At 39.7% G+C, this 72,089-nt stretch overlaps 3 protein-coding genes across 4 annotated transcripts; 1 reads left to right on the top strand and 2 right to left on the bottom strand.

Moving 5' to 3' along the window:
* Positions 1-18,146: 18,146 nt before the first annotated feature.
* LOC107770341 (serine/threonine-protein phosphatase 7 long form homolog) lies at positions 18,147-18,635 on the bottom strand. The gene has a single exon (XM_016589639.2). It carries the CDS (start codon positions 18,633-18,635, stop codon positions 18,147-18,149), a length of 489 nt encoding a protein of 162 aa, XP_016445125.2.
* A 20,607-nt stretch (positions 18,636-39,242) lies between these two features.
* LOC107770339 (cytochrome b5) lies at positions 39,243-41,846 on the top strand. Its single transcript, XM_016589635.2, has 4 exons — positions 39,243-39,383; positions 39,484-39,570; positions 41,021-41,087; positions 41,367-41,846. The coding sequence occupies exons 2-4, from the start codon at positions 39,484-39,486 to the stop codon at positions 41,615-41,617; spliced, it is 405 nt and encodes a 134-aa protein (XP_016445121.1). The 5' UTR covers positions 39,243-39,383; the 3' UTR covers positions 41,618-41,846.
* A 1,647-nt stretch (positions 41,847-43,493) lies between these two features.
* On the bottom strand, positions 43,494-50,451 carry LOC107770340 (rab GTPase-activating protein 22). Of its 2 annotated transcripts, none has more exons than XM_016589636.2 (5): positions 49,877-50,451; positions 47,858-47,993; positions 47,215-47,264; positions 45,477-45,530; positions 43,494-45,278 (listed from the first exon to the last, which is right to left on the bottom strand). In XM_016589636.2, the coding sequence occupies exons 1-5, from the start codon at positions 50,104-50,106 to the stop codon at positions 44,051-44,053; spliced, it is 1,698 nt and encodes a 565-aa protein (XP_016445122.1). In that variant the 5' UTR covers positions 50,107-50,451; the 3' UTR covers positions 43,494-44,050. The 2 variants fall into 2 exon arrangements, with proteins under 2 accessions (XP_016445122.1, XP_016445123.1); XM_016589637.2 differs by having other exon boundaries at positions 49,556-50,392.
* Positions 50,452-72,089: the final 21,638 nt, after the last annotated feature.

The raw sequence follows: 72,089 nt of genomic DNA, 5'->3' as shown, positions 1-72,089 counted from the left end.
GCTCGATACCTTTAGGTGATCGAATGTAGGAAATTCTTTAAGAGGAAAGAAAAAAAAGAAATTTTAAGGGATAGATATTTATCCGCAAGGTAGAAACTTCTTTTTATTCTTGTGCGTAATAGTTACTCATGTATACAAGTTTTGTGCCAGGGCTTCGAGCATTCTATGCGGGCACAGTTCATTTGACCGTTTGGCCCTTACAGTAAATCTTATCGATCGAGCCGAGACTATTCAATCCTAAAGTTTCTTTCCTTTCTAAAGTCGTTATCCGAGGGTAATGCCCCTAGTGTTCGGGGCCGATCATAGAGAGGCCTCGAATACTGTTGTCGTGATCTTTGATACCGGATCGTAACCAACCTTCAATTCTAAGTTAGCACGATTTACTATTGCCTCATTAAAAACCTTACCGAAAAACCCATTTGGGACTAAACCGGTTCAAGAGAAAAAGAGTGCAACGTGTGCTTTCAGGCCTAAAAATCATATCGTTCCTTGTTTGTTACCTGCATGTGTTAGTTCAAAATAAAATAAATAAATGGAGCCGTACCTTAGCGGTAATATCGTTTCAAGTGAGTTATATTCCAGTTGTTCGGTACTTGCTCGCCGTTCATTGCTTCGAGTTTGTAGGACCCCTTTCCGGTGATATCGATAATTTGATACGGACCTTCCCAGTTCGGCCCCAACTTTCTTTCGTTCGAGTTTCGGGTGTTTAGTGTAACCTTCCTTAATATCAAGTCTCCGACATTGAAGTATCAAAGGTTGGCCCTTCGATTGTAATATCTCGATCCGCTGCTTTTGGGCGCCCATTCGGACACGGGAGGCTTTGCGCCTTTCATATAATAGATTCAGACTTGTATTCATGGCCTCGTCGTTTGATTACTTGGTTGCATATCTGAACCTGAGACTTGGTTCTCCGACTTTGACCGGTATTAGAGCTTTGGCGCCGTAAACCAGTGAGAACGGGGTGGCCCTGGTATTGGACTTCGAGGTCGTACGGTATGCCCATAAGACTTCGTGCAAGATTTGCTTCCATTTTCCTTTGGCGTCAGTTAATCTCTTTTTGAGGTTCTGGAGTATGGTTTTGTTGGTCGATTATGCTTGTCCGTTCCCACTAGGGTGATAGGGCGTTGATAGGATCCTTTTGATCTTGTGGTCTTTGAGAGACTAGTTTACTTTGCTGCCGATGAATTGTTTCCCACTGTCGCACACGATCTCGGCCGACATTCCGAACCGGCATATGATGTGGTCCCAAATGAAATTGATGACCTCCTTCTCCCTGACCTTCTCATAAGGCTGTCCAACGGGACGGGACGTCCCGCCCCGTCCCGGTCCCATCCCGCGTCCCATCCCGTCCCGTCCCGTCCCGCTTAATTCTAAACGGGATGGGCCCATGTTAAACGGGACACGGGATGGGACGGGATGGCCATTTCGTCCCGTTTGTCTCGTCCCATTTCGTCCCGTCTCGTCCCGTCCCGTCTCGCCTGTCCCACCTGTCCCCTCCCATCCTGTCCCGTCCCGCCTGTCCCGCGTCCTATTTTTTGTGCATTATATACAAAAAACTTATAATCCTGCTTTTGAAGGTTTTCCTAAGACCACTGTTAGAAATGATGTTTTTAAATTTCAAACCGAATATCTTCAGTATATTCGTTGTGTATTGTTTCACTTAGATTGTAAAGTGTCTATCACATCTGATATAGGTCATAGTCCTAATGGTTGTGATTATTTAACTGTTACATGTCATTGGGTTGATCATCACTAGAACATACAAAAACGTATTATTGGTTATAAATTTGTTGATTCAAGATACAATGGAGCATATATTGCAACTACTGTTCTATAAATTGTTTATTTTTATGGACTCATTGATAAAGTTTTAACTATCACCTTAGATAATGCTTCTGCTAAGTGCTAACACAACTACAACAACTAGCTTAATGAAATTATTGCAAAATTAATCCAACTTATGCACCGACCATTAATGAAATGATTGCAAAATTTAAAAAGTATTTTTTTCCTATTCCCCAAGTTTATTTAATTTCTACTATAGTTAACCCATCTTTAAAATTAAGAGGTGCAAATGGACTTGTTCGTAAAATTTATGAGAATTTAACATTTCAACAAAATGAACAACCATCTCTCGAAGACTGTCAAGCTAACATATATTCTTATGTTAGATCAATATTTGATAAATATAAATCTATGGAAACACCAAGTGGTGAAACTAGGGAAGAAGAAGAATACAATGAGATACTTAGCACCGGGAGCTATGACGGCATGGAACTCATGGAACATCAATCAACATTGCCAATTCAAGAACAATGTCCGAGAGAAATTATAGATAAGTTACAACTTACAACGAAGTTATATAGGAGCTTACAAATATTAGTATGATAATTTGTAATTGGCTACTAAGAGGCCTAGTTCAAATAGAACCCTTCCTAGAAGGTGGCTGCGTAGAGCCGTAGATTAGGTGCTCTTCAAAAGAATTATATTTGTATGTGAGATTTGAAAGTTCTATTAATAAAATAAAAGGCTCTAAGCGTTGAATTATTTTTATGAATTGTCTTACACTCTTACTTAGTTACTTAGTGGCTTGAAATTATATTAAATAAATTATAACTCTATTATAAATTTATAATTACTAGAATATTTCATTACAAGTCTTTTGTTTTAATATTTTATAATTCTCTACTAAGTTTCCTAATTTCCGTTTAATTTTTAAGTTTATTAAATAACTCAAAAAACTAGTTGTTGCAAACTTTAAAAACTTAGTAATTGTCAAAAGAATAACGGTTTCCAAACTCAATGCTTAAATAATTTTTTTTTTAAAATGACACTTAAGGCCCGCGAACCCGTCCCGTCCCATCCCGTCCTGTTCCGTCCCGTCTCATCCCGTTTGTTAGCGGGACGGGATGGGCCTACCATCCGTCCCGTCCCATCCCGTCCCGTCCCGTCCCATCCCGTCCCGTCCCGTCCCGTTTGTTAGCGGGACAGGATGGGACTACCGTTTCATCCCGTTTCGTCCCGTTCCGCCACCGTCCCGGCTAAATGTCGTCCCGTCCCGTTAATTCTGTCCCGTCCCGTCCCATCCCGTCCCGTTGGACAGCCATACGGGCTTCTCATATGCATGGGCTTCCACCCACTTAGAAAAATAGTCAGTCATAAACAATATAAATTGAGCCTTACCGGGTGCCCATGGAAGGGGGCCAACGATGTCCATTCCCCACTTTATGAACGACCATGGTGACATAACCAAATGCAGCAACTCCCCGGGTAGATGAATCATCGGAGCATGTCTTTGACATTCATCATATTTTCGTACGAACTCCTTCACGTCTTTTTCCATATCGATCCAGTAGTAGCTGACTATGGTTACTTTTTGAACCAAAGATTCGGTGCCTGAATGATTTCCATAGGTGCCTTTGTGGATTTCCCTCAGAGCGTACTCGGTGTCTCCTGGTCCTACACATATCGCGAGTGGGCCATCGGTTGTTCTTCTGAACAACGTTCTGTCTTCAGACAAAGTAAATCGGGTTGCCTTAGTACGCAGGGCCCTCAATTCTTTCGGATCCAAGGGCAGTTTTCTGGTCTTCAGATATTCTATATATTTGTTTCTCTAGTCCCAAGTCTGGCCCGTTGAGTTGATCTCGGCATGTCCTTCTTCCACTACCGATCTCATAAGTTGTACGACTGCCCCCGAGTTGAACTCGTCGTCATCGACCAATGATCCTAAGTTAGCAAGGGCATCAGCCTCACTATTTTGTTCTCGAGGTACGTGTTGCAAAGTCCATTCTTTGAACCGATGTAATGTTACCTGCAACTTATCCAGACACCTTTGCATTCGTTCTTCCCTAACCTCGAATGTCCCATTAACTTAGTTCACCACGAGGAGGGAGTCACACTTGGCTTCGATCACCTCTGCCCCCAAGCTTTTGGCTAGTTCGAGATCTGCAATCATGGACTCATATTCGGCCTCGTTGTTAGTCAAAATCACAGTCCTAATCAGTGTTTTAAAAGGCATTTTCGGGGCGAACCCCGGGACAAGCCCTAGGGCGAGGCGCAGCAAAAATGCCCCGAGGCGATGGTGTGGGCGAAAGTCTCAAGAGGCGTATGCCCAGTAATTCGGGGCGTATGCCCGGGCATTTGAGGCACATTTTTGTAGTGAGGCGTAAGCCCCAAAGACTTTTTCAAATTAAAATAAAATTTGTTGAATAAGTCCTTCGTATAATACCCAAATTCTCAAAAGTCAGCTTGTAATTACTAAAAAGTTTTAAAAATGAACTGAAATGTATCAAATTTAAAAGTCAAGACCTTTTTATTGATTAAAGCCCTAATTTAGGGTCTTCCCTGACTCTTTATCTTGTTCGCTAGTCTGCTAATATCTCCCAAAACAACGAATCTTCAATTTTTTTTATGAATACAAAGAGAACTCCATTCTCCTTCATAGAAGGAGGTTCAAATTTCAAATTGCAGGTTAGACATCCATTTTTGTTCTTCAATGTAGAAAATTTTATTCTTTTCGACTCAAGTTACTTATGCATGTAAGTAGCGTATAATAAATTATTTTGAGTAGTTTTTTGTGGGGATGGAACACATCTATATATATATATATATATATATATATATATATATATATATATATATATATATATATATATATATATATTTCACATATTTATAGTTTTCTTTAATTTTTATACAATGTTACCTGTTTATAAATATTTACTGTAATTATATTATTTTATAAAATATTAAAACTTAAATACCCATGGGGCTTACGCCCCGTGCCTCGGGGCTTACTCCTCGCTGAGGCATATGTAAAATGCCTCGCCTTACGCCCACGCCTTTTAAAACACTGGTCCTAATAGATTGTCTAACTACATTGCATGTTGGTGGCTTCAACACGATGCCAACTCCGGACCCTTTTGCGTTCGAGGCGCCTTCCGTAAAGAGGGTCCAGATCCCCGAAGACGTCCCAGAGTTTACCAACAACTCTCTTTCAACCTCGGGTATTAGGGCTGGTGTAAAGTCGGCCACGAAGTCCTCCAATATTTGAGATTTAATGGCGGTTCGGGCTCGATACTCAATATCGTACACGCTGATCTCCACAGCTCATTTGGCCAATCGTCCCGAGAGCTCGGGTTTATGCATTATATGTCACAATGGGTAAGTAGTCACAACACATATAGGATGACATTGAAAATATGGTTTCAGCTTCCTAGAGGCGCTTAGCAAAGCGAGCGCCAATTTATCTAGGTAAGGGTACCTAGTTTCGGCCTCACCTAGAGTCCTGCTAACATAGTAAATTGGAAATTGCGTATCTTGCTCTTCCCAGACCATGACTCCACTTACCGCTATCTCCGATACTGCCAAGTACATGTATAGTTATTTGTCTATCTTCAGTGTGTGAAGCAGCGGTGGGCTCGATAGATATCGCTTGAGTTCCTCCAAGGCCCGTTGGCACTCCGGGGTCTATGAGAAGTTATTCTTCTTCTTCAATAGTGAGAAGAATCGGTGGCTCTTATCGGAGGACCTCGAGATAAATCGCCCCAGGGCGGCTATGCTCCCCGTTAATCTTTGCACGACCTTCACGTTGTCCATAACCGTGATATCTTCGATGGCTTTAATCTTGTCGGGGTTGTTCTCGATTCCCTGGTTGGACACCATGAATCAGAGGAATTTACCTGACCCAACTCCAAATGCACATTTCTCCGGGTTCAGCTTTATATTGTATTTCTTCAATATGATGAAGGTTTCCTGCAAATGTTTTAAATGGTCATTTACTTGCAGGGACTTAACCAACATATCGTCAATGTAAACCTCCATTGATTTTCCTATTTGTACCTTGAACATCCGGTTTACTAGGCATTGGTAAGTGGCACCGGTATTTTTTAATCCGAATGGCATCACGTAATAGCAGTATGTGCCATATTTAATGATGGAGGAGGTTTTTTCCTGATCACCCGAATTTATCCGTATTTGGTTGTACCCGGAGTAGGCATCGAGAAAAATGAGAATCTCGTGGCTAGCTGTGGCATCGATCATGCGATCGATGTTGGGCAAAGGGAAGGAGTCCTTGGGACATGCCTTATTCAAATCCTTATAGTCTACACACATTCTCAATTTATTCCCTTTTTAGGGACTACCACTACGTTCGCTAACCAATCCGGGTATTTAACCTCCCGAATGGACCCTATTTTAAGGAGTATAGATACCATGTCCTTGATGAAAGCATGTTTGACCTCGGATTGGGGTCTCCTCTTCTGCTTGACCGGATGGAACTTTGGGTCCAAGATTAGCTTGTAAGTGGTTATTTCGTGCGGGATCCCTGTCATATCAAGGTGGGACCTAGCGAAACAATCTATGTTAGCTATAAGAAATTGAATGAGTTTTTTCCTGAGCTCGGGACTTAACCCGTGCCCAGGTATACCTTCGGTCGGGTAGATGCTCAATCAATATGACCTGTTCTAGCTCCTCGACCGTCGATTTAGTGGCGTCGGAATCATAGGGGGCTATAAAAGACCTGGGAACCCCGTAATCATCCTCTGTTTCTCCGGTTGGGTTAGGGCTAGTGTTGGTAATTGTTATTTAGCTTCTTTCTTTGTGATCGAACTCGGCCCCTTTGTTGTTGCAAGTGCGGATATTGGAATCGCCTCTTCGACCGCAAACATCTCCTTTGCGGCTGGATGTTCTCCCTAGATTGTTTTAATCCCACACGGTGTTGTAAATTTTAACACTTGGTGTAGAGTCGAGGGCACTGCCCTCATGTTGTGGATCCATGGCCTCCCGAACAAAGCGTTGTACCTCATGTCTCCTTCGATCACATAAAACTTAGTTTCCTGGATAGTCCCGACAGTATTCACCGGTAATGTTATCTCTCCTTTAGTGGTTCAATATGCCATGTTGAATCCGTTTAGAACCCGAACTGCAGGCACGATTTGATCTTACAGATCGAGCTGGTCCACGACCCTCGACCGGATGACGTTGACCGAGCTACCTGGATCAATTAACACACGCTTAACTCGAGATTTATTTATGAGTACAGATTACTAGTGCATCATTGTGGGGCTGCACGATCCCTTCCGCATCCTCGTCATTGAAAGACAAGGTTCCTTCTAGTATGTAATCTCGAGTTCATTTTTCCCTCGTGATGGATACTTTGGTGCGCTTCAACCTCGGCCCTTGAGGGACATCGACCCCACTGATGATCATGTTAATGACGTGTCGAAGTTTTTCTTGTTCGGTATGTTTGTTAGAATCCCTATTCGTGAAATGATTCTTGGATCGGTCGCTCAGGAATTCTCGAAGATGCCCGTTGTTGAATAGTCGGGATACTTCCTCTCTCAACTATCGGCAATCCTCCATTCTGTGATCGTGAGTGCCGTGATATTTACACATCTGGTTAGGATCCCTTTGGGTTGGATCAGGTTGTAGAGATCAAGGCCATTTAGTGTCCTTGATGCGTTCGATAGTTGATACAATGGCGGCAGCATTGACGTTAAAGTTGTGTTCCGATAACCTTGGTGCTTCCTTAGGACCGATAGGCCTGTCGAAACCGTTCTTGCCCATGAGTCCCCGGTTACTTTGACCTCGATCACTTCTCCTTTCACTTCTTATGGGATTTATCCCGGATCCGTTACCTCTTCGATCCCCATTGTATGGTTGATAACGATCCCTGCTTGATCTCAGTTCACGATCAATGTCTCTCTTGGCTCTATCGACGGTTCTGACGGGATAAACGGATCCCGTAATGCCCCTAAGTTGATCATCTTCGACTCTGATTTTCGATTGATAATAGTTATGTACATCGGCCCAAGTAACAGCCGGTTATTGTATGATGTTTTGTTTCAACTGCTGTGAAGCCACCGAGCTTTGAACATTGAGTCCTTGGGTGAAAGCTTGAACAACCCAATCGTCCGCAACCGGGGGTAAGTCCATTCTCTCTATTTGAAATCAGGACACAAACTCTTTGAGCATTTCATTATCCCTCTACTTTACTTTTAAGAGGTCTTACTTTCTGGTCTCTACTTTGATAGCTCCGGCATGTTCTTATGAAGGAATCTGCAAGCATAGAAAACGAGTCAATAGAGTTAGGAGGTAAGTTATGGTACCATATAATGGCTCCCTTTGGAAGGGTCTCTCCGAACTTTTTCAATAAGACAGACTCGATCTCATCATCCTCCAAGTTGTTACCTTTGATGGCACATGTGTAGGAGGTTACATGCTCATTTGGGTAGTTCGTTCTGTTGTACTTAGGAATCTCGGGCATGCAGAACTTCTTTGGGATCGGCTTTCGAGCCACGCTGAGAGGAAAAGGTTTTTGCCCGAACTTCTTGGAATCCAGGCCTTTCAATATCGGCGGTGCTCCTGGGATTTAGTCGAGCCTGGAATTGTAGGTTTCTACGTTTATGTCATTAGCTTCGATTTTCTTCTCCCCTGATTCTACCCGTTTAGTCTGTTCCTCGAGCATATTTATGACCTAGGGGTTAGTCCCTGATTCTTTTACATTAGACCTCTCTGCGACCGGTTCATCCCTGCAGGTGACTTCTCGAACGGATCGGGTTCAATTCTGCTCGGTATGCGGCTTTGGTTCTGTAACTGCACTATCACCGCATGTTGAGCCTGCAACATTTTGAAAATCATCCGTAGACTGATCCCGTCTCCTCAAATGTTTTGTGTATTTTGAGCTACCGATCAGGTTCCACCACAGACGCTATTCTCGGGGTCGGTAGGCAGGTTTGTGTCGATAGCCACATGTGAATTAGCGTCAATTAGTCTGCAACCGGAATTCCGATGGGATCAATGGGCGGTACCTCATCATCGGGCGCTATGTTGTTATTTTCACCGTGATGACCAGACTCGTTGTCAATATGTAGGGGTGCTGATTGAGAGTTCAACATTTTGAGTTTTAACCTGAAATCAGAGACACTTCAAAGAACAAGTGTAAAGTAGTGTGTGTTATGGAGATTTGTATCAAATAACCACTATTATCCTTAGCCCTACGGTGGGTACCAAACTGTTTACCCTCAAAATCGGATAATAATTGAATTTATAAGTGATTTTAAGGATACGTAGATTAACTTGACACAAAACGATAAATTAGATTGTAATTGAAATAAATGATGGTAAAGTAAATGCAAACCATACGAATTGGGTAATTTCAGCCTTGGAAGGTTAGCCACCCTCGAGCCGAATGTACTTCAATCGATATCAAGATTCAGAAGAATAAGAGCTTAAAGAGAATGATGATGCATTGCTTTAGAATGCGTGTTACAATGTCATTTACAAGTAATTAGTCCCCCTTTATATAGTAGGGGTGTCCTACATTAGACACAACTCTATAAAAGGTAAAAATCCTCTAATTAACTGATTGTCGATCTCTTATCGACACGTGCCGAGATCTCCGCCGTGATATTTGGTCGGTCACAAATATCACGGCCTTCTATTGGCCGAGCTTGACTATTTGACAGCGTTCTTCGAAGTTAATCGAGGCTAGGGACCGATCCTAAATTACGGCCCCGATATCCTCGAGGGCGGGCGTTATGGTACGGATTCCAAATTGATGAGATTTCTATCTCGAGCTAAGCTCCCCAGTTACCATATCTCGAGCTTGGCTTATCATGTCGGAGACCGGGGCGTACAATGAGACCGGTTCTATCCGTATACAATCATATACATTAAGTTTCAATCTGACATTCGATTGAGTTAATCTCTCAGTAATCATTTTGACACTTTCCATCCCTATTATTAACAATTTTAAACCCCAAATTACTTTAATATCGTCTTGTTTGTTTTTGTTATATGAGCACAATAGACCCTTATCCTATATTCGTAAGTTTATTATTAACAATTTAAACCCCAAAATCCTTGTCCTATATTCGTTAGTTTGAGTAAACCCAAGTTTGATGAATCATCAGTGAAGATATATACAAATTAGTTCAAAAATCACCTACCATAAAAGGAAAAATGAAAAATTGAATGGTTTGGGGTAGGGGTGGGCATAAAATCCGAAAAATCGAATTCCGAATTATAACATTATATTTGATGAATCCGTGAAGATATATACAAATTAATTCAAACATCACCTACCATAAAAGGAAAAAGAAAATTGAATGGTTTGGGGCATGGAGGACGTGGGTTGGCAAGAAATATAACTTGCTCGTTATGTTACGAACAATTAGAAATTAGGAGTACTAAACTATGAGTAATATTTAGAGTCCGGAATCAAAATATGGTTCTTTAGGATTCAAAGAACCAAAATATGTGGAAAACAAACTGGCCACCATAATATGTATAGTGCGGTATTTCACCGCGCTATACTTTAACGACACGTTTGTCCGTTAAGGTGTAGCGCGGTTATTCACTGCGCTATACTTAATTATTGGTCCCACCAATAATTCTTCTGTTATTAACTGACACACCAGTATTTTAACAGGGTATAACGTGGTGAATTACCGTGCTATACGTAAAATTTGGGCTCACTAATATTTCTTTTGTACTTAGTTGACAGACCAATAATTTTACTGGGTATAGCGCGTATATTTAAGGCGCTATACATCAATTTTTTCCTTATTTAAAGAGTTTTAGGAGGATTTTGTAAAAATCCATTCAGAATCTTTCAAGTCTTCCGAAATATTTGTTCGTTAAGTTATTTTGCATTTTGTCTTAATGTATGAAAAACGAAGAATTAGGGTTTTATTATATTGGGGTGAGGTTGTGGTGGAGAATAACTCACTACACTATAGTTGTTCCCCATAGTGTCATGTTAAGTTGCGACTTACAATGGAGTACGATACATTGATATCATTGTTATGTAAAAAAATGAGTGTGAGCAAACGTTCGGTGAATATTAAAGTAACCGAAAGATATCTGTATTCTGTTACTCCGCAAGGGGTTGCTTGTTATGCTGAGTTTAACATCGAAGACGATGAAACTCTGAGAGATTTTTTGAGGACTCCAGATGAATATCGGAAATATCTTGTGATACAAATATTAAAAATGTACGTCAAGTAGGGATATCACTCAATCATCGGGTGGTTATTTTGGAGTAGTTTTAGCCGAACAGGTTCCGGGTGAAAGAGTTTGGCCTGATCTAAACTTATCTGCACGGGCGAATGAGGAGCGAGGAAATAATTTCTCCCCTAGTTTACATAATCCACAAGCCGAGTGGTAAACTTCAATTTTTCTTTGTGTTATGATGTTTATTTTTATGTAATGAATTTGTATTAACACTCATATATTTCACGGGGGGTACCAACCAGATATGAATTTTACAAGTTATGAACCAACTCCTAGTTAGAATATGCCTAGTTTTGGTGTGTTGGATCATAGTGGTGTATCCGGGAGTCATCATCAACATGATAATGTCCATTATGGGATATCAACACATTATGATTTGTAAGTGAAGTGATAAAGCTAAATGTAAAGTTTGGATCAATTTGAGAAACTCATTATTTTATTGGTTGTGCAGTCAAAACGAGCAACTTGAAGGTCCTGTCCTTACTCAATTTCCCGAAGATGACATACTTAATCGGGATCTGGAAAACGAGCAACTTGAAGAGAATAGTGATTATGACAACAATGCTGATGAGTCTAGAGATGACACACCCTTCCCTGATGAGGGTGATGATGAGGAGGAAGAGAATGCTGAACCTGATTTCACGAGGGAGCATGCTCTACCTCCCGTTAGACCAAGAGTGTACGAGTCCCATGTGCCGTTTCATTCAAGGGAGATTCCCTACCTTGATCATTTGCAAAGTATGCCAGATGTGGATGCCCTCACAAGGGATCTTGACGAAATTCGGACAGCAATGTGGGATGAATCTAGAGCAACGGTGCTGTCAAAGGGCATGTTTTTTGCTGATAAAGCGCGCCTAAGCAGGGCGATGCGAATGTACATCAAAAAATAGTGTCGTGAGATCGTGGTTCATGAGTCATCTCCGGATGTATACAAGGTTATTTGTCGTAGATGGTTTACGGGTTATAATTGGATGCTGCGTGCGAGGAAGCTGAAAATAAATATGTGGGTTATGGGTAAATACATTGGCACCCACAATTGTGAAATGGGCACATTGAGTGGGAATCATTTTAACTTGAATGTTGACTTGATTTCTCTAGTCTTGATTCCACACATTAAAGAGTCCATAAGGTACAAAATCAAAGATCATATAACATCTGTCCACCAGGTATATAGGTGTACCATTACCAAAAGAAAGGCATTTCTCGGGCGCAAACGTATATTTGAAATTATTTATGTTAACTGGGATAAGTCCTTTGCATCTTTACCCAGGTACGTGGCCGCATTGCAACACTTTAACCCAGATACTGTTGTTGAATGGAAGCTTGGGCGGAGTCCGGGAATAGCAGAACACATATTCAGATATGTGTTTTGGGCATTTAAACCAGCCATTGATGGTTTTGTGCATTGTCGGCCAGTAATATCCATAGACTTCACTCATGTCTATGGAAAATATGATATTAAGTTGTTGATCTCCGTTGTAGTAGATGCTAATGGAAGTATATTTCCCCTAGCATTTGCTATTTGTGCCAATGAAATCCAAGAGACGTGGATATTATTTTTGAACCACTTGAAGGAGCACGTTGTCAGAAAGTGTTCAGGTATTTGTCTAATATCTGATCGTTATGGCGGTATTTTAAGTTCTATATAGAATTTGCGTGCATGGAAGTAATCATATGCCTACCACAGTTACTGTGTGAGGCATCTGAAGGCCAACTTTCAGAGGGCTTATTCGAACAAGAACTTGCATGATTTAATGCGGATGGCTGCAACAGATCACCAAGAGTGTAAATCCAGGAGGTGAATGGAATTGATCAGGCAGGAAGACCAAGAAGCCTATACTTGGCTGATGCGACATGAGCTTGACAAGTGGACTTTGCATGCGGATGGTGGCAGAAGATGGAAAATTCTGACTACAAATGTGTCAGAGTCTTTCAATGGGTTATTGAGGTCTGCACGTGGATTGTCTATCACTGCCATGGTGCAGATGTCATTCAAGCAGATGGTAGAGAAGTTTGTTGAAAGGTCTAGAGGTGCATCCTCATTGATGGAAAATCGTGTTGAATTCATGCCAATACCAATGAAAAGATTTGAGAAATACAGGAAGCGAGCACAATGTCATTCATTTTTGCAGTATTGCAACGAGCGAAATATTTTTGAAGTTCGCACCGCTATCCATCATAACCGGGGGAATAATACACACACCATCAATGAAACCAGAAGGTTATGCTCCTGTGGGAAATGGTCCATATATCACATGCCGTGCTTACATGAAGTGCTTTCAACATACAGGTTTCGCGGCAACGAGGTACGTTGATAAAGAATATAGTGTTGTTGTATACTTAAACACCTATAGTGGACAGTTGCAGCCAGTGGATGTTGAGCATTATTGGTTGCCGGAACCATTTAAAATGGTGTGTAATAAGGAGTATGTGCGTAAATGACAAGTGCAGAAAAGAACGCGTATACGAAACTAAATGGATGTTGGTGATACCGTTTATGCGCGTAAATGTGGCATATGTTCCCAAACAGGACACGACCGCCGTAAATGTCCTTCAGCTGGTTTGGGTAGCGGTGGTAATTCAGCTCCCAGTGGAAGTTCATCTAATATGCCTAATTATCAAGGATACACGTAGTGTTTTGTTGCAGTAATTTGTTGTAATAAATGTATGTAAATGTTCAGCTTGCAAAATGTATGAAATAAAATTATTATTCCAATGGGGTTAAATCTAATTGATATTTTACATTAATACTTCAGTACAACAATTTAACATACACCCCAAGAAAAAAATAATAATAGTTATTCACCATTATCGTCGCTGTTTGGCACGATTTCAATGTCACTATCTTCATCTTCTTTGTCAACATCGTGTACGCACCCTTTGGGACCGAGGGCATCGTAATCTAGGCCCCAATTGACACACACTTCTCGTATTTCATTGCTATCATCAATAAGACCACTTGCTTGATTTCTACAATAATATGGGATTCCAACGTCCAACGTCTGTGGTACAAACTTAGGTAGTCCCTCCCACTCGACAATGGTTGGGAAAACAGGATAATCATTGTCTCTATGCGGTTTTTAATTTTCGAATAAATCCCAATACTGATCCTCTGTTCCTCCCAGGTAGTTAAGATCATCCATTGCATGATGAACAACTATTGCCTTTTCCATCTCTAGAATCTCCTTCATCAAATGCCGAATCACTTCTGGTTCATCTTTGTGTGTGTTTGTTAGGAAGGTTGCAGACAGTTCTTGTGGCACAATAAGCCCATGCCAGTGATATAGTACTTCATAATCACATCGTTTTGAATAAAGGGGAACCCATTATAGCTTTTCGCCCCAAATTCGCATACCTTCAGGCTTTGTAGAATGCGCTTCGCCCTCAATAATGTGCCCTGCAACTTTGAGATCAGTGTGTATATTAATAGGCTTATTTTTCCAAGGGACGCAGAACACCATACCACTTGTCATCAACCAAGTCAGTATAGCAACCTAACATATTTTTTTCAAGGTAGGGATCAATAGTGTTAAGACGTATTCCATGGCAATCTGTTGAACTATCTTCACCCTTCTGCCTCTTTTTGAACCACTTATTAAATGTTAGTGGCATTTTTTAAATGGATGTTGTAATGTTTCTTCAAATGGTCTTTGAATACAGATGACTTGATTCGGTTTAAGAAGCTGTCTTATAACCCAAATAATCATTATCATACAAAGCATAACACGCCACCAATATGCGTTATGTGTATTGTCTTGTCGACCTGAAAAAGTTGTATTGTACCATAAAGAATCATTATCAATATCACATGAAACATAGCATGCCACCAATATGCGTTATGTGTATTTTCTTGTCGACCTGAAAAAGCTGCCGTTCTGGAAAAGTTGTATTGTACCCTAAAGAATCATTATCACGCGAAACATAGCGCGCCACCAATATGCGTTATGTGTATTGTCTTGTCGACCTAAGAAAACCATTGTTCTGGAATAGCTGTATTGTACCCTAAAGAATCATTATCACGCGAAACATAGCGCGCCACCAATATGCATTATGTGTATTGCCTTGTCGACCTAAAAAAGCTGCCGTTCTGGAAAAGCTGTATTGTACCCTAAAGAATCATTATCACGCGAAACATAGCGCGCCACCAATATGTTTTATGTGTTTTATCTTACCTATAAAAGCCTAGCGCATTTTAGTTATTATTTGCGCTTAACCAAAACAAATAGAAAAACTTTCCATAAAATTTTTATTTTTCTTGCATTAAGAAATGTGTGGACGCAATGACGTACCAAGGTGTTATTGTGGCAAACGTGCAATTTTGAAGCCATGTTGGTCAAATAGTAATGTGGGGCTCAGACGCTGGATCTGTCAATAACTTGTAAGCTATTGTTTTGGAAAAAATGTTTGTTAATTTTTTTTATATAACATGTTAATAATAGTGTTGTGTTATAATCCACATTGGTAGGACGAAAATCAATGTAGATTTGAAGAATGGTATGATGAACCCATTAACCAGGAATACTACAAATCATGTTTGCAGTATGTTTGGAATATGACCGGTGAATAAGAACTCCAGATCTTCAAACTACAACAATAACTTGCGGCAGTGAAGGAGAAACTAAAAGATGCAGAAGACGATAAAAATAGGTTGGGAGAGAAATTAAGTGGTTGAAACACAGAATAATGGGTGATAGTGACTAAACAAACATATGGATGTGTTGAGTGTAGTATTTTATCTTTATGTTTTACGTGTCATGTATTTTCATTAATTGTACCGAATTAAAATTATGTTAAGTTAACATTTATGTTTTTGTGTTGTAGTATTTAACTAATAAATAACTCGAGAAATAAAAACACATGCGCAAATAATGTAAAATATAAATAATGTTGCTATTATATATTGAATGTCATATGTACTGATAATAAAAAAATGTCAATGTGTCCCACAACCTGTATGCTTTAAAGCATTGGCTGGCCTGAGGCGCATCCCATACCGCCCGGCTACACTATGAGGATCATCCTCATCACGTCACCTCTTTATCTGAGGATGCACTGCAGCATGATCGTCGGTAAGGCTGGCAGGCTCGGTAGAAGGGGTCGTCGGTCCAGCAGTAACCTATAAAATAATAAGATATTTTAGTATATTAAATATATATTACTAATGTACGTGTTAGCTAAAAATTTTTTAATGGTCTTACCATCATCTCCCAGGGCTCTTGAATATAATCATCCATCTCAGGCATGTTAGTATCGCACAAAGTGACCTCCGTGACGGGCGAGGATGATGCCTTTAAAAAAAATAAAAACGCGTTAGGTATGGATGACTAATCAATGAAATAAAAACAAATATAAATAATAGTAATACAAACAAACCTGAGCCTGTGAAAGATCCTCAGCATCCCTCGGTGATGACCCATAACTTAGTCGGTGCCCACTATGCACATCTCATGTCAGACGATCATCAGCAACCGTCGATGGCTCTGGGGGACCAGGAAAATACTGATCCCACTCCTGTCGCGTAATGGACGTGCCCGCAATCAACAATGGAGCTGACGGGGTCACCTACGAAGTCTCTGGCATTAGCTGAAGGCTGAATGGCGGCATATCATGAGGAGCATAGTCTGGCTCAGGGTGGTCACCCGGCTTATCAACTCTAAAATCCTCAACATGTAGCTCAACATCCCCTTGCTGGGGACCATGTCCTCGCCGACCCCCACGACCTCGTGGGACACCTCTTCCTCTCTGGGCACGCCTGCCATGTCGACCACGTTCAGGCTCCACTGCTGGCCCACAATGGTACTGCTGTGGTGGCAGATAATCAACCTCGTGTCCTAAGCGCTCGTCATCTCGGGCTCGCCTCAATGTCCGGGAAGCTAGATTTGTAACATAGCGACCATACTCGTGTAAAGCTGCCGCTCCCTCGCCGGTATGCTGTTGTATCTGCAGCCCCAACTGGTAGAACAGATGTAAGCCAATAGCATGCACAACATGTAAAATATTAATTACGGAAGGCTAGGTTAACATTATAAGTAAGTATAATGGATAACATACCAGTGCCTCATGCCTCCCGGCGTATGGAATGTACCGACCACAAACGTGATGAACGGGATTCCTAACGAAAAGTCGGGTAATGCTGCAGTACCAGCCCATATACTCATGCTCACCATCCGTACGCTCAGGTGGAGGGGTGGCGGAATCAGGTCATGCCGACGGTCCCACATCTCAATCTGCGCCTCTAGCCAGGCCACGTATGTCTGGTCAACCCTGGAACGATCATCCCACTGGTAATGTGTCCTAAGCCAAGCGGGCAGAATAGTTACAAGCTGCGGTCGATCAAACTGGCGAAGGAATCGCTCAGTAAGATGATGCTCGACTATATCGAGACACATCAATGGGACGGAAGAGCTCCACATAAGTCGGTCGCTCAAGCAATATTCGGGCAAACCAACTATTAGCTCGTCATTGTATGGCCTCCATATGAACTATTAAGTAAAAACATAAATCGTGAGTAAACGCAACACATATAAAGCCAGGTCAAGTAAACTTAAGTATATATGTACCTGCGCGCCCTCCAGCAAATCCAACAAATCCCTGCAATATAGGAGATTATGTCGAGCCTCGACCTCACGTCCGTAGCCTCGCCTATCAACCCACCTCCTAGCTAAAGGGAGAAACGGTGGAGGTGGTGCATCCGGAGCGATGGGTGGTAGAGATGGCTGCAACTGCAGGAACCGCTCCCAGGCCCAAACATAATATACAATGTAGAGGTAAAATTTAAGGTATATTTTTACTATGTATGTTATAATCATGAAAATAATTGACTATGTTTTCACCTGCAGCAGCAGCAAAAATCCGGCAACGTCTCGGTGGGTGCCCATGCTCGCCTGACACATTTGCCTATACAAGTAACCTAGAACATCTGTACCCCAGCTGTAACCAGGTAAATCATCTAGCCGCTCAAGATGGTGAAGAAATATCAAGCTCACTAGGTTTCCCGAAATGTTCGGGAACAATACCCCACCAAACATAAGCATCATCAACAATCTCATGTACCGGTCGATATGAAGATCCGGTGTATCATCTGTAATGTTTGTATCCATCGCCTCCAGATGCAGTCGGACGGGCATCAACTACAAACGACTGGCCCCTCTAAATGCAGCCTCCTTTGTTGGCTGGAAACCGGTGAGCCGCTGCAACATCTCCAGGTACTGCAATCCCATATATTCTCTGAGAGCATGCGGGTAAGCTACAGGATGTCCATCAACCGGCAACCCATATAGAACCTCCAAGTTCTGAAGCGTGATAGTATCCTCGCCAATTGGTAAATGAAAGGTGTGCGTCTCCGGTCGCCACCGCTCTATCAAAGCCGTGATCAACGACCAGTCCAACTGCAACCGGTCGATCTCTATGATCCTATAAAAACCCATATTCTGAAGGCGTCTGACTATACGGGGATGAAGTGGGTGGGCCCTAAGAAAGTCCCACATATCGTCTACCCGTCTAACACGGAATGTCTGGGCCAAACACTGCCCCTCCCATATGTACGAAGATATATGCTCGGCCTGTAGCAACAGTAGCTCTAGCGATGCAGGTTCGGGATACACAGGCGGAACCTCCATGACGACTACTGTAAATTGAACAATATTAATTAAAGTATTTTTCTTTTTCATTGCTTAACATCTTTAAATATATTGCAATATCTTTAATATTAAAATTTATTCGATACTTTTACTATATTGTTAATTAGGTTGATACATTCGATATTTTTATATGTTACTTTAATATTTTATATGTTAGTTTACTATTTTATATGCTTTTTTATTATTTAATGTGTTTGTTTCTTATTTTATGTGTTAGTTTATTATTTTATATGTTAGTTTATTATTTTATATGTTAATTTCTTATTTTATATGCTAGTTTATTATTTTATATATTTGTTTCTTATTTTATATGTTAGTTTATTATTGTATATGCTACTTTATTATTTTATATGTTAGTTTATTATTTTATACTTAGTTTGACAAATATTGTTGTTTTCTAATGTTATTTTCTTACGTTTGTTGACTAGAATTCGAGAGAGTTTGTGTGTGTTTGAACTATCAACTTTTTTCAGATATTTTTGGATTTAACAGATAATTAAATGATTAATTTCAATAGCTACAAAGATACTACGCTAAAGGGCACTATATTTTACTACGCTAAAAGGCACTACATTACAAATACGAGCACTACATTAAAATTACAGGCACAAGATACCACTACAGGGAACTAAAGTCACATATTCATATATGTACAACAATAACATCTAAATAAGATTAATTATTCCTAAAATAACAATTTATCTATTTTACTAATCTTTTAGCAAATAACTAATCTAAACCGGATAAAAACAACAAATTAATTTAATCACAAAACAATCATGAAAAAACATATACCAAAGTAAAAATTAACTAATTAACATTTTTAACAACTAATAACAATTTCTCTATTTTACTAATTTTTTATCACAATAATAATATAATCCATATAAAAAATAACAAATTAATTAATCGCAAAATAATCACAAAATAACATATAACACAGTAAAAACAACTAACATGCATTTTTTATACATGAGTTTTAACAAACAATAAGTCGGAATACCTCGATTTAAATTTTTGGAAAGTTGAAGATTTGGTGATATGGAGGCGTAATAAGCAACCCACTACGAGATAACACCTTATATACGATGTGAGACCGAGAATCTACATTTTTTGTTGGACCGGTGGGCTCCACCCGAGTTTTTTCCGTTAAAAAGTGGGGGGAGGGGGGGCTTCTGTTTTTGGGGAAGAAGATGGTATTTATGTAGGTATAATGATAAGTAGGGATTTTAACTTGTTATTTGCTCTCTTTTACTTGTATTTAAGGCAAAAATATGCGTGAAGGTATTCCTGAAAACTAATCTAATATGCTTGCTTGCAGTGATTGTTCAAAATGAGCCAAAGGAGTCATAATCAACTCATAAAGGAGTCAAAACTTGAACAAAAACCAAGACTGGACCAAAATATGTGAAACGCGGACCGCACAAATATTGTGCGGTCGCGAAAGCTACAACGCGGTAGCGAGCACTATTTCGAGGTCCACGTAAGGAAGATTCAGAGAGATGGATTTTTGGTCTAAAACATGAACGCGGACCGCGTCAAAAAGGTGCGGCCGCGAAAGTCCCTGCACTGCCGCGATTGGAATTACGCGGACCGCAATTGATGAAGTTTAGAGAGCTTACATTTTAAGCAAAAACAAGAAGTGCGGTCCGCGTCAAGATTATGCGGCCGCGGAAGTCTCCTACGCGACCGCGATGGAAATTACGCGGTCCGCGAAACCCAGATCCAGAAGTGAAGAACGCGGACCGTGATCAGAATTATGCGACCGCTAAAGCAGGAGTGCGTCCGCGGTCAGAATTACGCGGCCGCCTAACCTCTGCAGGGGTATTTTTGTTCGAAAATTTTAACTTAGTATAAATAGAATTTTTTGTCATTTTTAGGTCATGTTGTGTATTTGCTAAGCACGTGAGACGGCTGGAACTTCCCTTTTGGGCAATTTTGTATTAGATTTACCTTATAACATTAGATTTTCATCTTTTAATCTAGTATTATGAATTTTATCTTATTTTCATCTTTGATTTCTGCTATTGCTATGAGTAGTTAGACCCATAGCTAGGGTTGTGACCCAACCCTAGCATGAGTATTTAATGGGTACTGAATTTTAGTGCTTGAATGTTTATGTGTTAGTGATATTTAGCCCAGTTCTTGCTAGAATTATAGAATTAGTGGTTGCAAATACTGATTCATGCCTTTATGACTTGGTCTCTTCTTGAGAAAGAGGGATTAAGTCTAGGAAAACTAGGATAACAAGGAATTGGGGGTGAACTCAAGAAATTGATAGCCCCAATTAAAGGGTTAAACCTAGAGATAGTAATACCCAACTTAAGCTAATATCACATGACTTGCATGATTACCCATTTGGACTTGAGAAAGCCAAATTGGGTAAAATCACTCAAACTATCGAGAGATATAGAGTGAGTACTTGGGTGTGATAGCTATATTACAACCCCAAATTAATCAAGCTTGCCCTAGATTCTTGCAACTCGTTAGATGTCCACCTAGGCGGAAGTCACTACCCTAATCCTTTTAAACGCTTGAAAACCAACATAAAAAATATTGTACTTAGCTTTAATCATTGCATACAATAAAATAGAATTAGAAGTAGAATCAAAACCAAAATGTGTGGAAGCGTAATTAGGAACAAAACACGTATCTAGACTTAGATATAAACTCAATTCCAAATCAATTAACTCCGTGTGGATTCGATCCCGACCTTGTTGGGTAAAACTGCATCGACCATCCTCGCTACTCAATAGTAGTGCAGGCTTGGACCCGATCAATTTTTGATGCCGTTGCCGGGGAGTTAGACTGTCTTAGCTATATATCTAACTATTTGTGTGTTTTGTTTTTCTTTCCTTCCGTTTTTCTAACTTTTGTGTGTCAATTGCTTTTAGATACCAAATGGCTCTTAACGAGGTCCTCGGACATATTCCTCAGGTGGAGGAGGTAGATGAAAATAAAGTGGGTGAGGTTCATCTTGAACCTCAAGTACAAAGAAGAGGCCGCCCGCCTCATGACAACGTTCCAAACCCTCCCCCACCTACTCCAAGGGCAGCACACCGGGTGTTGCCCAATGAAGGCTACGCAAGTGCAATAGTCCCGCCCTAGATTCGGGCGGGCAATTTTTAAATAACCAATGTCATGCTTACTCTATTAGAACAAAGGGGTTTCTTCACCGGAGCTCCACATCAGAACGCATATAAGCATCTCAAAGGTTTTGTAGACATATGCTGGGGGAGCAAGCAGACGAATGTATCTGAGGACGCTTTGAGGTTAAGGTTTTTCCCTTTCTCACTTAGAGGGAAGGCTTTAGATTGGATTGAGAGGTAACCCAACCATTCTATCTCCACTTGAGATGAGTTGGCCGAGAAGTTCATAGCAAAGTTCTTTTCTCCGGGACATATGGCAACATTGAGAGATGAAATCCTTGCTTTTAAACAAGAGCCAAATGAACCGTTACATGAGATTTGGGAACGGTACCGGACAATGGTCAAAGAATGACCCAACAACGATATGACTGAAGCAATGATCCATCAAACCTTTTATAGGGGTATCAACATAATTAACCAGTGTGTGGTGAATCAGCTCGTAGGGGGTAACTTCATGAACACGCATATTCAGAAGCATGTGAAATATTAGATGAGATGGCGGACACCTCTTCATCTTGGCAAAGTCGGGCCAACGTTCCTTAGGGTGACCCTAATGTTATCCACCTTCACAAGGAACTCCATGATCACGGACAAGCCATAGCAGAGTTGACAACTACCATGAATCAGTTAGCCAAGGCACAACTTCAGCAGGTTCAGGGGCCAAAGCAAGTAATTGCCATGGAAGGAGTGAATGTAATGGTTAACAAGAGGAGACAAAGAGGTCAAGAAGTTCAATACAATCAGGATCAATTTGAGCAAAATGGTAGTGGGTACAACCAAGATGACTTTTATAACGATCAAAGTGAAGAGGTTCAATATGTGAACAATTACCAAGGTCAATAGAGCAATGCTCCAAATCAACAACAGTGGAGATCACAGGGAAACAATCAAAATTGGGGCAACCAAGGCCAAGGGAATTGGAATAGTGGCAACAACAACAATCCGAACAATTGGGGGAACAACAATCAAAATTGGGGGAATCAAGGAAATAACCAAGGCAATTGGGGTGGCAACAATAATAGTAATTGGGGAGGCAATGGAAACCAAGGGGGTTGGAACAACAATAATCAAGGGAACCGGGGGTCGGGCTCTCAAAGGCCCCCGATGTATCAACAACCCAACAACCCGCCTCCATATCCGTCACAAGGGCAAAGTTCTTCCAACAACGAGATGGGACGAATAGAAAGTATGTTCAAGCAAATGATGGAAAGAAACGCCGACTCTGATGCCCAAATAGCCTCTCACAACAATTCTATCCGCAACTTGGAAGTCTAAATGGGTCAAATTTCTCAAGCCTTGAATATTCGCCCTAAGGGGGCACTACCAAGTGATATAGTAGTAAACCCGAAGGGTGGAAATAGTACGGGCCATGCTATGGAGGTGACTACAAGAAGTGGTAGAGGTGGAGTTGCTAGTACCTCCAATCAAAGAAAGATCGTGAATGATGATGTGGTTGTGCAAGAAGAGGATGAGCCAAGAAATGATGAGAATGTGAACGATGAAGTGAGGATAGACATTGATGAAAACGTGGAGGAGACACAAGATGATGTGAACCCGTCTAGGGAACACGTGATAGACATACTGGATCCGGTAGTGCCCAAAGCCAAGGCTCCTTTTCCAAGGCCTCCTCCACCATATCCTCAAAGGCTCGCCAAGCAAAACAACGAGAACCAATTCAAGAAATTCATTGATATGATAAAAAGTTTGTCCATAAATGTGCCTTTGGTTGAAGCTCTAGAACAAATGCCGGGATATGCCAAGTTCATGAAGGATTTGGTAACAAAGAAGAGGTCAATGAACTGTGAGACGATAAAAATGACACATCAAGTGAGTGCCATTGTGCATTTCATGGCTCCAAAGCTAGAAGATCCGGGTGCCTTTACAATTCCATGCACTATTGGTAGTGCCGATTTTGCCAAAGCCTTGTGTGATTTGGGAGCGAGCATTAATTTGATGCCATATTCTGTCGTCAAGATATTGGGAATTAGGAAACCAAGACCTACTTACATGAGGTTGCAAATGGCGGACCGAACAATGAAGAGGCCATTGGGGATAATTGATGATGTGCTAGTTTGGGTCGACAAATTCATACTTCCTGCAGATTTTGTGATACTCGACTGTGAGGTTGACTATGAGGTGCCAATCATATTGGAGAGACCTTTCCTAGCTACGGGGAAAGCCTTAGTTGATGTGGAAGCAGGGGAGCTCACCTTCTGGGTGGGCGATGAAAAAGTTATTTTCCACGTGTGTAAGTTAATGAGGCAACCTAATAGCAACGAAGTATGTTCGTTTGTGGATCTTGTGATTGAGGTGATTGTTGATGACACAAGTGCTATGATGAATGTGGAAGACCCTTTGGAAGCTGTGTTGCTGAATCATGATGAGGATGAGAAGGAAGGCTTGGTAGAATATGCAAATGCTTTGCAAGGAATGGGATCTTACACATATGGACCCCGAAAACTTTCCTTGGACCTTGAGAACCGGAAGACTCCACCAACAAAGCCCTCAATCGAGGATCCACCCACATTGGAGTTGAAGCCCTTGCCTTCACACCTCAGGTATGAGTTCTTAGGCCCTTGTTCCACATTACCTGTTATTCTTTTTTCGTGCTTCACTAACGTGCAGGTAGATTCCACCCTTGCGGTTCTTCAAAGAAGGAAGAAGGCAATAGGTTGGACATTGGCGGATATTCGGGGTATAAGCCCCGCCTTTTGCATGCATAAAATCATATTGGAGGAAGATGCCAAACCCTCCGTGGAACATCAAAGGAGGTTGAACGAGGCCATGCAAGAGGTAGTCAAGAAAGAGATCATCAAGTGGCTAGATGAAGGGGCTGTGTACCCCATTTCTGATAGTTCATGGACTTCGCCGGTACAATATGTCCCAAAGAAGGGGGGAACGACTGTGATCACAAATGATAGAAATAAATTGATGCCCACAAGAACTGTCATCGGTTGGAGGGTATGCATGGATTATAGGAAGCTGAACAAAGTGACCCGGAAAGACCATTTTCCATTGCCATTTTTGACCAAATATTGGATAGACTTGCCGGACATGCTTATTATTGCTTTTTGGATGGGTATTCCGGATATAACAAGATTCTCATTGCACCTGAAGACCAAGAAAAACCACCTTCACTTGTCCGTATGGCACATTTGCGTTCTCAAGGATGTCGTTTGGTTTGTGTAATGCACCTGCTACTTTTCAGCAGTGTATGATGGCAATATTTACGGATATGGTGGAGGACTCCCTCGAGGTGTTCATGGATGATTTCAGTGTTGTGGGGGATTCCTTTGAAGAATGTTTGGATAATCTTGATAAAGTGTTGGCTCGATGTGAGGAGACCAACTTAGTGCTTAATTGGGAGAAGTGTCGCTTTATGGGCAAGGAGGGAATTGTCCTCGGCCATAAGATCTACAAGAACGGTATTGAAGTGGACAAAGAAAAAATTGAAGTGATATCAAAACTCCCTCCTCCGGCTTCCGTCAAGGGAGTGAGCAGCTTTCTTGGTCATGCAGGGTTTTACCTTATGTTCATCAAGGATTTCGCAAAAGTGGTGAAACCCTTGTGCAAGTTATTGGAAAAAGATGCCAAGTTTGTGTTCAATGATGATTGCATAAAAGCTTTTGAGCTACTCAAGTATAGGTTGACTACCACTCCCATCATTACCGCACCCAGTGGAGCTTACCATTTGAGCTCATGTGCGATGCTAGCGACGTTGCGGTAGGAGCGGTATTGGGGCAAAGAATCAACAAGATATTTCATCCGGTCTATTATGCAAGCAAAACAATGAACGATACCCAAGTCAACTATACGGTGACCGAGAAAGAGCTATTAGCCATTGTCTTTGCCATGGAAAAGTTCCGCCCGTACCTCATGGGTACCAAAGTGATTGTGCACACCGATCATGCGACGCTTCATTATTTGATGAGTAAAAAGGACTCTAAGGCTAGGTTGATGAGATGGGTTCTTCTTCTACAAGAGTTTGACCTTGAAATAATAGACTGAAAAGGGAGTGAGAATCAAGTGGCAGACCACTTGTCCCGCTTGGAAGAGGAGGGGAGGCCCCATGATGGCCTCGAGATTAATGATTCATTTTTGGATGAACAACTCCTCTCTGTATCTTTGACTGGGATAACTTGGTTCGCCGATGTGGCTAACTTTCTTGTGACCGGCATTGTCCCGAATGAGCTCTCTTCAAACCAAAAGAAGAAGCTCAAACGGGACTGCTTGGATTATTTTTGGGACGAGCCATATCTTTTCAAAATTTGCAATGATGGTGTTATCCGGAGATGTGTTCCGGAAGAAGAGCAATTGAGTATTCATGAAGCTTGCCATTCCTCGCCCTATGGTGGTCACCATGGTGGGGCGATAATTGCTACAACGGTCCTAAGCTGTGGATTCTATTGGCCTACCTTGTACAAAGACGCTAGCGAGCTCGTTAGGCGTTGTGATGAAATGCCTCTCACCACCATCCTTGAGATTGATATTTTCGACGTGTGGGGCATCGACTTTATGGGACCATTTGTGAGTTCATGGGGAACACTTATATTCTTGTTGCTGTGGATTATGTTTTCAAACGGGTAGAAGTTGTGGCTTTGCCCAACAATGAGGCACAAAGTGTGGTGGCTTTCTTAAAGAAAAATATCTTCACAAGGTTCGGCGCCCCAAGGGCTATCATTAGTGATGAGGGTTCTCATTTTTGCAACAAAACCTTCGACACTTTACTTTACAAGTATGGTGTCAATCATAAGGTGTCAACCCCCTATTACCCCCAGGCAAGTGGACAGGTTGAAGTCTCCAACAGGGAGATCAAGAGCATTTTATCCAAGACTGTCAATGTAAACCGGACTGATTGGTCAAGGAAACTTGACGATGCTTTATGGGCCTATAGAACAACTTACAAGACTCCGATTGGTATGTCTCCATACCGGTTGATATTTGGGAAAGCATGTCATCTTCCGGTTGAATTAGAGCACAAGGCCATGTGGGCGCTGAAGAAATTAAACCTTGAATAGGATGTAGCTGCCAATCTCCGGGTAGAGCAACTAAATGAACTTGATGAGTTCTGGTTCCATGCTTATTCCAGCTCGTCATTGTATAAGGACAAGATGAAGTACTTACATGATAAGTATATCCGAAACAAAGAATTCAAGGAAGGTGACTTGGTTCTTCTATTCAACTCTCGGTTACGGATGTTTCTGGGAAAGCTCAAGTTGAAGTGGAGTGGTCCTTTCGAAGTGGTACATGTGACTCCTTTCGGTGCTCTAGATCTGAAAAACAAGAATGGTGAGATCTTTAGAGTCAATGGGCACCGAGTGAAGTACTACCTTGTCAAGATTGATGATAGCCACATTGTGGCATTGATCCATTTCAAATAATGATGGTAACATGCGTCGTGACGCAACGTTAAATCAGGCGCTTCTTGGGAGGCAACCCATGTGTTTTTCTTTCTTTTGATTTTCTTCTTAGATTAGACACTGTTTTGGACTAACTGGTTGTGAAGTGTACGTAGGAATTGGTTGTGGAGTGCAGGAAATTGACCTTTGGTGGTGGTGAACTTTCATAGACCGCGCTCAAAATTTCGCGGACCGCATGAGCACTTCACGGCCGCACAATTCTGCGCGCGGTCGCATAGCTAAAATGGGCAAAATGCCAACTCTCTGAAGTTGGCCTGTCAAAATTCCTTCAGAATTTGCAGCCGCGTTCAAATTTTTGCGGGCCGCACAAATTGTGCGGCCAAGGCCAGTTTTTCGTGGACCGCGCCCGTGCATCTGAGGCAAACCTACAGAAAGGTAAAGAGTGCGGTTTGCGACAAAATTTCATAGCCGCACTCAGGTAAGGCGGTGGGGTCAATGGGTTCTAAGTATAAATAAGAGTTCTTAAAACATTTCACACTTTACGAACCCTAACCTCTCAAACTCACCTAAAGCACTGTGCATCCTTACTTGGTTTCAAACTCAACCTATTCTCATCAATTGTTGATTTCCTACCATATTTTACAACTGGTATGTTCATTTCAATAATTTGATTAGATCTTTTTCTTTTCTTTTCTCTCTGTTTTAATTTTTCTTTTTAGATAGGGTTAGAATCATGCCAAAATATCAAATTAATGCGTACTTTTTGATTAACAACTTATGGGTAGTGTTTGTATGCATAATGGGGGTTGTGGTTAGTAACTTTGCATGTTTAATTGCTACAATTCTTGGGTAATTAGTGAAAACCTTAGTTTTAGGTATTCATTATTGCTGATTTATGTTGAATTTCGCGGCCGTGATCATTCTTCCGTGTTCCGCGATAGGGTATGCGGCCGCGTCCAAAATTATGCGGCCCGCGATACCCTAGCTTCAAAGCACTGATGGTTGTTTAAAATTCACGGCCGCGGTCATTTTATGCAGTCCGCGATTGGTCTTTCGCGGCCGCACCCAATCTTTCGCGGTCCACGCATTTGAACTTCTGAGACTCTATCATTTGCCTTCGCGACCGCGTTCATTTTTAGGCGGTCCGCGATTGGTCTTTCGCGGCCGCACTCATTTTTGTGCGGTCCGTGGTTGATCAAGTTCAGAGAGCCAGTAGTCTGAGCCTGACCTCTTCGCGGTCGCGTTCACTTTTACGTGGTCCGCGTTGGGCAGTTCGTGGCTGCACTCATTTTTGTGCGGTTCGCGATGCCCTGTTCTGAGAAGCATTATTTTTTATTTCATCTGTACTGCTTTAACACATGATTGAACCCAAACTCTAACTGTCTTTCACTACTTGTGCGTTGCAGAAAATGGTGCATTCTCGTGGGGGAAGAGACACTTCAAAGGGGAGGGCAGAATCCTCCGGAGGCCGGGGTAAAGGAAAGAAAATCGTACCTTTAGCAGCTCAAAGGATAGTAGGCAAAAAGGTTACCCTTGTTAGACCTCCTGCCGACTCCTCGGACACAAGTGAATTCCTCCCATCCCGGGAGACGTCTGAGGGGGATTCTGTACAACCACAACCGGGGGCATAATCACAACAACTCCCCGACAGATTCCATTTAGTCGATACACCTACCTCCTCCTCTAGTTCTTCTGATGGCTCAGAGGGAGGTAGTCAGGCATCCGTACCATCTTTCCCACCTACTACAACACCAGCCTCAACAGCTGCCCCAATAAATGTTGATGATGATGAAGAGGTCCCGGATGACGGGAGAAGGGGTGACATAATTATGGGAGGCCTGGCTAGATCAAAGAAGTCGGAGGTGTGGGCTGATAGGTTTGTAAGTGAGAAGGCGTATGGAAAATTTCGGGAATGGTGGCCCCAAAGGTCGCTCACTCTTGAGCGACAATTCATAACAAAAGACCTAAGCCAACACAATCCGAATGTCTTACGACAATTTACGGAGAGAAAATGATGGAAATGGTTCACCTTCCGGTTGAAAGATTCCAATGAATACCTCGTCAAGGAATTTTATGCCAATGTTTCCCACATCAAAAAGGGTACAAAGGTGACGAAGGTCCGGAACTTAAAAATCCGGTTTGATGAAAATGCACTGAACAGTTATGCAGGGTTTGAGGAGGTCGAGGCAGTGCACTACCTGGAGAAGCTAGACTTGGGTGATGCAGTTCGCCCATGGCTAGGTGAGATACTTGCTATTCCGAGGACAACACTGCATGGCTCACAGCTAGAGTTCAAATTGTCAGAGCCACCCTTAACTTTGAAGCAAAAGGGTGGGCGACATTCGTGTGCAGCCGTCTTGACCCGTGCCAGCATGAGAATGTCCTTCCACTCTCCGAGCAGTATTGGTAGCTTCCATCATGGTAGGCTATCCTGTTAATGTAGGAAACTTGATGTCCTACAACATCTCCAATGCAGTTCAAAAATAAGAAAGATCATATCCCTACCCCAACTTCCTCACAGAGTATTTCCACGACCAAGGGGTAGAGCCGAGACATTTTGATGTGGAGGTGAAGGCTAAAAAGCCTTTCTCATGGTACCACCTACAGGGAGCGGACAACTCTAAGTTCAAGGGTAAAGACACTACCCCTACTGGCCAGTATAAAGAGCTAGGGGTAGTGGCCACCGGGTCAGTTGTCGAGCCCTCCACAACAGCCGGTACTTCTGCCGGAGCAGCTGCCATGCCTCCTCCTTCCTCCGGGCCATCCATCACAGTGCCATTATCTACGCCTTCATCTTCCACCTACCCTCAGACTGCACTGCGGGTTTCACAGACACTATCCAGCCTCAACAACTGGATGCAGGCAGCTACCACAAAGCTGACTATCCTATCCAATGCAGTAGCAATACAATCTTCAGCCCCATCAGAGCCTCAGGTACCTCCATCATTGGAGGAGTCTTTGAAGAAGATTCTGGACAACCAGAACAATATTCTGGACGACCAGAAGAAGATCCGGGAGACTCTTGATACACATGGGAGGAATATCAAGGATTTGGGAAAGCAGGTGAAGAATATGCGGAAAACTCAGGCATCTAAGGATTCAGTGGAGAAGTTGAGCAAAGAGGTTCAGAAGATTTCTTCTGCCGGTGATATTACACTGGACATACTCATGGGGGAGACTGCCCCAGCAGCACCTACTCCAGTGCATGAGGCATCAGATGCAGCAGCTGGCCAGTCTGAGGAGCCGGCTGCCACTGCACATATTGCTGAGGAGATGATCCGGATGCTCAGGCACCCCGTGGTCCCCCAGTCAGAGGATGTGGAGATCCAGTTAGAGGACACAGAGGGAGCTGATGATCCTATGCAGTCTGAGGACCTCACTCATATTCCTGACCCGATGCAGACAGAGACCACATAGGGAGTTTTCTTGACTCTCTAACCTTTCTGTGATCTTATTTTGATATTAGCATTGAGGACAATGCTGTTTTTTATTTGGGGGTGGGGGTGGTCCATTTTGATTTGATTTGTGATGACATTTGGTATGTAATAACTATGACACTATTTTTATTTATCTTTATTTACCGTTATTTTCACTTTTGGTATGTATATAATTTTACCATTTAATGTATATATTCATTTCCATTATGTATATATTCGTTTACTCCATTTTGTACATATTTAGTTTACTTTCCGTAGTTTACTTCATAACTTCTTTCATTATTTTTCTTTAATAGCTTAGCTTCTTATTTCCTCTAGTAGCTTCTTTTTAAGTTTTTAGCTTTTTTTTACATTTTGTGTGAACAATAAGCCTTTGATTTTCTTAATTCTACGGTTCTTTCCAAAGGTGGATGTTGTGTGAACTGGGTGGCTCTTCCCAATGATGGATGACGTGACAACCTTCTTAAGGGATCGAGTCCGTTTTTTTTTGTTTTGGTGTATATAGAAGTAGTAATGAATAAAAGTGTCTCAAGCAGGCTTCACTTGGTACTAACACATTTACCTTCGACCTCATGGTTAGAGACAAGTTGATTGGCAAAGATTAGCTCTAGTTGTGACCTTTAGACTCTTGCGTTGACTAAAACAATCATCGAGTGGTTTCCTTGAGCCATTTGTGATTTCCAATCTTAGCTAGGGTTGTTGTGGGCCCTCGACTCTGTTCTCTTCAACAATCCAGCAGCTTGAGAGGTGAGGTATTGAATTGCAAGTCCAAGTCCCGTGCCAATAAGTCTATAACTTGCCCTGAATGTTTGTCTAGGCGAAATTCTAAGTGTAGCTCGACTTGAGAAATGATTGTAGGCTCTCCTTGGTCCAATTTGAACTTTGAAAGCTTCCGCAACCTACCAATATGATATCCCTAGTCAACTCCTTTGAGCCTAAGCCTTTTTCATTCAATAGCCACATTACAAGCCTTTATCTGTTCTATAATGACTCTCTCTTGGCACCCAATCTTTCCTTAGCATTCATGATGAACAATTGGCAAAAACATAAGTTTGGGGGAGAGACGAGGAATTTGAAAGTGATAAAAGGTTCAAAGAAGAAAAAAGAATTGTTGAAAAGGAAAGGCAAAGAAAATGAAGAAAATCCAAAAAAGAAATACGTCAAAAAGAAAGTGACGGTTGAAGGGATTCAAAGAACGCAATGATGAAAGGCATGGAATGATGAGAAAAAGAGAAAAATGATTGTCATGAGTAATAAAGAGTGACAGTGTGTCTCTCTAGTTCCCCTAAGGAAGAAGAAAACGACTCAAAGAGTCAAGAAAGTATGAGCCGAAATGAGAAAATAGAGTGTTTAAGGAAAGATGAAACCATCATAGTTCAATAAAGGCCTACCTTGATCCAAAAGCCTTCATTACATCCTGTTAAAGCCCTATATGATTTTAAATTGAGTGAGCTTATATTAGTGGTGATTTACATAAGGGGTAAGCTTATGGTACTTAGAGCCGGACTTGTGGCATTCTTTTGAGAGTGATGAGCGCACTTCTTCACAATCCTTGTTTTGAGTGGTACATTCTGAAAAAGTGAGATTTGCTCATGGAGACTAGAGGAGGAGGAGTTTGGGATCCACAATGACCTATGTGATAGAGCGAGCTTCCTTGATGAATTCAGTCAACTCTTGATGCTCTAGTGTCGCATTAGAACTATAGTACTCAAAAAATCGTAACATGATGTTGTTGATAATTCATTTGTGTTGAGGGAAATTGTTAGTCCCAATTGATGCTTGATGGAGTCACCTTAGGCCAGCTGAAATATCCTTTTCTTTTTCTCGTGGAGGTGGGAATTACCCTATTTGCTCGAAGGCAAGCAAAAGCTTTAGTTTGGGGGAGTTGATAAGTAGGGATTTTAACCTGTTATTTGCTCTCTTTTACTTGTGTTTAGGGCAAAACAATGAGTGAAGGTATTCCCGGAAACTAATGTAATATGCTTGCTTGCAGGGATTATTCAAAATGAGCCAAAGAGTCATAATTAACCCATAAATGAGTCAAAACTTGAACAAAAATCAAGACTGGGCCAAAAGATGTGAAACGCGGACCGCACAAATATTATGTGGTTGCGAGCACTATTTTGAGGTCTGCGAAAGGAAGATTCATAGAGATGGATTTTTGGGCTAAAACATGAAAGCGGACCGCGTAAAAAAGGTGCGGCCGCGAAAGTCCCTGCGCGGCCGCGATTGGAATTACGCGGACCGCGGTTGCTAAAGTTCAGAGAGCTTACATTTTAAGCAAAAATAAGAAGTGCGGTCCGCGTCAAGATTATGCGGCCGCGGAAGTCTCCTATGCGACCGCGTTGGAAATTACGCGGTCCGCTAAACCCAGATCCAGAAGTGAAGAACGCGGACCGCGATCAGAATTATGCGACCGCTAAAGCAGGAGTGTGGGCGCGGTCAGAATTATGCGGCCGCATAACCTCCGCAGGGGCATTTTTGTCTGGAAATTCCAACTTAGTATAAATAGAACGTTTTGTCATTTTTAGGTTATGTTGTGTATTTGCTGAGCACGTGAGACGGCTGGAACATCCCTTTTGGGCAATTTTGTATTAGATTCACCTTATAACATTAGATTTTCATATTTTAATCTAGTATTATGAATTTTATCTTCTTTTTATCTTTGATTTCTGCTATTGCTATGAGTAGCTAGACCCATAGCTAGGGTTGTGACCTAACCCTAGTGTGGATATTTAATGGGTACTGAATTTTAGGGCTTAAATATTTATGGGTTAGTGATATTTAGCCTAGTTCTTGCTAGAATTGTAGAATTAGTGGTTGCAAACATTGATTTATGCCTTTATGACTTGGTCTCTTCTTGAGAAAGAGGGATTAAGTCTAGGAAAACTAGGCTAACAAGGAATTGGGGTGAACTCAAGAAATTGATAGACCCAATTAAAGGGTTAAACCTAGAGATAGTAATACCCGACTTGAGCTAATATCACATGACTTGCATGAATACCCATTTGGACTTGAGAAAGCCAAATTGGGCAAAATCACTCAAACTATTGAGAGATATAAAGTGAGTACTTGGGTGTGATAGCTATATTACGACCCCAAATTAATCAAGCTTGCCCTAGATTCTTGCTACTCGTTAGATGTCCACCTAGGCGGAAGTCACTACCCTAGTCCTTTTAAACACTTGAAAACTAATATCAAAAATATTGTACTTAACTTTAATCATTGCATACAATAGAATAGAATTAGAAGTAGAATTAAAACCACAATGTGTGGAAGCATAATTAGGAACAAAACACGCATATAGACTTAGATATAAACCTAATTTAAAATCAATTAACTCCCTGTGGATTCGATCCCGGCCTTGTTGGGTAAAACTGCATCGACCATCCTCGCTATTCAATAGTAGTGCAGGCTTAGACCCGATCAATTTTTGGCGCCATTGCAGGGGAGTTAGACCGTCTTAGCTATATATCTAACTATTTATGTGTTCTGTTTTTCTTTCCTTTCGTTTTTCTATTTTTTGTGTGTCAATTGCTTTTAGGTACCAACTAGCTCTTAACGAGGTCCTCGGACATATTCCTCAGGGGGAGGAGGTAGATGAAAATGAAGTGGATGAGGTTCATCTTGAACCTCAAGTACAAAGAAGAGGTCGCCCGCCTCATGACAACGTTCCAAACCCTCCCCCACCTCCTCCAAGGGCAGCACACCGGGTGTTTCCCAATGAAGGCTACGCAAGTGCAATAGTCCCGCCCCAGATTCGGGCGGGCAATTTTCAAATAACTAATGCCATGCTTACTCTATTGGAACAAAGGGGTTTCTTCACCGGAGCTCCATATCAGAACGCATATAAGCATCTCAAAGGACCAACTATTAGCTCGTCGTTGTATAGCCTCCATATGAACTATTAAGTAAAAATATAAATCGTGAGTAAACGCAACACATATAAAGCCATGACAAGTAAACTTAAGTATATATGTACTTGCGTGCCCTCCAGCAAATCCAACAAATCCCTGCAATATGGGAGATTATGTCGAGCCTCGACCTCGCGTCCGTAGCTTCGCCTATCAACCCACCTCCTAGCTAAAGGGAGAAACGGTGGAGGTGGTACATCCAGAGCGATGGGTGGTAGAGGTGGCTGCAACTGCAGGAACTGCTCCCAGGCCCAAACCTAATATATAATGTGGAGGTAAAATTTAAGGTATATTTTTACTATGTATGTTATAATCATGAAAATAATTGACTATGTTTTCGCCTGCAGCAGCGGCAAAAATCCCGCAACGTCTCGGTGGGTGCCCATGCTCGCCCGGCACATCTGCTTATACAAGTAACCTAGAACAGCTGCACCCTAGCTGTAACCAGGTAAATCATCTAGCCGCTCAAGATGATGAAGAAATCTCAAGATCACTAGGTTTCCCCAAGTGTTCGGGAACAATACCCCACCAAACATAAGTATCATCAACAATCTCGTGTACCAGTCTATATGAAGATCCGGTGTATCACATGTAATGTTCGTATCCATCGCCTCCAGATGCAGTCGAACGGGCGTCAACTGCAAATGACTGTCCCTACTCAATGCAGACTCCTCTGTTGGCTGGAAATCGGTGAGCCGCTGCAACATCTCCAGGTACTGCAATCCCATCTATTCTCTGAGAGCATCCGGGTAAGCTACATGATGTCCATCAACCGGCAACCCATACAAAACCTCTAAGTCCTGAAGCGTGATAGTAGCCTCTCCAATGATTAAATGAAAGGTGTGTGTCTCCGGTCGCCACCGCTCTATCAAAGTCGTGATCAACGACCAGTCCAACTGCAACCGGTCGATCTCTATGATCCTATAAAAACCCATATTCTGAAGGCGTCTGACTATACGGGGATGAAGTGGGTGGGCCCTAAGAAAGTCCCACATATCGTCTACCCGTCTAACACGGAATGTCTGGGCCAAACACTGCCCCTCCCATATGTACGAAGATATATGCTCGGCCTGTAGCAACAGTAGCTCTAGCGATGCAGGTTCGGGATACACAGGCGGAACCTCCATGACGACTACTGTAAACTAAACAATATTAATTAAAGTATTTTTTTTTTCATTGCTTAACATCTTTAAATATATTACAATATTTTTAATATTAAAATTTATTCGATATTTTTACTATATTGTTAATTAGGTTGATACATTCGATATTTTTATATGTTACTTTAATATTTTATATGTTAGTTTACTATTTTATATGTTTGTTTATTATTTAATTTGTTTCTTATTTTATGTGTCAGTTTATTATTTTATATGTTGGTTTATTATTTTATATATTTGTTTCTTATTTTATATGTTACTTTATTATTTTATATGTTAGTTTATTATTTTATACTTAGTTTGACAAATATTATTATTTTCTAATATTATTTTCTTACGTCTGTTGTCTAGAATTCGAGAGAGTTTGTGTTTGAACTATCAACTTCTTTTTAGATATTTTTGGATTTAACAGATAATTAAATGATTAATTTCAATAGCTACAAAGATACTACGCTAAAGGGCACTACATTTTACTACGCTAAAAGGGCACTACATTACAAATACGAGCACTACATTAAAATTACGGGCACAAGATATCACTACAGGGAACTAAAGTCACATATTCATATATGTACAACAATAACATATAAATAAGATTAATTATTCCTAAAATAATAATTTATCTATTTTACTAATCTTTTAGCAAATAACTAATCTAAATCAGATAAAAATAACAAATTAATTTAATCACAAAACAATCACGAAAAAATATATACCAAAGTAAAAATTAACTAATTAACATTTTTTAACAACTAATGACAATTTTTCTATTTTACTAATTTTTTATCACACAAATAATATAATCCATATAAAAAATAACTAATTAATTAATCGCAAAACAATCACGAAATAACATATAACATAGTAAAAACAACTAACAAACATTTTTTATACATGAATTTTAACAAAAAATAAGTCGGAATATCTCGATTTAAATTTTTTGGGAAGTTGAAAATTTGGTGATTTGGAGCCGAAACAAGCAACCCACTACGAGATAACACCTTAGATACGTTGTGAGACCGAGAATCTACACTCTTTGTTGGATCGGTGGGCTTCACCCGAGTTTTTTTTCGTTAAAAAGGGAGGGGGGGGGGCGTTCTGTTTTGGGGGAAGAATATGGTATTTATGTAGGTATAACGCCCTTATTTACCGTGTTATACTATAGCGCGGTAAATAAGGGCGCTATACATTCCCGCCTATTTAAGTTCAAATATAACGCGGTATTTCATCGTGCTATACCTTAACGGACGTCGCGCTATACATATTATGGTCGCCAGTCCCCCCCTCCCCTCCCCCCACACACACATATTTTAGTTATTTGAGTCCAAAAGAATCATATTTTGGTTCAGGACTCTAATATTTAAGCAGAAGAACACGTGTTATTATTAAGTTATGTGAAGTCCAGTGGTGACATTTCTCTTTTTCTAGGCCAATAGTGACAGCCGACGTATATGTTGGTGGTAAAAAATGATCAGAAAATAGCCCCACACTTTAAGCTAGCGTTTGGCCATATATTCCCAAATTTGTTCTGAAAATTTTAGTTTGGGTGAAGTTTGGTTTGAAGATAAAAATGTGTTTGACATCAGTTTTCAAAACATATTTTCCAAATTTATGTTGAAAAAAATATGAAACATGACTTATACCCACAAGTTCTAAAAATTATCACAAATACCCAACAATACCATTATCAATAACATTCATTATATTATCGCAAACCATAGTCCTGAACATAAATAAATTTGATACAAAATTATCATTTTTATAATGAACTACATGATACACTATCAGGTGACCGAGAATACGAAACAACATTGTTACAAAATAAAAAATGATGGGCTCTTTTATAAAATATAAAAGTTTGGGGTAATTTTTAAAAAATATAATAGTGATATTTTGGCCCAAAATAAGCTATTGAGCTGATTTTGGGATTTGAGATTTGGGATTTTGCCAAAATGTAGGCAAAATCTATGGCCAAACATGTGTTTGCCAAATAAAACCAAAATTTATGGCCAAACGGGTCCTAAGTTTGACGGTACTCCCAAAGATATCTCAGATCGAGATTTAATTATATAAATTTTAATTATCATTTATTTTATTTTTTTATTCTTTTGACATGAGTAGAATATTTTTTGTATAATTTTGAATATTTAAATTTAATTTTAAATATTGAGTTGATCTAATTAAATTAAATTTTAAAGATTAATCAAGTTAATTTTCGTAAAAAAAGTACCACATAAATTAAACGGAGTGAATAATATTTTGGTATACAACAACATGTTACATAATTAACACTCCCGTAAACCAACTAATTCCATTAAAAACGATCCATCTTATATTTTTCTTTAACTGGTCTTCCCCACATGTCCAAAATAGTGTATTAAATCATTGTTGATTGTCAGAACTGGCTACCTTCATAAAATCTTATGCCATTGTCTACACCAAGAGAAGTGAAATCTTTCTCTATTTCACTTAAAATTAAAATATGATATATTAATAAATTATGCATATGTGTAGCAACTTTGACTAAACCTTTTGAAAATAAAGGTGTAAAAACAAAATGGACGGCTGCCTCAGGTCCAAACTAAGATGTCATACTAGCACAAGCTTGAGTTTTCATGCGTATTTTGTAGTCAACAAAAGGCATTTTAAAATTTTAATTACCGGATAGTGAGAAGAAATTAAAAAAAAAAAACCTTTTATCTAGTGGGATATAATGGGAGATATTAATTTCACTGATATACCCAAAAGTCAAACCACATACCATAAAAACTTTTATTCTCTCTCACCCCATGCCAAATCCCATTCGGAAACAGTTATTAGTGAGAATTGAATGACAACTCAGCGACAGGAGTTGTTAGTAACAACTGGTTACTAAAGATATTGTAAAGATACTTTCTCCATTTATTTTTCATTGTCCATGATTAAATTTTGCATGCCCCTTAAAAAATAGTAATAGATAATGATCGTATTTAGAGAAGTGTTAAAAAATAATTTATGAAATGAATAATTAATGATAAGGGTAAATCAGAAGAATTTTTTTTTCTTAATTTGTTAAAATTTGACAAATAAAAATAAAAATATATTTTTAATACAGTGGAAAAGTAAAAGTGATTCGAAAGGTTAATATACTTTGTATTTTGATTTTTCATAACAAATAAAAATAAGAAGATTGAAAAAAAGAACAAAACAAGGGACCTTAGCTTTCCTATTTAAAAAAATATATCTAAGTTTTTAAAATGGATTTTTACACAAATAGCTGGTCATATTCAATGTTTAGTTTTTCTAGCCGGTATATATAGATTATACATTATTTATAAATAATTATATATATATTATATATAAATTATACGTATATTATACATCCATCGATTTTTTTTAGTTTAAAGATAATGTGGGCGGCTATTTTGGCTAATTCTTATTTTTAAAATTACTTAAAGTTTGACCAATTTCAGCAAATTTGGTAAATTAGGTCTGTTGGGTCCTGAATGTCTTCCAACAACCACCAAATTTTAGATATTAGAAAAAGAAAAACAAAGACCGGAATCCAACAACATGGGCGTAATTTCCATAGATTTCAAGGGTAATTCCGTATCTGGATTTCTATAATATTGACCATGTAGTTGGACCGGCACACTCCAAAAGGCGTTTGATGCACGAACGGAGAGAGAAAGAGAATCTGAAGAAACTCCCCCTACCCTCTCTCTCTCGTGAGTATACGTAAAAGCGTAGAATTTCATGGATTTTGATTATTACTACTATTGTTTTTGTGAAGTAATTAATGTATCTGATCTTTGCGGTGGGGTGCAGATGGCGTCAGATGGGAAAGTTCATGGATTTGAGGAGGTTGCCAAACACAACAAGACCAAAGATTGCTGGCTTATTATCAATGGAAAGGTTTCATCTTCTCTCTTCACTTCTTGGTTATGGCTTTTTGGTTATCTAATCTTTCAATCTGTTTGCTTTTTTTTTTTCCTTAAGAAGTTTTTTTGGTTAGAGACCTGAGTGGTAGTAGCCAAGTGGGTGTCGTGACATTGGAATTATCGAATTCGTTGATATTGGGAATTTCGGTGATAGCTTCGATCTAATTAGTGCTTTTTACAGTTCTTATTGAATTGTTTCTTTGCAACTTCAGCATTTATCTTTCTAATTGACCGTTTTAAGTTCAGATTCGGAGGATGAGTTTCCTAACATATTCTCCTTTATGCCTATTGGTTTTCAGTTGAAATGTCCAACTTTTAAACTTAGACTTTTCCTACTGAAGAAGGAGTTCGGTGGTAACAATTTTTTTCGCGTATCTATGAAGGTCATGTTGATGATATACATGGATGTAATTTAGGTAGCTGATGTTGAAATAAACTTTGAGGCTTCAGTCTTTTTATCCAGGAAAACAAGGGTAGTTATTTGTCTTAGAGATTTGATGCAGAAAAGTTTGTAACTGTGGAACAACGAGGGGGAGGGAGGTAGAATTCATTTAGTTGAGAGAAAAGCCAGCTAATTTATTTATTTCCCCCCTTCTGGGTCTAAGCTGAGCAGTGAATTGGTTTTTGCCCATTAGTTTTGCTACGTTTAAGAAGAGACTAGTATAAAAAAGTTTTGAGAGTCAGCTTAGTTTATCAACTAATATTCTGTGGCACGGATGTATCCGTGAAGAAGGTATTTCCTGAAAAAATTGAAACACGAGTGGGATAAATTTGCTTTTTCTATTTGATACCACTTCATACCTAATTTCAATCCTAAATATAAGTATCCATTTTGTGTGTATATACCCCCTAGAGCTCCGAGACCTGTTTCCTGTTGAATGCTTTGCATATTAAGGATATCAAGGTCAGGCATTTCTAATTCTATGGCTTGAAGGGAATACCTAAACATATGAATCATGTTTTAGCCACGCATCTCTTCTGTTTTAATGTCTCTCAATTCCGGTGCCCTGAAAGAGGTAAAACTTTGTAGAAATACACTTATGGCAAAAGACCTGGGGTAAATCGGAAATGTGTATATTGTAATGAAGGCGAAGAAGTATATTTCATTATCTGAAATAATGAAATACCTTTAGCTTTATGTTATTATTGTTAGCGACTAGTCATCAACAGCTGTTTAATAAGTTACTCAAATCTGGGGACTACTTTAAGATTCCACAATGAACTATTTTCCTTAAGCTTCTTATGCTCAGTTCATCAGTTACGTGTCGGTATCTCTAGTTGTCATCACAAGCTGTGTTATAAATGTCAGTGTAGACCAACTTATATCTCATCTAGATGCTTTTCCTTCAAGAGTCCAACAGTTTTATGTTTTTCCTTACCTAAAACGAATATTAATGTATGTCTGCATATCAAATTGTTCTCAGGTGTATGATGTAACTCCATTCATGGAGGATCATCCTGGTGGTGATGAAGTTTTGCTTTCAGCAACTGGTAATCCCTTTTCTCTCGCTTCAGTTTATTTGGGTCATAAGTGTCGTCAGAGGCGTATGCTATACTGAGAGGAGAGAGGTCATCGGCACCCGTAAAGTTCGGCAAAAATTCCATGTATACATGTATATGTCTTTAGAAAATGTAATATATTAGTAGTGGACACCATATATACAAACTAGATTTTGGTTGAATCCAAAAGTGCACCCCGACCTTCAAATCATGAGTCGCTTCTGAGTGTCGTGTGGCATGAATACTGATTTTTGGTTTATTATTGAACAGGGAAAGATGCAACCAATGACTTTGAAGATGTTGGCCACAGTGATTCTGCTAGAGAGATGATGGATAAGTATTACATTGGGGATATCGACGTGTCAACAGTTCCCCTAAAACGTGCATATATTCCACCGCAACAAGCCCCATACAATCCGGACAAGACTCCAGAATTCATTATCAAAATTCTACAGTTCCTTGTACCCCTCTTGATCTTGGGCTTGGCCTTTGCAGTACGACACTACACCAAGGAGAAGTAATTCTTTTGGATTCCAGTTTGCATCAGTCCGCTTATTCTTGATTTATGTAGTTGTTGAACGAACACTTGGTTTATCTTGTTTTAGTTCATTATCGAGCTGCAACAACTGAATGTGATCATCAATTTTGTACTGTCCTTTGCAACTGCTTTGTCTGATGCCTATTGGAAACACTAGATTTGATTTTGGCTTGTGTTTTTTGATATTTGAGATTATCTCGTTTCCATTTTTAGATTTCTGTGTGTTCTTCTATTCTATACTGGTTAATTAGTTGCAACCAGCCTACTGATTTTTTGGGGTAAAATTTTTGTTTTTGCTCGCGCCCTTGGAGATGGCAAAAGTTGTACCTGCCCGTTTTTTGCGAATTATAGCGATTGTGCTTACAGATACAGATTTTTTTTCTCTAACTTAAAATTTCAGCTGCTTTGTTCTCTTGCTATATATACAACTCCTTTTGCATTAAGCGGAAAAGACTTTTGGCTGTAATTTCAAGTGCTACGAGAATGGCAAAAATAGAAGTAGTGAATGAAGTGAGGAGAACCATAAGATATCGGGTTTAAAAGTGTATTAGGTAATTAGCCTTGGATGGTAGAGTTATCAGATACTTGTGCTGGTGAGAGGTAGCATATACCCGATGAAATAATCGAGTTTAGTAAACTCATCGAATTAGCTCATACATTTTTTGTTTTGTTTTTATTCATTAGTGTATTAGAAAGATTATCAATATAAAATAACGAATTGTAGGACATGATCTTACAGTATCCAATATTGACAAAAAGAAATGGGGTAAACAACCAACACACAACTTAAACCAGGTTTCAGAGCCTTTTCAATTAAGGGGAAGTACAGGTACCAATTTTAGCCTATATTCATTTTTTTTAAAACCTAGTTTAGCCTATTTTGTATATAATTTGAAACTTCTTTTCACCTATTAACTGGGTATTAAGACGATACGTGTTAAAATTGATGTGAGAGTGATATTTCATGTTTATCATCATACATTTAAACATTGTTGGGTGAATTAAAATTAAAAATTAAGACTCCATTGTTGGGGCTTTTAAAAGCTTGAAAACTCATAATTGGGTTTTGTGCTTTATTGAAATTTTTAACAAAATTGATGATTGCAATTCGTTGGGATGTGATTTTTAATTTGTGGTTAAAATTTAAAGCTATGATGAATATTTGAGCTATTAGGTGATGTTTTTCGTGAGTTGAAAATTCCTCGAAGACTGAACACAATTTTTGTATATAACATCATGCAAATTTATAATAATGTGTAATGTTGTATAATAGGTGCATGAACATTGTTTCATAAAAACCATCAGTTATGCTGGATTGTAAATCTGTCTAAAATATATTCATTGTCTTCCTAAGAGAGACCTAACTACGAGCTTGCACATGTGATCTTCCTCCTCCTTAGAGAATAGATCTAAAGGAGGAGTTATTTGGACCTTGCTTTCCTTTGGATCCCAATCAAGCATGATTTGACCTTGATGCCAAGTGCTCTCTGGTCTCTGAAGACTCAAGTGATATACATATTACACGTGTGTTTGAGGTTTCCGCTAGTCTTTTAACTGTTAGAAAGATGAAACCACGCTCATTTTATCAAACTGTTATTGGTTGACAGGGAAGCTTTAAGGGTGTGGTTTATAATATAGGTAGGAACATGTTCGTTCTGGAGCCCATTGACACCTGATCTTAAGTAATACTTGTGGAGATAGTGAAAGGAAATGCAATATTACGCTGATTTAAGAGCTTTTGTGGCACGGTTATGTTTTTGAACAGCTGCCAGCAATAGCCCAAGAGAACTGAAATATTCTGCAGCTGCAATTTTGTTTGCTATATCATAGGAAAACATCATTTAAGCACAGTTTAGATATTTTAAGATATAGCTACTGTTTTGATGATTAAGAAGCCAAATTTTCCAGTTCGTCAAAGCTGCAAATCAACCACAATGCCTTTTCTTTCACAATCCCATCTCCCTTTGTTCAGGGAGAACACTCCTTGCAACCAAACCCCCTTTTCCTGGGGAAGTTGGCAATAGGAGATTCATACAAATACTTCGACTAAAGGCCACCTTAGGCGCATTAACAATAGAACCAAATTAAAAATTTAATACCAAGTATGGTACGCAAGTTCAACCATTTGCAGGCTACCTGCGAATGGCTACACTAAGTTCAACCATTTGCAGCCTGCATGTAGGATATAGTCGCATAAGTTATTTCCTAAGTGCAGATTCTTTTGACATTTGCCTGTTTTTTAGCCAAAAGAATGCAGCGCCAGTACTTCGCCATAAACTGTCTTCAGGTAGAGCAGTTCTTCATGTGTACCAGAGATGCCTGCAGATTTCAATAGCATCATCCTGCGTAATAACTTCCGAGAATGCAACGAGAATAAATTAGTGTAATATCCGACAAAGCACCATAACAAAGGTGTCTATATCTTCTCATGGAGAGTGACCACCAAGTCATGAGCATCATCTAAAAGCTTCCATACATCCAGTTGACCAGCCATGCTCTGACACTCCCTTAAAATTTCATCCATGCTACTATACTTCTCTATGATCTGTTTCCTCCGTTGCAATACAGATGCTGCAATTGCATAAAGCAAAAGATCATCTGTTGGTGGGGCACGCAACCTAATCCTACTCCAGGCAGACTTCCCAATCCCGGCCCTAATAGCCGCTTGGTCTGCCCACATTACTTCCCATATGCAAAGTGTTTGCTCAAAAGTTAATTCCCTCCTGAAAAGCACTACCACCATCCTGTACACAAAAAAGCAATCCTCTGCTTGGAGCTTCTCCAGGTGTCGATAGAGATGCGAATCCTTGTGCTTGATGATCTTAGAGATAATGTTTAGCTGCCTCCTGATTCCAACTTCATCAAGCCTGAAGTTATGCCGAGCCTTCTTCATGAAACCAACAAAGCACCAAAAAGCTTCATGGTCCTCTGTCATTACAGTAATGATCGGTGAAAGCAAATCGCTCATCCCCTGACAATAGCCAATTTCAGGATCATATAGAGCATAGGCTTCAAGAATGGAGACTAACCGAGCAGCATGCAGGATCCTAGGGGGCTCTAGGTGTTCATAGTCCTTCAACCCAACAGCCTCTGCAAAACGGTGTGCCCTGCTCTCTGATACTACAGCTTGAGATGGGGAATATGCTATCCACTCTGCATTAGCACGAATTGCATCAAGCCGAATTATCCGTTGCCATGTATTAAAATCTTCTGCACTACAGGGCCTTGAAGAAACTTCTGTCTTTGAAGGAGAAGAGTCCTCCTTAGAAGTCACTTCAGCAACTTCAGCAGTACTCTCATCCATGCTTTCTGCGGAGGGGACAGTTTGACTAATATCAGGATCTGCAGAGGAATCCGAGTCTGATGACTCAGAGTCAGAGATATCATTTGGCTCCATCACTCGTTTGGAACTGGAAAATTCATCTGTACCACCGGGGTTGTCAGAATCCTCGATGTATGGGCTCCTGTCCTCACTAGAGAGAGATTCCCGGGCAGTAACAACATCTTCATAGTCAGGGGAATCCATCCCTTCAGTGATATTGCCTTCACCATCGCTTCCCATTCCACCAGTTTCCTTCAGTTTAGAAATTCCATTGCGTTTCAGCAGTCGGCGACAATCTCTCCGAAGGCTCTCATATTCCCTCCTGCACTCACAGATCAACTATAAGGAGTACGAAACATGCAGTTAAAAGGTAGTTGGAACAAATATTAACACACAGATAACTATGACCCGTCAACTGATTACACGCAGAACCCTCTACATTTTTACAAGATAAAAATAAAGGGTTTTCTTGCATCTCAGTCCTTTTTTCGGCTAGGGAGAATGAATCTGGTTATATTACCTTTTCTGATTTCTTATACAGTCTCTTTCTTCTTTGGAGCTGTTCAACTCATAGCTGCAGAGAGACATAAAGTAAGTCAATCTACTACAACCAAAGCACTCACTGTCGGAAAAAAAGAGGGAAAAAACCATTTGTGGTTGCAGGAACTCATTTTGACAAATAAAGAAACGTCACAAGGTTTGCATTGTCACCGAACTTGACAGAGCAAAGTAATTACACTGATGCAAAAGCCTGGGAACTGCTCTAAGGCCCCATTTGGGTGAGGGATACATTAGACAATAAGCGCTTTATCATAAAAAGGTACTCATTTCTTCTCCATATAGGTATCTAATCTGATTTAGACTTAAGACACGACTATTAAAGTAAATGTTGAAATTAACAATGTATATTTTTAATGAAAGTAGATCTAACAATAGATATAGGTTTTTTCAAGAATTTGAATTTTATCTTTTTTTTGGTTAATGATAAAATTCATTTTCGGTTTAACCATCCGCTGTTCCGAACCAACTGGCCTGACTCATCCGGATTCGCAAAGTAGAAACCTCACTATGGGGGGTTTCTCCCTACCATTGAGGACTCCATTCCTAAGGCCCGAACCCGAGATATGGTAAAATTGTTATTTCAAATAAAAGTGGGCTTAGAAGTAGAGATAATGTTGACTTCTTAAAATACCTTTTTGATAATAGAATAGTGAAAAAGTTTTGGAAAGTGCAAGGAAAAAAGTATCCCTTCTGGGGATTATAGACAAAGATTTAGATCAACCCAAATATAAACTATGACATTTAATTTGGACTAAATAATCAAAGATGTTCCAAAAAATTTCGCAATTTATAGATTTATTTTGGCTAATAAGCACTTGTTAGGCAAAATCTCAGATTTGGGCCTAATTTTTTTTAAATAAAATGAATTTGGGCAAAAAATTTAAGTGTCTTTACAATTCACTTTCCCAATCTGTCGAATCAAACTACTAAGTTCCCGCTTCAGGTTACTTTGTTATTTAAAAACTAAATTTGAAAAATAACGTGCAACAAAAAAACACATGTGATGTTTTGATACAAAATTTCTCTACATTATATACAGTTTTAAGTAGTACTATTCCTGCGAGTACTATTCAGGAAATATTAATGTGGAACTATCGCGCTCCCAAATGGGACTAAAAATATCTAGAAACATTGCCCATCATCACTTCAAACAGTTAAAAAACAATAAAACATTTATAAGGGATTTGTCCATTCTAAGCGTAGTTCTACATGGTAAGGGTAATAGGATCCAGAACCTAAATTGTCACCAAGAAATGAAGTACTGCTAGAGCAGAGAATAATTTTGAAACAATCTTCTACAGAAAAAATTAGTAGCATAATAGAGACAGAGGCAGTGAATCTAACATGCATAACTAGAGGTCCAGCAAGAGGATGTGTTTAAAGATAGACAGAGTATGAGAGAGTACTGGTCCCAAGCATCATCACATTAGAAGCAGGTACTACATCTGAATGAAGCACATGGGGGTAGTTATTAAATATATAATTAAAGGGAAGTGTAAAGAGATGATTTTATCAGTCAGTAAGAAGTAAATATTCAGATGATAAATTATTATTGATCTAGAAAATAGAACTCCAGTGCCATCTCTTGTGGAAATTAAAGCAACTACAATCGGCTAAACAAAGGAAAGAGGAGACAAAAAAACAAGCGCATCATCAAACTTAACAAGGTAATTATTACATGAGAAAGAAATACTTACACCCCAAGCAGAAATGGCCAAACCTCTGCCCTGATACTTGGATCAACACCCTACATGAAAGGGCCAACAGATTAGTCAACATACTCTTGTTTGGAAAGCAAGGAAGGGAAAGGGTGATGGTAAAACTTTTCATTGCCTTCTTCAGTCGTGAAAAGTTTTTAGGCACATAAAAGATCATGTTACTGTTGGAATAGAGAAGTCTGAAAATTTTGAAAGGAAGTTGGGTAATTCACAACTTTCTTTCACACTTTCTTTTTGGATACCAAGCAAGACAGAATGATCTTTCTCCATCTCCTACTATCCCTTAATCAACCAAAAGAAGTGAGATAATCTTTTCCATCCCTTTTTGAGAGGAGAAAAGTCTAGAGTAAAAAATAAAGAAAGTTGGGGAATCTATAACTTCTTCTCATGGTCTATTTGGATTCCAAACAAGAAAAAATGGGTTTCCTCAACTCAATCTTATGTACTCCCTTAACCAAGCAAGGGAAATCCAATCATTCTCTATTAGTTCCTCTTTTAGGCCTTCCTTTCTACTCCTAACTTCTCAAACAAACCTTTTAATGTTTGATTGCCTTGATAATCTTTGTGTACATTGAGATAAGAAAGATGCAATCCTAAGAATTCAAGGTGGGCAGAAACTCACTCCGCTTCGGACTTTCTTTAGAAATTTAACTCCACCATCACGAAGTTTTCCTTCTGGTGTGAAAAAGCCTCTCCACTGTTGGGGTGCAAGAGCACGTTTTCTTTTTCTACGAGACCATGGTGATTTGAGATGACCTCTGAAATGAATGATAAGCATGAATAAGCATTTTGGTAAACAAGAATCGCACGTCAAGGTAACACTATATCTTTGTTTTTGTTAGGTGTCAGGGTAACAACATCAGAAGCTCAAATTACATCCATCTGTCAAGACTCATATTCAGCATGATTAGCAATTTCACAATCACTTCAAAACTCACTCTAGAAAACAAGGGTTTTGCAAAGGTGAACCACTATAGCGAGAAACAACTGGCAGGACCACAAGTCCACAACCACAAAACAATGCGCTGAAGGTAATGAACTTATAACAACTTGAAAGAAGGAAGAAGTTGCAGGATATTTAGTGTTCAACCAGAAAGTAGTACATATTATTACTGCTAAATAAAGATAACATAATCTATCCGTGAGACTATCTTTGATAGGCGAGGTTTGGCAGCAGGAATAGGGACTTATTAATGACTCACTCTTCAAATCAGAATATCCAAACACAAAGCACTCCTAATTGCCTCCAAATAACATCTCACTAAGAAACCATGTGGAATCTAGGGGTGAGACTGCAATGGAAGAGAAGTCATACTCTTTTGCTACTTTAAGGGGTTCTCAATCTTACAGGGTTGTGGCATCTTCATGCTAAATCAGGACAATATGGTAAACATTTAGTAACACAACTTAACTAAGAAAAAATTCGCAACCTATCATTATAAGCAAAAACATACGGTGAAAGATTAGAACCACTGCTAAACATTAAATCCCACTGTTAATGAGCCTACCCAATCCAAACAATATCCAAATTTCACAGACAGTAACTTAAAGAGTGAGACTCTGGCATAGAAACTCAAAACACATCAAAGCCTAGAAACTAACTACATCAGAAATTCCCCTTCAACTAGTGCAATTTCACCCCAACCCACACCCCAAAATCTAGAAATAAATATATAACATCCCTAGCCTGGGAAAGATGGAAGACAGGAAGAGGGTTACATATCATATCAGCTTCCATTTCATTAGCACACTTAATTTATCCTCATAAACACATAAACTCTGTGAAACTTCAAACATGGAAACCTACTTGTGTCACTGGGAAAAAAGAGGAGGAGAAATTAGCAAGAGGTCAACAAAATTGTAACTTTCATAATGTTTAATCACGTAAGCAGACAGATAGTTAAACTATCGCCTGCATACATCCAATAAACAAATTATATCAATTAATGACGGTTTCCAACCTTGTCTAATATATATATAAAAAATTACTATGACTTGTTCAAAGCTTATAGCCTAAAGAATAAATCCAGTTCATTGACAACAAAAACTCCAATCATAAAAATCAAATCTAGACTCAATTAGAGCAGCAAAACGAATAATCTAAGGACCCTCCAGACATAGCAGGACTGAGATTGAGCAATGATCTGAAGGATTCAACTTTAGCACTGGGGCACATCCTAGCCAAAAGAAGAGGACCTCAGATCGAGATCTGAAAAACAGGTATGCTTATATAAAATGGCAGATGAATGATCAAATGGAACAGTTATAGAAACTGAGAAGAAGCAGATCGAAGCAGTTTTAGGATAGGAGAGAGACTCACCGATTAGAGGAAGAAGAAGAAGCTGGTGAGGATGCAACAACGAATAGGACTGATCTCAAATGAATCCACGATGATGACGATGACGATGATGGTGATGATGAAGACGGTGAAGAGGAATTTGAAGACGACGAAGTCTGACTTCGTCTGAGAGCTCTCATCTACTTCTACAACTGACTCACTGTTTTAACTGTGAAAAAAAAGAAGAAGAAGATCTACTCTACAGATTTTTAGGGTTTCAAATTGAGTCCGGATGTGTAAATAACACTCTTCCTTTTTTTCTCTTTTTGGTTACAATATGTTTTGAAATTTGTGCGTTTTTACCTAGTAGAGTAGAAAACGGCGGCGGCCAAGGCGAGTCCGGCCAAGGCCGTGACCGCAAAAGCTATACCGGCATTGGAAGGTTGACGGTCCATCCAGAAACCACCACCGTTGCCTCCGCCGCCAACGCCGCCGATGAATACTCCACCGAGCTTACTGATTTTGGTGCCGATTGATTCAACAGCATTAGTAGGAGCCCCGGACACGGAGGTGAAGAACAAGAGAACGAGCATGGAGATTGATATGAATCTGTAATCACGAATCTACCCCTGAGCTGCTGTACAGTGCCGATTAGATTTTCCACCATAACCAACTCAACCTTCCTTTCCTTTCCCCCTTCAACTGCTTTTTTTTTCTTTTTCTTTTTCTTTTTCTTTTTTGTTTTCACATTGGTTTTGTTCTTCTCATCAGTCTCTTTCTTTGTCTCTCTTAAGTGTGCTCTCTTTGATATCACTGTGTGTGTGAGAGAGAGAGAGGGGAGTCTAATATCCTAGTGGGTTTTTGTATGTGTGGGGATTGTTTATTTCTCTTTTTTGTAGTGGGGTTATAGAGAGAGCACTGCACGGAGGACTGCCCCCTTCTGTCTTCTAGCCTTTTGCTTTTTTTTTGTTACTTTTTGGGGCTTTTTAATTGCGGAAAAGGGTTAATTGAATATGGAGGATTTTTCACAAATGACTATTGTTTATAGATTTATTATCGAGCGTCGTTATAATTTAGCTAATTATATTCCGTAGCTACTAATTACTTTTATATATGTGCGTTGCAAGTAGATCTTCAGTTACACTTATAAAATAAAATTAAATATAATTGATTAAAATGAATTTATATAGACTTCTAATTCCAAATTCAGTTCCAATTAAAGATTTTATGAGTTCAATTTCAAAGATATTATAATTTCATTTAAATCAATTTTTATTAAAATTTGTCATCACCTAGTTGGCAATCAATATCTTATTTAGTTAATAGCCATATTCAATTTTGCTAGTTAGGATAGTTTTTCTCGTCATGTATTTTGCACAATGTGTAATGACTCGGCATGTCGTTTTGAGTTCTAGAGCGTCGTACGGCGGTTTGAGGCCTTGATTATCTTCACTTCATGTATAATGACTTGTACGTGTGGTCGGTTTCGATTTTCGGGAAGTTCGGAGTTGATTTGGAAAGAAAATTCTCAATTCGGAAGCTTTAAGTTGAAAGAGTTGATCAAGGTTTGACTTTTTAGTAAACGGCCTAGGAATCGGGATTTGAAGGTTTCAATAGGTTCGTATGATGATTTCGGACTTGGGCGTGTGTTCGGATTAAGTATTGGATGGCCCGGGAGCATTTTGGCGTTTATTGTGAAAAGTTGGCATTTTAAAGGTTTTAGAATTTTTCAAGTTCGAGTTAAAGTGTACTTTGATATTATTGATGTCCGTTTGGGATTCCGAGCCTTGGAATAGGTTCGTATTGTGATTTGTGATGTATACGCAAAATTTGACGTTATTCCGAAATGTTTATGTGTGATTCGGACGCGTTTGGCGAAGGATGAAGGTTTGAAAATTAAGAGAGTTTAAGAAATTGAGATTGAACTTTAATTCTTGGTTTCGATGTCGTAATTTATATTACGAGCCTTTGAACAAGTTTACATATGGTATATAAACTTGTTAGAATGATTGGGCGTGGTTCCTCGAACCTCGGGTGAGTTTTGAGGTGGTTTCGGACCACTTTGAGACCATTTTGAACTGCTGTTATCTGATGTCAAGGGTATTCTTCGTGATCACGGAGGTCTTGGTCGCGATCGCGAAGAGCAAAGTGCATTCCATGCCTTTGTGAATCGCGATCGCGGAGGAAATTTCTGATATCAGTAGTATGACTTTGGGAGATTATATCTTGTAATCTATAAGGAATTTGGGGAAAATCCAAAAATGAAAGTTGTAGCCCTTTGAATTTAGTTTTCAGAAAATTATACCGTTTATCATTTAGAATTTTGTACAAAAAGTTATGACCACTATACCAAAAGGGTGTCTGTAAGAAGAAAACACAATTTGTACATCGCGATCGCGGGATTTTGGCCGCGATCACGATGAAGGAAACGATGCTGGAACTTTTGTTAACTGCGATCGCATGGCTAATGACCACGATCATGAAGAAGGAGACCTAGTAGGTGTATTAAATATCTAATTTTGGGATTTTCAACTCATTTGTTCACTTTTAAGTTCTTGGAGCTCATGTGGGGCGATTTGGGATGATTCTTGAAGATCATTTTCTCCATATATTATAAGGTAAATTATTCCTACTTGTTTAGAGTTAAATACATGGGTCATATATGGATTTTAATATGGAATTTGATAGAAATTGTGGAATATTTGGAAGAAAACTTTAAAATGGTATTTTCGGATCTGTCACGACCCAGAACTAACCCCCTGTCATAATGGCGCCTATCGTGGAACTAGGCAAGCCGACTCATTTCCAAAACAAAACGATATTTTCATTTCAAAGATAATTTCAAGGTTATTTAACATAAAAACCTCCATTTAAAGAGTTCAAATCAAAGAAAAACAGAAGTGCGGAAAAGAAAAGCCCGACATCGGGGTGTCACTAGTCATGAGCATCAACTATAATCTGTCTAATAATATCAAGGCTAACTCAGCCTGAAAAAAATAGCTAAATACTACTAGAGGAAGATAAGAGGGAGAAGAGCAGGGGCTGCGATCGCCAAACAGCTATCTTGCTATCTCCAAAAAAATCTGCAACCAGAACACTCAATAACCGCTACCGTATCCAGCCACACCTGGATCTGCACACAAGGTGCAGGGAATAACATGAGTACGCCAACTCAGTAAGTAACAACAACAAATAAAGATTGAGCAGTAGTGACGAGAAATAAAGCATATAACGTTCATATCAGGAAATCTCAGTAAAATACCACATGCTCTTAAAAATCAGGATTTGAATCAAACATCTCGTTTAAACCCAGTTCCAATAAAAATTATTTTTTATTTTCCAATAGTTTTTCAAACAAAGCCTCAATGCAAAGGTGAAAAAAATGATGAAATCATAAACAGCCACTCGGGCAGACCTCACAGTCACTCGTGCCACTCGGGCATACCTCACAGTCACTCTTGCCACTCGGGCATACCTCACAATCACTCTTGCCACTCGGGCATACCTCACAATCACTCTTGCCTCCCAGTGACTCAGCACTCAGCACTCGACACTCGCACTCAGTAGGTACCTGCGCTCACTGGGGGTATGTACAGACTCCGGAGGGGCTCCTTCAGTCCAAGCGCTATAATCTGCACGGACAACTCACGTGCGATAATAATAAAGTATGCTGCAGGCGGGCAGCCCCGATCCACACTCATCCTCACCAATCAGGCCCTCGGCCTCACTCAGTCACAAGTATGTTACAGGCGGGCAGCCCTGATCCACACTCATCCTCACAAATCAAGCCACTCGGGTATTTCAGTTAAACAGGGCATTCGGCCCAAAACATTTATATGCATCAAAATAGAGTCATAAAACTGAGTTATGCAGTAAACAAGTATAAACATGACTGAGTATAGATTTTTCAATCGAAAACAGTGAGAGGATGATACGAAATAGCCCCTAAGGGTCCAAACAGCATTGGCGCAAGGCCCAAACATGGCATTCAGTCCAATTTACATAAAATCTTTCTAAATCATATAAGTATCAATGGTTTCAACAAAGTATGCAACTTTACAGTTTCTACGGAGTGGACCAAGTCACAAATCCCCAACAGTGCACGCCCACACGCCCGTCACCTAGCATGTGCGTCACTAAAAATAGTAGAATGATACAAAAGTTGGGGTTTCATACCCTCAGGACTAGATTTACAATCGTTACTTACCTCAAACCGGTCAAATCTCTACCCCGCAATGCTCTTGCCTCTGGACTCGGCCTCCAAATGCTCCAAATCTATTCACAATCAGTATAATACCATCAATATACGCTAATGGAATAAATTCCACAAGAAAAGTTTCAAAATTAGACCAAAATCCGAAATTGGCTCAAAATTCGCATGTGGAGCCCACGTCTCGGAACCCGAAAAAAGTTACAAAATTCGAAAGCCCATTCAACCACGAGTCTACCCATACCAATTTTATCAAAATCCGACCTCAACTCGACCCTCAAATCTACAAATCTAATTTCCAAATTTCTAAGTTTCAATCTCTGATTTACGCTTCAAAATCATGTAATCTAGTCGGATTACTCGATGATAATTCAATATTATGGAGTTGAAATGATCACAAGGGACTTACCTCAAGTTTTTCTTGAAAATATATCAAAAATCGCCTCTCCCCAAGCTCCAATTTGTCAAAAATGGCAAATGGGACGAAGTCCCTATTTTTATAATTCTGCCCAGACATCCTCGGTTCTGCCTCGATCTTGGCCTTCGATTGAGGTCCTCGATCCTGGTCCTCGGTCCTTCCCCTCGATCCTGATTCTCGATCCGGAGCTCGATCGTGCCTTCGATCGTGGCCCTTGACTCTGTGCTCGATCTGGGCTTCGATCGTGGCCCTCGACCTTGAGCTCGATCGTGCCTTTGATCGTGGCCCTCGACTCTATGCTCGATCATGGCTTCGATCGTGGCCCTCGACCTTGAGCTCGATCTGGGCTTCAATTGTGGACCTCGACCCTGAGCTCGATCTGGGCTCGATTTCTGGGCAGAAGCAATTTCCAACAGAAGGAAATTGCAGTAGCCGTTCTAGTTCAATTTTTGATCCGTTAACCATCCGAAACTCACCCGAGGCCCTCGGGACCTCAACCAAATATACCAACAAGTCCTAAAACATCATACGAACTTAGTCGAATCCTCAAATAACCTCAAACAACGCTAAAACCATGAATTACACCCAATTCAAGCCTAATGAACTTTGAAATTTCTAATTTTTACAAACAACTCCGGAACCTATCAAATCACGTCCGATTGACCTCAAATTTTGCACACAAGTCCTAAATGACATAACAGATGTATTCCAATTTTTTAGAATCAGATTCCGACCCCGAAATTCAAAAGTCAACCCCCGGTCAAACTTCTCGAAAATAAAACTTTCGGCATTGCAAGCCTAATTCCTCTACGGACTTCCAAATAATATTCCGGACACGCTACTAAGCCCAAAATTACCACACGGATCTATTGGAATTATCAAAATTCAAATCCGAGGTCGTTTACATATAGGTCCATATCCGGTCCACTTTTCTAACTTAAAATTTTTAATTATGAGACTAAGTGTCTCATTTCACCCCGAGTTCCTTTCGGACTCGAACCAACTAACCCGATATAGCATAATATAGCTGAATAACATAAAAAGAAGTAAGAATAGGGAAAACAGGGTTATAACTCTCGAAACGACCGGCCGGGTCGTTACAGGATTTGACCACGAAACTGGACATACAATTAGGAATAAATTATATATTTGAGTGTGTGGTGTTAGAGGTAATGTTTATCTTCAAAAAAATTTGAAATCTGGGTGCGTGGGCTGGGGGTTGACTTTGCTAACTTTGCTGACTTTTTGAGTGAAGTTGGGGATTGTTATGAATTGTTAAATTATGAGTATTGAAGTATATTATTGGTTTGCATATTGTTTGACTAGTTTCGGATCGATGGACATCGGTTTGGGGTGTTAGGGAAGCGTTGGAGCCGGTTATGGAACTTCGGAGCGAGGTAAGTCTCATGTCTAACCTTGTGAGGGAAAATTTACCCCGCAGGTGTTATATTTTCTATGTGCTACATGTTGTGGGGGATATACGCATATGAGGTGACGAGTGTCCGTGCGTATGCTAAAATTCATGATTAGGTTCGAGTAGTTTTAAACTTATGCCATGTTTTAATTATAATATTTGAGTTATTATTGCCAGTTGAATTGCTTTAATATACATTTTGCATGAGAATAGACTTGCATAAAGTGTAGGACTTACGATTCGTGATGTGTGGAGAGCTATATTATTAGCAGTAGAGATTTCACTTCCTATTACGGACTTCTCCCGTGTTGTATGTATTTGTCCGGAGAATTTCTTGAATTTCAAAACTCACACGTATATTCGTGAGTGGGGCCAGTGACCCATCAAGTCTTCACTATTCCTATGGGATCGGGTTGATCGCCTCAACAGTATCATTATATGGGCTCTTCACCTCGGCAGTATTACGAGATGTATCTATGGTTCGTGCTGGTCGACCCTCGGCGGTGTACTCGATTATGGGATTGGGATGAATGCCTCAGCGCTACTATTATGGGATTTGGTCGTACGCTAGACAAGAATTCGTGCCTTTACTCTTATGGGATCGGGCCGCTCGCCTCGGCAGAATCATATAAAATACTTGATAAGGAGTCCACGTACTTATGAGTTTTCTTGACTTGAGATGCGATCATTAATTTGGTGATGACCATCACATATTCCATTTGAGGAGGTATCTGATAATTGAGGACTATGTGTTCAATGTTCAGTTGTAGACCGTATTATTTGCCTATATATGTTCTCACTGTTTACTTACCATGTTTCATACTTGTCTACCTTATTATATTTGATTTATTGGACCACTAGTAAGTGTCAATATCGACCCCTCGTCACTACTTCTTTGGGGTTAGGCTAGATACTTACTAGGTACGTGTTGATTTACGTACTCATACTATACTTCTGCACTTATTGTGCAGATATATCTCTGATGTTCATTTGGGCGCAAGGGCGCAACTATTGATGGGACTTTAAGGTGAGTTGCATCCCACGATACGATCCGCAGCACGCAGAGTCTCCATCATGTTCATTTATGTTATCCTGTCTATTTTATATTCCAGACAGATATTGTATTATTACTATACTTCCTAGTATATGCTCATATACTTGTGACACTGGGTTTTGGGATATTCTAGTAGATGTTAATGGTTTTGCATTAATATTGTCACCTTTTATTTTATATCTTACTAAAGTTGCATGTATCCATGATTTTAAATGCATTAGATTCTTTATTTAATAGATCTTATGATTTCAAAAGTAATAAAATAAATAGTTACTTAGATGGTGGCTTAACTACGGCGTCGTTAGGGGCCATCACAGCCTATAACGGGTTTTGGGTCGTGACAGCTTAGTATCAGAGCTCTAGGTTCACCTAGGTCTCATGAGTCATGAGCAAGTCTAGCGGAGTCTTGCGGATCGGTACAAAGACGTTTGTGCTTATCTTCGAGAGGCTACACGAATGTTAGGAGAACTTGCCTTCTTGATTCCTCATCGTGCGGGTTGATTCCATTGAAGCTTATGTCTTTATTTCCTTCCTACCCATTCTTATACGATGTTGAGCGCTTGTTATCAATTAGGCATCGATGAGTTATAGTGGTGCTGCAGATGTGGTGTAGGATATTTCTTTCCCTGTGTATTTGGGCAGACTATTATCATCGCCTTGTGGAGGGGTGTTCCGTCATTTCAGTCCAGTGTTAGCGTTGCCTATTGTTTTGAGGCTATGCACGACGTAGTGTGATATTCATGCATTGTTATTGTGTAGTGCTGGTATAAATGGTAGAATGATGGTGTCGCGGCAATGAATGACTTGAGAGGAGGAGTATTCGGTTCATGGTTTAGAGATTTAGTATTTTATCCCAACGGAGGAGAGGCAATTGGACTTATGGATGTTCAGTCTTTGGTCGACGGAGTAGCGACATCGAATATTTTCGAACTTTGTGGGAATTCTTATTTGTTATGTGGAGTCGTCGTCCTTGTTTGAATGCATTAAGGCTTCCGGTGTTATGGTCTTCTTTGATTTGTCTTCGGGGGTAGGATGTTGTGAAATAGTGCCTAAGAAGCGGTTGTTAGAGATGGCGGTGTGTAGCGATTTTAGAGTCGAATCTGTGTTTCTAATGTTGATAGCTCGAGAAAGATGATCTTCAAGAAGTCTTAGAGTCGGTAGCAATTTATTAGTTCGGGTGTTACGAAGATGGATTATGATTTGAGGAAGTATTTGGGCAGCGAAGGATAAGGAAGGACATAGTGGGGGGTGCCTCGCGGAGGTTGAATTGCTAAAGGTCGAGTAATTCGCTTCGGAAGATGGTTAACTCAGAGTGAGAATGTTAGCGTATCGTATGGATTTCGTGGTAGGATAGCCACATGCTTCCAGAAAGCTTGGTGTGATTATGGTTATGGGAAACAAGGGCTAAGTCTGTGTATTTCGTATGAGATAGTGGCATTTGTGCTTCGGAAGTTTGAATATGACGGAAAGAGTTTGCTTGGGATGTAATATGGCTTCGAGTTTTGGATGCATTGCTGGACCTTCATTTGATGTTGATGGGAACGAGCGGGCACTTTCGATTAGTGGGCGAGTGTAGGCTTAGGAGGATTAACTAATTTTGTGGTGGCTGTAATCAAAGCAATGTCGTTGGAAGATGTCGATACGGGGTTACATAGGTGGTCTATCTCCTGTGAGGTGTTGGGAGTTGCGTGATTTCTAGTAAAGGTCATATGAAGAACTTTATTTTCTATCCAACATGAAGTATGTACTACAATGTGAGCGGGGACCGCTTGAAGAAGATGGCGTATCGGTCAGGAGGTCGAGTATGTGTTTGGAGATGATAATTCGAGTTATGTTATGCAAAGTTTAACAATAGATTGCGAGGAATTTGGCGGAGTGACGGTGCAAAATCATGGTAACCGAGGAGGAGGAGGAGGAGGAGGAGGAGTCATTATGATTTATGGATTTATGTGATTGTGGCTTAAAGCTAAGTGGGGGAGCCTACCTTCTGCGATTGGGTGTCGTGGTTATGTGCCTTAGCAGTATCGGTTTATTGGTACGTTGGTAGATTAGCTATGACTAAAGGAAGAAAACAACAAGGGTAAGTTGAGCAAGGGATTTGATGGTTGTGTGCTACAATTTTACCTTATTTGGTGTGAAGGTTCGTGAAATGACTCGGATTCGATACTTCTTGGTGAAGGCAATGTGCAAGGAAAGAGAGTCATTCGATTGCTTCTTCTAGGGTATTCGTGTGCTACCGAAGCACTGGTTGCTAGCAATATATTCGGGACCAGGTCAAAGTAGGTGACTATCAATAATGGTTCTAGTGGGTTCAAGAAGTAAAGTGCGGTGCCTAAAGATTTTCGAGTTCGTCGTGTGGCTAAGGAATTATTTTTGCAGCAAAGTGTGAAATAGACTTGGAGTATTTATATGATTGTCACCGGGTTTGCGGTGCGATGCTATAAAGATGGAGGAAACAACTTCGGATTCGTAAAAGATGTTTCATAACAGGTGTATCAGTTGGAGATGCTATTGTATACATAAGGGAAGTATAATTTAAAATGGTTTATGGGTATTGAGACGATGAGGTCTCATGATTTGGGTCACTCGGGATGAGTGTTGTTTGAGGTTCGTTGTGTGTTTGAATAGAAATGTTATTTCGAAGGCAAGTCAATAGTAGATTGGAAGAAGTTGAGTCAATTAGTAGTGGTCTGAATCAGAATGGTTAAGGAAAGGGTCGGTTCTATCGTTGTGGTAAGGCTATACAGGTGATTCGTGGTTGTACGTGCGGGCTTGACAACTTCCATGATTTAATTGATTTGGAGGTATTTGATTCTGATGGTTTTGTTATGTGTAAATGGGTTCCGGAAGAGTTATGGTGATTTAGACCACGATTTGAGTTCAATGTCTTTTGCGGTTACGAGGAGTTGGTTGTGTGTTGCAATTCTTCTTTTGAGATGAGTTAAGTGAAAGGTTCTAGCCGATGAAGTGTTTATTCTACTGGTGGTTCCGGAGTTATGATGAAATTCTTGTACTCTCGGGTAGCAGCATGATAAGTGCAGTAAGTGGTATGCGATTGAAATTTAAGGATCCAAGGTTGTGATCCAGTTTTGACAGGAATGTCATAAGCTCGGAAGAGCTGGGAAAGATTTCAGATGTTCAGAGTATGCTGGCGCTATTTTTATGTCGCCTGAGAATGGTGTTCTGTGGCAGAGGCATTATGTATTGATTTACGGATTCTTGATTTGCATCAGAGTAATAGTATGGTTGGTAGCCATGGATGTGCAGATTTTGCTACATGGTGCGGAAGATTGTGGGAGTATCTTCCACGAGATGACTGTGTAAATATATCAGTCATTTAAATAGTAGAGATTGAAATCAGGTGTGAAGATTCTGGTACAGTCACTAATTAGAGGATTTATGTTTGAGATATGCTACGCTCCTTTGGTTGCGGACTGTGGGAGTTGTTCCTAATTTGACGGTTGATCGTATGTGTCATGGATAGGGTCATTGTGGATCTTTAGAAGGTTATTGACCTATTTTGGGATGACCGGAATCAGCTTTGAGGTCTGTGGGTAGGCCTTATGTGAATGTATATTTTATATCAGATCAGATATGCTTATTCAGCATAGCATTGCTTATGGATGAGTCTTCAGGCGTGGTGGATGATATTCTCGCCTTAGTCTATTTTAGGTGCTACTCTTTTATGCAACGTAGGTTGTGAGATGGCTTGATTATTCACACGTGTATTGTAGTCCTGTGTAGCTTATGATGTAATATGAGCGAGATTCTTCTCGAGATGCAGGTCGTTTATTGCACCTTAGTCATGCTTGGCATTTTGTAGCGCATGTCACTATCTGTCTCCCCAGGGTTATGTTTATGAACTTGGTGTGTTTGTTGTCGATATTTGGGCATTTCATGGGTATGTGCATTTTGGCTTGATGGGTATTTCCTTATTGATTGTTATGTGTGGATCGGGTGGCACGCCGCCACGGGTACGATATGTAGATTGGGTTGCATGCCGCAATAGCGAGAGATTGAGTACGGTTCCTTATACTTATTTCATGTGTTTTGTTTCTTACCCTTGAGATAGGTTTATAGCGTATGTCTGGTTGATCTGAATGTTATGCGGGCTGGGTAGTTCTTTACTCGAGTTTGTTTTTCCTTATTGGTCATATTCGAGTTGTGGCTTATTAGCACGTTGATGGATTCATATGAGATTTTAGACGGTGATTGAGGTGGCTCATTGCTCAGGCAGCTTGTACTGGGTGAGGCGAGGTTGTTGGACCTGAAATCATTGTAATCGGATTATTATAATGTATATTAGAGAGAAAATGTCATTAATCAGCTCAGAGTGAGGCAATAGTTCTTGTCAAGCGGAGAGACTCTATGAGCTACTAATTTGACGGGTGGTTATGAGTTCCTGCATATCTCTTTCAGCGTTACAGTATTGTGAGGGTTGAGGCCGGGCTTATATGTATTATGAGGTATACTACGGGCATCTGTTTCGTGAATTTACAGCTATTGTAGTTGAAGAATGTTATTATGAACATACGAATTGTGTGGTGTATTGTGTGATTTCATCATGGGTGCATGAACATGTTTTGGGACAACGAGTTGAGGTTGATACAGTGTTCGTATGTTAGAATCAGACCTGGTAGAGAATTCTGGATGTTGGAATTTAGTTCTAAGGCTTGTGGGCTAAGGTGCAGGAAGGATCTTCAATCTGGCTTGAGCTAATGCGCTCATATGGGTTGTGGTGGCACGAGTAGGTGCACTATGTGTTAAACAATGCTTTTGGGCAACTCCGGAACGGTTCTTGGCACGTTCGAGGATGAACGTATGTTAAAGTGAGGGAGAATGTAACGACCCGACCGGTCATTTTGAGTTCTAGCGCGTCGTTCAGCGGTTTGAGTCCTTGAGTAGTTTCACTTCATGTATTATGACTAGTACGTATGGTCGGTTTTGATTTTTGGGAAGTTAGGAGTTGCTTTGGAAAGAAAATTCTCAATTTGGAAGCTTGAAGTTGAAAAAGTTGACCAAGGTTTGACTTTTGAGTAAATGACCTAGGAATCAGGATTTGAAGGTTCCAATAGGTTCGTATGATGATTTTGGACTTGGGCATATGTTCATGTTAAGTATCGGATGGCCCGGGAGCATTTCAGTGCTTATTGTGGAAAGCTAGCATTTAGAAGGTTTTAGAATTTCCTAAGTTCGAGTTGAAGTGGACTTTGGTATTATTGATGTCCATTTGGGATTCCAAGCCTTGGAATAGGTTCGTATTGTGATTTGTGACTTGTACGCAAAATTTGGCGTCATTCCGAAATGTTTAAGTGTGATTCAGACGCGTTCAGCGAAGGATGAAGGTTTGAAAGTTAAGAGATTTTAATAAATTGAGTTTGATCTTTAATTCTTGGTTTTGATGTTGTAATTTATGTTTCAAGCCTTTGAACAAGTTTACATAGGGTATAAAAACTTGTTAGATTGATTGGGCGGGGTTCCTTAGACCTCGGGTGAGTTTTGAGGTGATTTCGGACCACTTTTAGACCATTTTGAACTGTTGTTATATGATGTTAGGAGTGCTCTTCGCGATCGTGGAGGTCTGGGTCGTGATCGCGAAGAGCAAAGTGCATTCCAGGCCTTTGTGAATCGCGATCACGGAGGGAAGGTAACGATCGCGTAAAAGAAATTTCTGATGTCAGTAATCTGACTTTGGGAGCTTATATCTTGCAATCTGTAAGGAATTTGGGAATGATCAAAAAATAAAAGTTAGTAAACCGTTTATCATTTGGAATTTTGTACAAAGAGTTATGACCATTATACTGAAAGGCATTTGTGAAAAAGAAAACACAATTTGTACATCGCAATCGCGGGAATTTGGCCGCGATCTCGATGAAGGAAACGATGCTGGAACTTTTGTTAACCGCAATCGCATGGCTAATGATTGTGATCGGGAATAAGGAGGACTAACAGGTGTATTAAATATCTAATTTTGGGATTTTGAGCTCATTACTTCACTTTTAAGTTCTTGGAGCTCATGTGGGGCTATTTGGGGTGATTCTTGAAGATCATTTTCTCCATATATCATAAGGTTAGTTATTTCTACTTGTTTCGAGTTAAATACATGAGTTATATATGGATTTTAACATAAAATTCAATAGAAATTGTAAAATTTTTGGAAGAAAACTTAAAAATAGTATTTTTGGATTTTGACCGTGAAATTGGACATGGAATAAGGAATAAATTATATATTTGAGTTCATGGTGTTAAGGGTAATGTTTATCTTCAAAAAGAATTTGGAATTCGGGCGCGTGGACTCGGGGGTTGACTTTCTTGACTTTTCGAGTGGAGTTGGGGATTGTTATGAAGTGTTAAATTAAGAGTATTGGAGTATATTTTTATTGGTTTGCACGTTGTTTAACTAGTTTTAGTTCGATGGGTATCAGTTTGGGGTGTTAGAGAGGCGTTGGAGCTGGTTATCAGATTTCGAAGCGAGGTAAGTCTCCTGTCTAACCTTGTGAGGGGGAATTTACCCCGTAGGTATTATATTTGCTATGTGCTACATGTTGTGGGAGCTCTGTACGAATGAGGTGACCAGTGTCCATGAATATGATAGACTTCCTGATTAGGTCTAGGAAGTCTTTGACTCACGCCATGCTTTAATTATAATATTTGAGTTATTCTTGCCTGTTTAATTGCTTTAATATATATTTTTTCTGAGACTAGACTTGCGTAAAGTGTCGGACTTACGATTCGTGATGTATGGAGAGCTAATTGATTAGCAGTAGAAATTTAACTTCCTATTACGGATCTCTTCCGCGTTGTATGTGTTTGTCCGAAGGTTTTTCTTGAATTTCACAACTCACACGTATATTGGTAAGTGGGGCCAATGACCCGTCAAGTCTTCATTGTTCCTACGGGATCGGGCTGATCACCTCAGCAGTATCATTATGGGATCAGGCCGTTCGCATTGGCAGTATTATGAGATGCATCTATGGTTTGTACTGGTCGACCCTCACTAGTGTACACGATTAGGAAATACGAACTCCTAGAGAAAAAAAAGATATATTCATTAAATTAATCTTAATTAATTATTACCTTGACACATTAAAATATATAAATAAGGGCAAATTTTGGAAAAATAAAATTAATTTCTTCTTGATTATGTAAATGGACACTTATTTTGGATCAACATAAAAAGATAAAATGATCACTTATTGTGAACCGGAGAATATATATTAACTTTTTCCTAAGCTCTTTGGGGTCCATTTACTTGCAGTAATCTTAAAATCTCTCATGTCCAGGTTTTAGCTTTGATTGTTGAAATCTTTCACATGCATTTTTCTAGACTTCTCTTCAATCATTTCTCTATATTCTAATGCAACATTTATGTATATCAGATTTTTTTATATTTTTGCATGTACTCTCTAAGAAATAACTTCACCCTGGATTATAATTAAGTATCTGATGAACTGTCATGTATCCTTCCAGAGTGGTTTAAAGTTTCTATATGTGATATATATTTTCACAGCTTTCTAACATCAGTTGGATGATAACACACCAGTTACAAATAAAATTTGAAGAAGTGATGACATTTGGAAGAGGACTACCTCGCATAAGTATTCTGAAATATTGTTACCAGATTCTAACAGTGATTCTTTCTTTTGTAGTTTCTTTGAATATTTCACACGTTCATTTATTAACAGTAAGTAAGTTTTCAAACAAAGAGGGGTCCTCGATCTTGATGATTCTATAATACTCTCAAATAACTATGTTCGCCTTCTCTAAAGCTTATTATTTACTCAGAAAAAGAGGATGAATAGATTAAATTTTTACTAAACTAAATATTAAATGCCTTATTAGTGGCAATTCATCCAATTAAATATTTTTATTCATACTTTTGGTAGAATTTTGGCTATGTAAAGTAAGCAATAAGTTAAGTTTTGCTTCTTATAGATCTGAATATATCATGATTTAATTATGTATAGAAGTAGGACGTTTTCATAATCCAATATTATTAGATAATCACTATAATCTATTTGGAATTTTGTGTTTGTCTCTGTGATGGTTTCTTCTTTTTAACTTTTTTAATACTTTATTTATATTATTTCATCCTCGTTTCAATAGCAAGGTTATTTCCAAAGAGAGAAGTTGTTACTATCTTGAAGAAATTATTGATGAAATGGCTTGCTTATGGGCCTATCAGTAATTCTGTTCTCTTCTCTTTCAATGTAGCTCTACATCTGCATATGGTATTTACTGTTTATTTCTTACCTTTTTATACCAATAGCAGTTTAAGCAAACATGATGTCTCAAAAATATATAAGCGTATATTATTTTTATTTCTTTACCTTATATTCTGAAGAAAAAACTTTGCATCACAAAAGAAAAAGGAGGAAAGTAAAAAAGCGTGCCCGAAAGAGTTGATCGCAGCTTGTGGCCTAGACTTTCTTTTATAGATGAAAAGAGAGTCTTCTTACTCAAATTTTCAGGCTACAAGCTCTCTTATTCCTAAAATTTGAATTAGATTTCGATTCCTTAATCCCAATATATATCTAATAGAGAAATAGTCGAACAGATATGCACTAATTTGTTCAATTTAGTTCGTGAACTATGTGTCCTGGCTGTTTTTGACTTCGTAAAAGGATTGGGAATTTGCATATTTGCTCCATCTAGTCAACAAACTATTTATCCTAAAAAATGGGTAACAATTGAATTTATATGCAATTTTAAGGATATGTGGATTAATTCAATACGAGTGATTAATAACGTTAGATTAAACAAATGAAAAACGTAATAGATGACCAAACCAATGATAAGGGTGATTCCGAGCTCGGTTGATGGCTCGAGGAAGAACCTGCCCTCAATTCCAAGCTTATGCTTATGAAGAACTTAAGAACAAGAATAAGAACTTTGAACAACAAAGAGAATTGAAATAAATTGCCTTGATATGCGTGTTACAATGTGTCTAATGAATAGTTAGTTTCCCCTTTATATAGTAGGGGAGTTTCACCCTAAGTACCATTCTAAAAAAGGATAAAAATCTTTCTTTATGCTAATCACTGATTCACTGCTGATATGGGCCGAGATTTACGCCGTGACGTCCGGTTGGGCACGGATGTCACGACTCTTTGTTAGTCGTGTTCGGCCGTTTGGTAATGCTCTATGAAGTTGAGAGATTCGAATCGGACCCGGGAGATGTGGTCCCGATGCTTTCGAGGGCGGATGTTTTGCTCGATCCACAATGCGAGTGGTTTTTCGCCCAGACTTTGATTCCTTACGATCACGTTCTAGTCCCGTTTGTCTTACCGAAAAATCGAGATGTTCAATGGGCCCGATTTTACCCGTATACAGATAGTCCCCTCGTTTCTTAGAAATGAGGTTTACCAAAACGATAGAAAGTGAATGAGGGCGTACCTTAGTAGTAGTATCGTTTTAAGTGAGTCACATTCCAGTTGTTTGGTAGTTGTGCGTCATTTCCTGCTTCGACTTTATACGAACCTTTACCGGTAATCCCGATGACTCAATATGGACCTTCCCAATTCGGTCCTAGCTTCCCTTCATTCGGGTACCGGGTGTTCTGTATTACTCTTCTTAACACCAAGTCCCCAATATTGAAGTGTCGGAGGTTGGCTCTTCGGTTGTAATATCTTTCTATTCGCTGCTTTTGAGCGGCCAGTCGGACTAGAGCGGCCTCGCGCCTCTCATCCAATAGTTCTAGGCTCGTGCTCATGGTTTCGCCGTTTGATTCTTCGGTTGCATATTGGAACCTGAGGCTCGGTTCTCCCACCTCGACCGGTATTAGTGCTTCGGCACCGTAGACCAACGAAAACGGAGTGGCCTCGGTACTGGATTTTGAGGTCATACGGTATGCCCACAAGACTTCGGGCAGAATTTTCTTCCATTTTTCTTTGGCATCGGTCAACCTTTTCTTAAGGTTTTGAAGGATTGTTTTGTTCGTCGATTCCACCTGTCCGTTACCACTAGGGTGATAGGGTAATAGGGTATTGATAAGATTTTTTTGATCTTATAGCCCTAAAAAAATTTGCTTACCTTGTTGCCGATGAACTGCTTCCCGTTATCACACACTATCTCGGCCGGTATACCGAACCGGTATAATATGTGATCTCAAATGAAGTCGATGACTTCTTTTTCCCGGGCCTTCTCAAACGCTTGAGCTTCGACCCATTTAGAGAAATAGTCCGTCATAAATAGTATAGATTGAGCCTTACCAGGTGCCCATGGTAGGGGACCGACGATGTTCATTCCCCATTTTATGAATGGCCAGGGCGACATGACCGAGTGTAGTAACTCCCCGGGTTGGTGGATCATTGGTGCGTGCCTCTGACAATCGTCACATTTTCGCACAAAGTCCTTCGCATCCTTCTCCATATCGATTCAGTAATAGTCAGCTCTGATTATCTTATGAACGAATGATTTTGCCCCCGAATGGTTTCCACAGGTGCCCTCGTGAACTTCTCTCAAAACATATTTGGTGTCTCCCGGACCTAAGCATATGGTGAGTGGGCTATCGAATATTCTTCTGAACAGAGTATCTTCGGACATGCTAAACCTGGCTGCCTTTGTACGCAGAGCTCTCGATTCTTTGGGATCCGAGGGCAACTTCCCAATCTTCAAATAGTCTATATATTTGTTTCTCCAATCCCAAGTTAAACTTGTTGAGTTTATCTCGGCATGGCCTTTTTCCACTACTGATTTCATGAGTTGTACAACCGTTCCCGATCTGAATTCATCGTCATCAACCAACGACCTCAAGTTAGCCAGAGCATCGGCTTCACTATTTTGATCTCGTGGCACGTGTTGTAGGGTACATTCCTTGAATCGATGTAGCGTCACCTGCAGTTTATCCAAGTATCTTCGCATTCATTTCTCTTTCACTTCGAATGTCCTATTGACTTGATTTACCACAAGGAGGGAGTCGCATTTAGCTTCGATTACTTTGGCCCCCAAGCTTTTAAGCCAATTCGAGACCTGCAATCATGGCCTCATACTCGACCTCATTGTTAGTCAATTTCACAGTTCTAGTAGATTGCCTAACTACGTTACCCGCAGGCGACTTCAACACAATGCCGAGTTTGGATTCCTTTGCGTTTGAGGCACCGTCCGTAAAGAGGGTCCAAATTCCCGAGGAGGTCCCCGAGATTAACAACAATTCCTTTTCGACTTCGGGTATTAAGGCCGGCGTGAAGTCAGCCACGGAGTTTGCCAAAATTTGAGATTTGATGGCGGTTCGGGGTGGATATTCGATATCGTACCCGCTAATTTTTACGGCCCATTTGACCAATCGTCCCAAGAGCTCGGGTTTGTGCATTATGTTCCTCAATGGGCAAATAGTTACGACACATATGGGGGGCACCTCGTTGGTGGGTACTACATTGTTGTTCTCGCCCTGGTGGCCAGACTCAACATCAACGCTCAAATGAGCAGATTGAGAGTTCGACATTTTTAATTTGACCTGAAATTAAAATCTCAAAGAACAAGTGTAAAATAGAGTGCGTTATGGAAATTTGTATCAAATTACCACTATTATCCCTAGCCCCATGGTGGGCGCCAAACTGTTTACCCTAAAAAATGAATAACAATTGAATTTATATGTAGTTTTAAAGATATGTGGATTAATTCAATACGAGTGATTAATAGCGTTAGATTAAACAAATAAAAAACGTAATAGATGACCAAACCAATGATAAGGGTGATTCCGAGCTCGGTTGATGGCTCAAGGAAGAACCTGCCCTCGATTCCAAGCTTATGCTTATGAAGAACTTAAGAACAAGAATAATAACTTTGAACAACAAAGAGAATTGAAATAGATTGTCTTGATATGCGCATTATAATATGTCTAATGAATAGTTAGTTTCCCCTTTATATAGTAGGGGAGTTTCACCCTAAGTATAATTATAAAAAAGGATAAAATTTTTTCTTTATGTTAATCACTGATTCACTGCTGATACGGGCCGAGATTTACGCCATGACGTCTGGTTGGGCACGGATGTCACGGATCTTTGTTAGTCATGTTCGGCCGTTTGGTAATGCTCTCCGAAGTTGAGGGATTCGAACTGGGTCCGGGAGATGTGGCCCCGATACTTCTGAGGGCGGATGTTTTGCTCGATCCCCGATGCGAGAGATTTTTCGCCCAGACTCTGATTCCTTATGATCACATTCCAGTCCCGTTTGTCTTACCGGGAAACCGAGATGTTCAACGGGTCCGATTTTACCCGTATACACATACGTATATACTTTGTAGTAGAAAGTCCATTAGAAATTACTAAGTGATTTAAGTTCCTCTTCATCTACTTAACAAGAATACATATTTTACAATTGTTAACCATTTAGGTATTGCCTAGGAAACCAAGTTTCCTCTATATGTTTCAAATATGGTATTCTTTTCTAACCATAATTTCTGATGTGGTGAATTTTTACATAATTATACCTAAAAATGGTACTAAAATATCCTAATTATGCCAATACAATATTCTTGCTTTTTTTTACAACAGCGTAACTATGGTACAATTTTCTTTTGAGTACATTCACTCCGTAAGTCCATGATACTTAATAGTTTGACATCCACCACCACCCAAATCTGGAAGGATCAACTGAAAATTGCCATGAAGATTAATTAATTACTCAAAGAGTGACCTTTTTTCGAGATTTTTTCCAACTGATGTCACTATGAACACAACAATAACAACAACAATACAATGTGATCCCACATAATGAGATCTGAGGAGGGTAGTGTTTATGCAGAACTTACCCCTAACTTATGTAGGTAAAAGTATCTTATCGTGCACAAAGTGATGGTCATTGGTCAATCTCAAAACAGTTCACTACTAATAAAAAGACTAGTTCATTCTCACGCCTGTCGACATGATTTCACTACGTTGGACACTTACGAAGGTAGATCTCCTTTTCCATCCAAATTATATTGAAAGTCTTATCACCTGGTGTCAGTTAAAAACTCAAGACAAAGCTCGCCTAGAAAATTTTCAATGCAAGAAAAGAAGACGGGAGACTGAATTACAACAAACAACTGCACTATCTTGGTGTAAGAAGAAAGCATCGGAAGGATTATGCAAAATGAAGGGAAAAAGTAAAAACGAATGTCTTGGTTCTTAATTAGCAATGAAGATGATATAGAAGAGTCGTAAACACATGAATAAAATTGTTTATATCCTTGTAGAATTGGTGTGGATTTACACAATAGCTTGAAAAGTTGGAATTTGATTAATATTAGAAGTCCATCCAAATTCGTAAGTAGGCAAAGTTTTTAGTATTACTATTTTATCCAATATGGTATAAAAGCAGCTTAAAATTTTAAGGCTATTTTGGTCACTTGACATTGTATTCATACTTTTATAATAATATAGATAGATAGATAGATATAGATATAGATAGATTATATTCCGTAGCTACTAATTACTTGACATGAGATGTATGTTGTTGTATTCGATTCAGTTGTATATACTTCAATTCGGATGTATTGTTCCTATATATTTTATATTGTATTCAATTTTACTGTATTCAATTCGACTGTATTCAAACAACAAAATAAAAAATACAGTAATATTCAGTTGTATTCAATTCACTCTATCCATTCGTAGCTACTTTACACTGTATTCAATTCACTGTATTTAATTCGTTGTATTCAAACAACAAAAATTCAAAAAATACAGGGATCTGCCACAAAAAATAACCTTCGGAATACATAAATACAGGCGAAAATACAACAAAATATTTGCATTGAAAAATATAGAATATATTCAAATTTGAGTGTATTTGTACACAATATGATATATTTATATCATTGTGTGTGACTCAATAGCAAAGAAAAGAAAAAAGTTCGTCGGAGAAGGCGTCTTCCGACCAAGCAAAACACTGTATACATTGTATTAAAACTAAAAATGGAGACGAACAAAAATCTGGCTAGACCTGAGAATATACTATCATGTTGTATCTACCAAAATTCGGTCAGATACACTCAGTCGGGAGATACAAAGAAGTAGAAGCTATGGATTCCGACATCTCTGTTATATCCGGATCTGGTGATGCCTACAATCTTCCTCCTCCATTGTTTTCATTGCCGGTAATGGACCCATCGCGATTTCGCGATTTTCAGATCTGGATGTGACTGTGGAGATGAGAGAAGGGAAGAGAGAGAGAGAGAGAGAGAGAGAGAGAGAGAGAGAGAGAGAGAGAGAGAGAAAGAGGCTGCTGGATCCGATGATGGAGATGAGAGAAGGGATGAGAGGGAGATGCGACTGTTTGGTTGGGCTCCGTTAGAAACGGAGAAGATGACTGCCAACGACGGAGTTGGACGGCGGCCTTGCCGAGGGCAAAGAGAGAGGGAAAAAGGAGAGAGAGTTGAGGGAGAAGAGAGATAGGGTTGAGGGAAAAGATCCATTGATACAATGGAATAACTCTATGTATTTGGCATAGCTATGATGGGTGAATTAAAAATTCTTTGCAGCTATGAAAAGTAATTAAATTAAGAGGTAGTTATCATTCATAAATAGATCTTATATTTAGCTATGCCAGGTAAAATTTCCTTAAATAAACCCTTTTTTATTATTAAATACTTGAGCGTCTCTCTTTCTCTCTTTCTCTCTAACTTCTTTCTCCTTAACACGCTCCCCTGCTAACGCCGGCGTAATTCCGGCGACCCCCACCGGAATCAAGTAAGTCCCCTCTTCTTTCCTCAAAATTTTCTCCTTCTTTTTCTTCTACCCTTTCCTTCCTCCCCTCTTCTTTCCTATATCCTCGTCTCAGATCGTCGGATCTACCTCCTTCCCTCTATCTCCTGTCCTTTTATCTTCCCCATGTTTTTGCTTCCTTTTTATTCCTCCTCCTCTATCCCTCTTCTCTTCTACCCTATCTTCTTTTTTCCAGTTTTTTTCTTTCTGTCGCCGTGAATCACCACCTAGTAGCGGTGCTCTTCTTGGGCGGCTAGGTCTTCTTGATTGTCTTCTGTCCTTTCCTTGCTTGCTGCTTGTTGAATTTTTGGATTTAGAAGCGACGACAAAGGATTCTGTACAAGTACAATTTTTCGGTGAGCCTTGAAAGGCGCGTGAGGCCCGCGCGCGGGCAGCTAGAGGCGGGCGACGCATAGGAATTTTCAGACTATATCTGCTGTTGGTCAACATCATTTTGGCATCCGTATACATCCCATGTTCTATCATTCATGCTTGTATTTGTCTCTTGCTTGTTTATAGCTTTGTTACCTACCTTTTACCCTCGAGTATTGCATTAGTTGCCTATCTTTGTTGCGTGTTTACCGTTCCCCTCCATTAGTTGAGTCATTGTATCTCTTATGTGATTAAGATAATTTTTTAGTCTATATTGAAGCTTTTCCACTTGTTTGCATTTGCAGTAGTTGTAGTCTTAATATATATATATATATTCCTTAGTTTCTTTGCTGGTGTAGTGGTTAGTCGGAACGATGGTAGAGTATGGTCATGTCCTCGGGGACGGGGGAGGGGGGAGGGG

The sequence above is a fragment of the Nicotiana tabacum genome, chromosome 4 (assembly GCF_000715075.1).
Source record: "Nicotiana tabacum cultivar K326 chromosome 4, ASM71507v2, whole genome shotgun sequence".
NCBI lineage: Eukaryota > Viridiplantae > Streptophyta > Magnoliopsida > Solanales > Solanaceae > Nicotiana > Nicotiana tabacum.
The sequence above is the reverse complement of the archived record's forward strand: the minus strand, read 5'-3'. Positions and strand labels throughout refer to the sequence as shown.

Coding starts and splice junctions, on each gene's coding strand:
- LOC107770340 (XM_016589636.2), bottom strand. CDS start 50,106: ATGCTCGTTCTCTTGTTCTTCACCTCCGTGTCCGGGGCTCCTACTAAT. Junction 47,265..47,857: donor TAAAGAAAGTCCGAAGCGGA/GTGAGTTTCTGC, acceptor CCTTTCATGTAG/GGTGTTGATCCAAGTATCAG. Junction 45,531..47,214: donor TGGCCATTTCTGCTTGGGGT/GTAAGTATTTCT, acceptor GTCTCTCTGCAG/CTATGAGTTGAACAGCTCCA.
- LOC107770339 (XM_016589635.2), top strand. CDS start 39,484: ATGGCGTCAGATGGGAAAGTTCATGGATTTGAGGAGGTTGCCAAACAC. Junction 39,571..41,020: donor GGCTTATTATCAATGGAAAG/GTTTCATCTTCT, acceptor AATTGTTCTCAG/GTGTATGATGTAACTCCATT. Junction 41,088..41,366: donor AGTTTTGCTTTCAGCAACTG/GTAATCCCTTTT, acceptor ATTATTGAACAG/GGAAAGATGCAACCAATGAC.
- LOC107770341 (XM_016589639.2), bottom strand. CDS start 18,635: ATGGAGGTTCCGCCTGTGTATCCCGAACCTGCATCGCTAGAGCTACTG.